The sequence below is a fragment of the Manis pentadactyla genome, chromosome 2 (assembly GCF_030020395.1).
Source record: "Manis pentadactyla isolate mManPen7 chromosome 2, mManPen7.hap1, whole genome shotgun sequence".
NCBI classification, from domain to species: domain Eukaryota; kingdom Metazoa; phylum Chordata; class Mammalia; order Pholidota; family Manidae; genus Manis; species Manis pentadactyla.
Window position 1 is genome coordinate 171,941,963 of NC_080020.1, and position 72,089 is coordinate 172,014,051.

At 37.4% G+C, this 72,089-nt stretch overlaps 1 protein-coding gene across 12 annotated transcripts; it reads left to right on the forward strand.

Annotated features, from left to right (window-relative positions):
• Positions 1–4,033: 4,033 nt before the first annotated feature.
• GCFC2 (GC-rich sequence DNA-binding factor 2) lies at positions 4,034–55,543 on the forward strand. Of its 12 annotated transcripts, none has more exons than XM_036906423.2 (17): positions 4,061–4,842; positions 7,948–8,073; positions 10,028–10,252; positions 11,108–11,205; positions 14,951–15,066; positions 25,134–25,320; positions 26,807–26,930; positions 27,879–27,960; positions 28,455–28,567; positions 37,845–38,044; positions 39,690–39,837; positions 44,702–44,820; positions 47,110–47,186; positions 48,519–48,585; positions 50,221–50,367; positions 53,083–53,207; positions 53,936–55,543. In XM_036906423.2, exons 1-17 carry the CDS (start codon positions 4,575–4,577, stop codon positions 54,051–54,053), a joined length of 2,340 nt encoding a protein of 779 aa, XP_036762318.2. In that variant the 5' UTR covers positions 4,061–4,574; the 3' UTR covers positions 54,054–55,543. The 12 variants fall into 12 exon arrangements, 8 of the variants coding, with proteins under 8 accessions (XP_036762371.2, XP_036762363.2, XP_057353039.1 ...); XM_036906430.2 differs by having other exon boundaries at positions 7,975–8,073; XM_036906439.2 differs by having other exon boundaries at positions 4,063–4,812.
• The last annotated feature ends 16,546 nt before the right edge of the window (positions 55,544–72,089 follow it).

The window sequence follows — 72,089 nt, forward strand, 5'->3', positions numbered from 1 at the left end:
CAGAATTTCCATGAAATATCCCTCCCTGTAACCAGGACCAAGGATGTGGTGCACAATGGGGAGGGTGAAGTATTGTGGCAGGATGAACATCTAGCTATACCCCCGGCACTTGAAGGAACTGGTCTGTCCACTGGAGGGTATGCATGCCACCCAGCTTTGCAACAGTTAGGAGAATGCATGGAGTGTGGGTCCCAGAATAGTAGCCTTAGAAAGTTACAGACATGGTGCCAAATGTGCCCCACTAGTGTGTACTGTACTGCACTGAATATATCTATTCAGAAATCCTCAGGGCCTCAGAAGCTCTGGCTAGCACCCCACCCAGTGAGCCTTGAAGCTGTCCCACAGACATTGCCGGCCTCTGCAGATAGCATTATTGAACCCCTATGTCAGGCCAGGCCAACAAACAGATTGCTTGGCTCAGTGTGTTTTCAAGCAACAGAAGGAGAGGAGGCACTACTCACGGCTCCATGCCTGGCTCCCATGTAATATGAGAACCCAACATCATTAGCTACAGAAGGGTTAAATGGATCTAGAAAGGATGCTACGACATTAATGGGCCAACAGGGAGTGTATCCTGACAGAACTGCCAAAGCCAAATTTGACAGCACCCTCATGTGGGAACAAATTTTTTAAAGATAACAAACTCCTATGGATGACCTGTTGCTGAAGAGCATTTGCCAGAAATATACAAGGCTGTTATACACGCCATCAACCAGACACAGCCCGCTGACATCCTCCACCTATCAAGGTGGCTACACTTCTGAAGCCAAGTACTATGTGACAAAGTATGATGTGCAAAGAACACATGATTAACTTTATCATATCAAATTTAAATCCAAGAAGTTTTCTGGGGTTCAACAAAACTAGATTCTTTTTAATATAAAGGAAGAAGTAAATATAACATCTTTTTAATAGAAAATCAATTTTTCCTGTCCCCACTAAATAAAAGAGACTTTTTTTAAAAAAAAGGAGCTTGAAAGGGTGTCCAATTCTGAATCTTTCCCTGGAGACCCACTTATTCCTGCTGGGCCCTATGCTGCAGCCACCTGCAAGGGAAGAGCCACCTGGTTTCACAAGCTCACTCGTGAATTTTTCTGGGAGTGGCAGGAGCAGTGGTGTTTTGGTGCACTGGGTCCTGTGCCAGATCTGTGCTACTAAAGTGTTACTTATGTGAAATATATATTAAGAGTGTAGGTGACTTCCCAAAATGTTGTCCTCTGAGAAGTTTGACATAGGTTGGCTTAAAAATGAAGATATAACCATTACTTAGAAGAAGAGAGAATGAAAAAATAACTCTATAATAAAAATGGAGGCAATTTCCAAAAGGTTGACACCATCCTGTAAGTTGCACATTTCTCACTAGAGGGAGCTGGGAACCCACTGATCATTGCCAAGAGAGGCTGACAAAAACGTCATTTCACTTCAGGGTAAAAGAGTCTGAGTAAATACTGCATCGATTTCCAGAAGTTGGGATTTTTCGATTTTCTTCAATTATTAACCTCTGACGTGTTAAATTACATAAAAAATGAACAATACAGTCTTCTAATAATCAGCTAATAAATTTAATAAGCTATTATTTTAAGTAGGGTCTGGGGCAAATAAAAGATATGGGTTATTATCTTTGCCCTTCTGGGAGAAGAAATCCCTAGCATTCATGAGAAAGAGCAAATACCATAGGGCAGTGATGGTTACGGGTACTGGACAGGCTGTTGGAAGAAATATAATTCTTGCTCTCTGGCTGCTCTTCCCCTGCCTCCATGTGTAACCTTGTGGGACATCTTCCCCCTTTAAAACTGTACTTTCTGGGGGTACTCTTGGAAAAGAGGGCTATCTCACATCCACTCCAAAGCCAGTGCACTCAGCAACCTGCTAGAACACTGCCATCCACTACATCTCCTCGGATGCTCTCAGCTCAGAGACTGAACAGCCACCAGCCCTTCCTCAGAGGTGCTGCCATCTCCCTGACCTCAGCTGCCCAGTCCTTCATTCCCAGCAGCAATATTAACTCAAGACTGCATGGAGCCAAGTTTTACCTAAGTTCTGGGGGAGATGACACTGTATCTTAAAAGTCCCTTGTCCCCCTACACCCTGCAGCTGAGAACTCCCTGGGCATCATTTCTCCTCATGTTCCAGAATCACTACCCCACCCCCCTCCCAGGTTGCAAAACCTGATTCTATCCTTTGAAATTTTTCACATCTCTCTTTATCCTACACTACGGTTCCAGTGTTCCAATATACCCTATGCACATATGTCCCAAATATTGTATGGAACATACTTACACTTAAAAAAAACAAAAAAAAACAGGAAAACTTTGTTTATCTGAAATTCAAATTTTATGAGGATCCTGTATTTTTTCTTAATCCAGTAACTGTACTCTAGAGTCAGTACTCTGTTTTCTCCAAGGAAACCCAGGATTTCTACCCCTTAATTAACCAAGTTTTATTTCATCTTATCCCAACCAGGCAATACACAGAAGAAAAAAAAATCACTTCTCTCCTTTGGAACAAATATTTGGTTTATGTTTTAAGTAACTGAGTTTTTCTTTCTGTCTGTCTCGTTACTATATCATCCATCTGTTAACATTTGCATTCAACAACTTAAACAGTGATTTGTTTTCAGGTTTCATTATCATGACTGCAGGTAAAATAAACTCCATTCAACTCCCTCTGACCAAGCACCATAGTTCCTTTGGTCTGTGTGCTTCTTTGCTAGAACAAGCTAAATAAAATTAACTTTGACTTAAGTGTGCTCCTTGTAGTCTTGACTAGTGGCATTGACACACTTGATTAACACAACATAAATACATCACAATCTATTTGGCAAAAGAGAACATTTTGTTAGAAATGCACCTCCAAATGACAAAGATAGTCTGCCCACACACACTAGTTCAAGCATCCATAGATAGCTATTACTTACTGCTAAAATGGAATAATGTTGTCAGCTGTATTTTTTACATAAATAAATGTTTTTTTATATGAGATAAGCAGTAAGAAAACTTTCACATATGAAGGAGTGTGTATTCTCAATGTCAATCTATTCTTGGAACTCTGAATTATGTACAAAAATCAGTGATCTATCATCAAATATTTTGAATGGTCAGCTGACTGCTAAGTTGTTTTTTCAATTTTGTTGAAAGCAACATACTGGAAACTGATTTACAAAAGGATTGTTATGAAGACTTTAGAGATACTCACTTTCTTATTTTGACAATAAAATGTTAGATACTGCAGGGGTTTTTACACATGGGGTATGCACTACGTATATTCAGATGGACAGCAAATTATGTCTTTTCTTTGTAAGAAGAGTGGGGGTGGGGAGACTATGCTGGTAGGAGCAGCACAAATATAGGGGTTCTCAGGGAGACTCTGTTGGAGCTGAGCATCTGGAAATGTATCTTTTAAAATAAATCTTATGAACTTCTTGGAAAGTCTTCTTCAACTTTGAAGCAGGGACTGAAACACTGCAGAGCACAGAAATTACCCCAGCAGAGTAATTAAATTAACTGAACGTTTATTTGCTCCAGATGAACATGGTCAGATGCACCCAAGTAAGAATGAGTTTTATAGTAAGGGGACCAACGATTCTATGATGAAGGCTTCCTCTCTTACAGCGTTTCATGGATGCCGTCCAAGTTTGCCTCAGCTGTCCTAATCTCATGTGTCTTTCTCAACACCCCCTTTTTTCAGATTCATTTTTTTCTTACAGGCTAAAGCATTTAACCAGTCTATTGAAGCCTTGCTTACTGGAAGCAATCATTTGATTTTTGCTTATGTATGCACACATTTTTCTGTTTGGTTTTCAGAGATAATTTATACACACCCTCCAGGTTTTCTGATTCTTCGTTGGAGAGGTGTCGAGGTCCTCGGTTGTCGTTGAAATCTTCGGGCAACGCAAAGTGCAAGAAAGGCAGCGGGAGTCATCATGAAGGGTGCTCAAAAGAAGCCACTTTATTTTGCATAAAGCCAAACTTTTTATAGTGCTATAGTGCTAATTCATGGTCACATAAGTATCCAAGATGCACATACATGTGGCCTTCATGGCCAGGTGTCCAGCCTTCAAGGCCCTTATTTGGTCCTTACTCATGGATACAACATGCTGTGTTTTCAAGGTTTCTTAAGGCCGGACATACTGCCTCCATACAAGGCCAGACATATCTGGGGTGAGAACAGCGACAGCTGTCCTCATAAAACAGAAGGCAAAGTGGGGGGAGGGGCCTTCCCTACAAGAGACAACTTTACTCTTTCCAAAAGAAGACAGGTTGCACACGGAAAGCCTGTTGCGCTGCTCTCCGCAGCTCAGGGAGTCTGTGGGAATCTCTCTGCGACTGTCTGCACAAGCTGGTCTCGCAAAAACGAACGCCGCGTATTCTCAACACTGAACAAGCACTAACGTAACCAGAGGGGCGGAGGCTAAGCACGCATGCGCAGGGAGAAGCTAGCAGCGGCGGCGGCGCGCGCAACGGGCGCGCGCACGCGGCGGCAAACGGGCGACGGGAGTGTGCGCTGGCGTGAAGGCCGTGGACCCGGGGTGGCGTGCGCAGGGCGGAAGCGCCCCTGGGTCTCCCGCCTCGACCATGGCGCACAGGCCTGAAAGGAGTTTCCGGCAGCGCCGAGCCGATTCCAGTGACAGCGACGGCGGGGAAGAGCAGGCGGCCCAGGGGCCCCAGCGCCCTGCGCAGGAAGGGCCGCTCTCTGGAGGGGGCCGCGCGGCGGTCGTGGAGCGGCCCCTTCGCGCCCGGGGCTCTCGGGGCCGGGGCCGGGCGTGGGCGTGTTCCCGGCGTCCCCGCGCGGACGGCGGCTCGGGCGTCCGAGGTGACGTGGGGCGGCGGGGAGGCGCCCCAGGTGCGGGAGGAAGGGAGGAGGGCCCCGCGATTCTCTAGACGTGTCTGGGACCGCGAGCGATGCTGAATCTGCGGGCGGGAAGCGGCACAACCCGCCTTGGGCCTCGCGCGCATCCCGGTGCTGGGCGTCTTGGAGGGAGTAGGAAGAGTCTTGTGTTTGTACCGTCAGATGAACTCTGACCAGTTACAGCTTGAGTGCAGTACCTGATGTTTATGAAGAACCTAAATCGTCACAGAGTTAAAAAATTCCTATTACTCTTAGGTTAGCTAAACGTGTAACTTTTGTAAACGACTCCCAATTATTTTTCTAGAAAACACTTCACGAGAAAAGTACATTAGAAGAAACTAAGTGACAGGCTTTGGGACACTTTGCTTTGCTTTTATTTTTCATAGATTATCAGCAAAAAGGGAGATGAAAAAATAACAAGGTACTAAACTAAATAACAATAGATTGATGACATTATAGACTGTTCCAGTAATGGCAGGAAATACAGTGTAGTATTTTTGAAGCTCCTTTGCGTTCATTATGGGACTACAGCAGCGTACGGTTGTTTACATAAGATGTGTTGTGGTTTGAATCGGAGTTTAATAAGAATAGTTTTTTATTAGTCTTGAGGTCAAAATTTTCTCCCACTACAAGTAATTTTGGTGATTTCTTCGTCATGTTACGACCTTCTGTTTAAAATTTTGAGGACTTTCGTATTTTTCTGTTCTACAGAAATTATATGATTAAACTTTAATAAGGAGAATTGAGGACAGGAGTTGCCTTTTTCTCTTAATACTAAAACAGTGGTTTTCAAACTCCTTGGTCTTAATATTCCCTTCATGCTCTTAAAAGTCAAGGATCCCAAAGAGTTTTTGTTTCTGTGAATTATATCCACTAATATTTACCACATTAGAAATTAAGATAAATTTTTATTCATTTTTTAAAAATAACCCATTACATTAAGGATAGGTAACATTTTATCATTTTCCAAAAAATAGTAATTGCCATCTTCAGTTTGAAAATCTCTAATGTCTGTCTTAATGGAAGACAGCTGAATTCTCAAAGCTGCTTCGGCATGCAGTCTGTTGTGATGTTTTGTGAAATATGTGAAGAAAACCACAGATAGTGGTTGAGAGGAGTACTTAGCCTTTTAAAATCGTTGAGGGTGTTCTGCTTCAGTATCATAACAAAGTTCAAGAAGTAGTATTTTCTTAAGTGCAGCATGGAAGCTGAAGCCACATCATTTTTTGGTACTCCATTGCATTAAAATCCATTGGTCTGTTTTACTCATTGAATAGATCTTTTTTTACCCATGCATGATTAGTAGTAGCATCGTGCATTAATTATTTGGAAAGTATTAACTTTTTTTAGCAGATTTTGCAACTGTTGGTACATTATATTATACAGTATCAAAAATCTGTTACTGTTTTACTACTGTTTTGAGGACTTTGTCTTTTAAGTGTTGGAAAGCTATCAAGTTCATGGTGGAGAATATAAATTTTCCAGAACTCCAGTTTTCACTTGAAATTTCTCATTCTATAAGTGATAAGCACAACTTTGCTCAATTTTGTGAAAAAAGTTGTTAGATATCTGTGTCTGAATAAACTAGTTTGTCAGTCATTCTTTAAGCAAACTGGAGTTTCTCCTTGAAGACAGTGGCTAGTTCAACTTGAAGCTCATCACACAAGAGCTTTTGAGTCAACTGCTGCATTTCAGTACACCCCAGAAGTGCTTTATGCATGCTTCCATTTTGTTCCCACAGAATTTTTTTTTAAATGTGTCCTCAAGGGTCAAGATTCAATAACATTAATATTTTTTTGTTGCTTCATTAATGTACCATAAGTAAAACTGTCCTCCCCGGCCCCCCATCCCCAACCTCCCACCCCAGTTCGTGGAGGTGAAGAATAATACAGTGGCTGCTTCTACAGATAGGTGTCACCATCTTGATTCTTACTAAGATTCTGGCAATTTTGCCCCCTCCTGCTTTTGCATCAGTATGTAATATCATCGGACTAGGAAGGGCAAAGAACATGTCCATACTGTGATGTTTTACAAGGTTTATATCCAGTATTCAAGCAGTTTTGACTTCACAGACCCTCTGGGAAGGTCCCAGGAACCTCCAAGAGTTGATGGACATTGGTCTGAGAACCACGGCTCGTGTTAATTCACTTTGGGAACAGGGAGTTGTCCTGAATAGCAGTAGCTAAGAAAGATGTAATCTGTAGCTATAGCCCTTTGTCCTTTAAGTTTTTATTTTACTCCAGACTTTTTTGAACTGTATGTAGATATTCTAATTAAGGGAAGTTTTTAAGGTAGAGTATTATTTATGTAATCTTAAGTTTCAAGGCTATTCATAAAAATTACAAAATAGTTGTGAACTAAGAAATCCTATCTTGTCAATAAGACCATAAATTCCTTTACATTTTGCTTACTCAATGCTCCAACACCCCTGTAGATGTTATCTCCTAATGTTGTATTTAGTTTAATAGATTAATTGACAGACTAAGTATCCTTTCCAAAATCACAGAATAGAAATTAAGAGATTAATGATTTTATTTGAGGCCATAGTGCCCTTACAGTATTTCTTGTCACTGGCCATTGAAATATGACATAACAGAGTCTAAATTCCAGAGTTGAATGACATTAGGTTGAAAGTCCTGCTTCACTACTTACTAACTTTTGTGACACTGGACATGTTATTTAGCTTTTCCAGTACTGAGTGTCCTCATTGATAATAGCATTTACTTTATAGAATTGTAAGTATTAAATGATATAAACCTTGTAAAACATTTCATTGTGCCTAGGACAATAAGTAAGTATTTTTTCTTTTTGTGCTACTACTATTTTTCTTTTTTCTCTGCTGTTCCCTTCCCTTTTCTCATTGCATCCTTTAAGGGAATATTTTACTAGATAAGTCGTACAAATTGGGTGAATTTGTACATCACACCATCCATTGGTATCAGGAGGAATAAAAGTTGGAGAAAAATATGTTTACCTACTGTAAATATGTGGAGGAAAATTAGACATCCTATTTATTAAACATATGCCTTAAATTGTTCAGAATTTCAATTGATTCTAGTATCTTGACTTTCTTGTTATATTCAAAAATTGTCCCGTTAGAATCCAGAACGATTGATCTTTCGACAGATGAAGAGGATGGAACACATCATTCCTCAGAAAGTAAGGATGATCAGAATTCATCTTCCGACAGCTCTAGCTCTCTGGAAGAAGAATTTTCATCAGTAGGTTCGTAAATTTTATAATTTTAGTTAAGAACTTTATTTCTAATATCAGTATTTTCTATACCAGTGTTTCTTATTGATAATACAACAAACTCTAGTGAAGTGTGGGGCATGTAAGACATTACTGATTTTTGTCAAAGTGCCAAAATTGACTGCTCATTTCCATTGCATACCATGCCCAAGACATGTAACAGGCAGAGGTAAGAGACACCTTGTAAGAGGCAAAGCTAGGATTCAAACCCAAGAAATCTGCTCCAGAGTCTCTCTTCATAACCACTGTGGTGTACTGGGTGATGCCAGCCAGTATCTAAAGAATAGTAAGAATTTGTCAGTGAGTATGTTTCAGTACAGGATGTAGCATATGTAAAACTCCAGGGAAGATTATGTAACAGAACTAAAAATGTTGGACAGAAATATTTGGAGTTTAAGGAGAAGGGACAGAAAGAAAGAAAGACAAGTTGGAGTCAGAAAATACAGAGCTTGGGGGTACTACTGAAACTTTAATGCAAGTAGCTGATGTGACCAATTTTGTGTTTTAGAAAGAACAGTTCATAGGTTGGCAAATTGCCACCGGTGAGCCAAATGTGGCCCACCACCTGATTTTGTAAATTACGTTTTAGGAAAACACAGCTACATTCATTAAGTTATGTATTGTCTGTTTTAAAGTTGAGAAGTTGGAACAAAGACTTTATGGCCCACAAATATGAAAATATTCATCAGGCCTGTAGCTCAAGGGTTCATAACTTGTTTTGTGGTGTGGAATCCTCAGTCTTGTGAAGCCTAAGACCTGTTCTGAGAAAATAAAATGCATAACTTTACAGAGGAAACAACTAATTTGAATATAATTGTTAAAATATATTTTAAAAGACTTCTTATATGGTAACAAGTACTTTACAAACTTATAAAATAGCAAGAACCAAAAGCTCTTGTATTTTTTTTCTTATATACCTTCCTAAGGTACAGAAGTACTTAGCAAAGCCAATATTAAGTATTAAAGCCAAGTAGACAAGTGAAGCCTTGTCCAGACTCTAGATACAGCCATGTCTGTGATGATGTGAAAGTTCTGTATCTTCACCATCCAGGACCATTAGTCACTAACCACATGCCGCTATAGAGCTCTCGAAATGTGGCTCATATAACTGAGGACCTAGATATTTTATTTGGTTACACTTAAACATATGACTGATGGTTAATATATTGAACAGAGCTGCTGTAGATTATCGTGGATGGAGCCCTATAAGGCAGTAGTTGTAAAGTTTCGGCCGCACTGCATATTTAGGAGAAAAGGCAGTGTTTGGAAATGTGTGAGATAGTTTTTAATTGTACTAGTTACTGAGGTGTTACTGACATGCAGTGCCTGGAGCAAGGAGCTGATTAAATGCCTCACAGAGTACAGGACAGTCCACACAGTGAAGAGTTGTCCCTCCTCAAATGTCCTCTTGAGAAACACTGAAGACTGAAAACTTGTCCTGTGTAAAATATACTTTTCTATTTTCTGAAGAGGAAAAGCTGATAGAGAAGGAATATGATAAGTTTGAGGAATGGCGTGTGGACAAAGAAGTGCTTTATTTTTTGTTCAGATGATAGAACTATTAGAATGATTCAGTAATGGAATATCTGCCTTGAGATAGTCACTGTTGCAGATACTGCTTGTTACCAGTGGGACATGATGTTTAACCTCCATTCCTTTAATAGGATGATGTATGTGAAAATTAATGAGTTATAAATCTTAAAAACAGTGATTTCAGTATACTTTCAGATACTTCTGGATTTGGTTCATTTCTCTAATTTACATTTAATCTCTATCAAAGTAATTTCCTTCTGTTATTGATGTAGATTTTGAGCCATTCATACAAAAATAGTGGAAAAATTGGAAAAACAGTGCCTTCTTTCTGCATTAAAAGTGAGGAATATTTCTTCCGTGCTTGGTTTTCAGTGCCTTCCTCTGTTTCTTTCAGTACATATCCCTGATGCAGCTTTTATTCAGGCAGCCCGCAGAAAACGTCAGCTGGCCAGGACCCAAGATGACTATATTCCTTTGAATGTAAAACATACCTCCACCATGACTGGTATGAAGGAAAACAGTGACGAAGATCCTGAGAGTGAGCCTGATGACCATGAAAAGAGAATACCATTTACCCCAAAGCCTCAAACACTTAGACAAAGAATGGCTGAAGAAACAAGTACATATTTAATTTATTTACAACATAGGGACATTAAGGCATTTTTCATTATAATATGATAAAGTCTCCATAAAAACGTAATGTCTCATAGTCTAATGGATATTGAGTTGGTTTTTATTTTAATGCCAATTTGGTCTCTAAAAGACATGTCTGTATCAAAATGGTGTTATCAAAGAGTATATTCAGTACTGTTACTATTATCTGACCTCCATTTGATCTTTTTTGGCAAGTTAAAAAAAAATTGTAGTGTCTTGTTTTTGATACTGAAAATTTTCATTGTCACCTTTATAAAGGTTTTTTTTTAACATGGAAGCACCTATAGGGATTTTAACTGTCAAAGTCATCTCTGCTCTGATAAAAAATGTCCTTTGCTAGTTATCCTTAGGTCTCAAAGGACTACTCACATTTCTCATTTATAGGCAATAATGTTTAACCAAAGGTTCAGGTAATGTTTTTCCAGAATGAGACTTTTGGTTCCTTATAACTCGTAAATTATTTTTTAAATATTCAGATTCTCAGGTAGAATTAAGAATATCTGTTAAGGAAAACAAAATGTTCATTTTTATCCAAGTTTTTTCCATATGTGAGACTATAGTATTTTGACTTGGACAGTTTGGTGATGAGTGTAGATCGGGGCCAGATTTTGCTACATTTAAGTCTCAGCTTCAACGCATCCCTCAGACAAGTTGTTTAACCTCCTGATATGAGTTTCCTCATTTATAAGATGAGCTTCCCAGAATATTGTAAAGGGCTGCTAAACCAGCACTTTATAAGCTCCCTGAAGTTGTTAGCTGCTGCTATTAAAATGGAAGAATATTGAGTATTTATTTATACATGAACTTTCTTTTTCCCTAGCAACCAGAAATGAAGAAACAAGTGAAGAAAGTCAGGAAGATGAAAATCCAGATATTTGGGAACAGCAGCAAATGAGGAAAGCAGTTAAAATCACCGAGGTAATAATTTTTTATACCATATATATAAATTTTCTGTGCCTGCTGTAACATTACACAAACTTGATAGCTTAAAACGAGACATTTATTCTCTCATAGCTGTGGAAGCAAGAAGTCTAAAGTGAAGGTGTTGGCAGGGCTGTGTGCCCTTTAAAGGCCCTAGGGGAGAATGCTTTTCCTTTTCCAAGTTCTGGTCACTCCAGATATTCCTTGTTTTGGATGGTATATAACTCCTATCTCTGCCTCCTTCACGTGACCTTCTTCTCTGTGCCTCTATCCTATATGTCTCTTATAAAGATTCCTGTCATTGGATTTAGGGCCCACACAAATAATCCAAGATGATGACATCTTGAGTGCTTCTTCACAATGACAGAGGCCATTTTCCAAATAAGGTTGTATTCATAGGTTCTGGGGGTTAAGACATAGGCATATCTACCATTCAACCCACTATACCATGTAATTATGTTCTTTTCCCACTAGATGATAAAAACCTTCCACATATTGTAAGCCACTTGACGAGACCTAATCTTTTTAACTTTAATTTTACACTAACTGACAGTATATATTATATGGTAGGTACTTAAATGTAAACTTTAAATAAATAAATAGATTTAAAACAAAACTAGCAAGAAAAGTACTTCTGGGGTCAGAAGTATTTTGGCTCTGCCAGTAAAATGCCCACTTCATGAGGTCAAGAATTATTAACTATTTTATTCCACAGTGCCTAATTTTGTGAGTACCCAATAGTTGTATGACTTTGAGCTTATCATTTAATTTTTCTAAATCTCAGTTTTCTCATCAATAAAATGAGAATATAATGTTGCAGACTGAGTAGGTGGCCATCAGGCCGAAAGTCATAATGATCTAAATCAAAGTACTTATAAATTGTACAGTAGTATGCAAATGTAAGGTTTCTTTTTAGTCTTTTTAGTAAGAATGCTTTGCAAGATTATTTGCTCTTTTTAAATAAGAAAATATTGTAAGATCACCATGTTGTTAAAACTAAAACACTAAAGGGAAGCCTTTGGTTGTAATTCAGATCTCTGACCAAAAAAATGATTTAGGTGACTATTTTTAGACTATAACAGGTGTAGATTTTTTTTCCCCTTTTTTAGTAAAATCAGTATAGCAATAGCATTAGAAAAAAATACTTTGAAAAAAATTATGCAACACTCCTTACTCTAACTCTCAAGTTTGTGTAATTCCTTTCTGCTTAATTGCAGTCATAATGTACATCCAAAGCTCCCAAACTTTCTAATTCACAGAGCCCTTAGTTTTTTGATAATTTTATTCTGGTGCCCCGAGGCCAAAGGAAGTACCAAACAATTCCACTTACTAAGTAGTTAGCACCAAAGAATTTAATAATATTTATGTCCTAATAAGTTAGTAGTCATTTGGACAAAATAATACAGTTGGAGGAAAAAACTTCATTTTTAAGTAACCACAGTTACTAATGGGATGCATTCACCTGTTGGACACTGTGTGACTGCTTAAACCTTAAGTGAGATTAGCCACTCTCTTCAGTTCCACTTTGATTTTCAGTCATTACTTGTTTTTTATTGTATCATTTGTCAAAAGCCCAGCATCACTTACAGCTTAATCAAAAGGAATCTTCACCAAAATAATAAGACTTCATCAAAAACAGAATATAATGTTGCAGCTGTGAACTAATTAGAACTTTTAGTTCAACAAATATTGAGCATTGCAGTTTCCTTCAAAAACTTGAAGTAACTACAGCACTCCTTTGAGTTCACTAGGATGCCTTGACACCGTTTGGGAGCCACAATGTACATGTAGTTTTGAATTCTGATTTTTTTGTATGACATGTTATAAATATTTTCTTCTGTTTCTTCATACCTATAATAGTAACTAATTTTAAAAGCTGCATAATATTTTTGTAGTCAATCATAATTAGCCATTCTTTTCAGTGACATGTTAGGTTATTTGCAATCTTAATTATTTTCTTGTTAAAAAGAATTGGTAAATGTTTGTTTGTCTTTTTTTACTTCCCTCCTTTTCTTTTGTGCAGATATGTGTTATCTTAAGATAATGGTCAAGAGTGGCATTACTGATAAAATAGATGTATATTTTGAGGGCACTTATTGCATGTTTCTCTGTTGCTTCTAAAGAAAATTTAGACCAATCTGTAATACCACTGATACTATGGGAATGTTTCACCACAATCTTGCCAGTTTTAGGTGCAAGCTTAGTTGGTGAAAATGGAATCTCAAGCTTATTTGATTTGCCTTTTTTATTGCCAGTGTGGGCACATTTATAGATTGCTTTATTGAAATCTACCTCATGCCACTGTTAGTTTCCTGTGACTGCTGTAACAAATTACACCAACTTGGTGGCTTAAAATGAGACATTAATTTTCTCACACTTCTGGGGTCCAGAAATGCAAAATCAAAAGTGTTGATAGGACTACACTCCTTATGAAAGCTCTAAAGGATAACCTGTTCTTGACTATTGTAACTTTTGGTGACTGTTGGCATTCCTTGGTTTGTAGCTGCATCTCACTTTGTTCCATCTTCACATGACCTTCCTTTTTGGCATCCTAAAACTCCCCCTCTCTCTCTCTTATGAGGATACATGTCATTGCATTTAGGACCCCTCTGGATAATCTAGGATAAGCTCCTCCTCCTCCAAATCCTTAACATAATCATTGTCTTTTGCCGTAAGGTAAAATCACATATTAGATAATACTAGGACATGGACGTATCTTTTTGGGGTCACCATTTAGCCACTACAGTCTCTTAACAGTGATAGTGCTAGAATATACAGTCTTTGCAGGGAAGAGACAGCTAAACAAAATAACTACACTGAAATCTTAGACGTTCTATGACAGAACTCAGTACAGGGTCCTGAGATGGCACAAAGGAGCAAGTGGGTGAAGGAAGGTTAATGAGATTTGGAAAAGCCTCTGTAGAAGTGGACATACTTGAATGAGTCAAAGATGTTTATGATGTAAGGGATTTGAGACAAGAGAAGGTCTCAGGAGTAAAGATAAGATTTGAAATAGTCTGATTACTTTTAGGGTTTTTTAGATATGATTAGAGCTGGTTGGGAGGCTTGGTAAGAATTGATGTGAGAAATGATGCCTCATGAAAAGTGTAAAAAAGATAAGCTAATGAATTGGCTAATTATCCGATTCACTTCTTCACATGTCCTTTTTTAAAACAAGTTCCTCAGAACCTTTCCAACATTCTAAGTTTGGTGGTGATAAGCTATGAGTAGCCAGAGGACAGTAATGTAAAATATACCATGTTACAAGATGTCTTAGTTAGGAATGCATTCCTCTGCAAATAGCAGAAACCCAAATAGCAGTAGCATAAACAAAGCTAAAAGCTTTACTTAGAAACCCTCTAGCAGACTTCCATTTACTTTTCTTTGACTGGACCTGATTGAGGTGGCTACTTCTATCATGGAAAATAGGTATTTAGATTTCTGAGAGTACATTAAATCACAAACAAAACTAGCTTTACAAACACTGAGAACCAAGCTTTTGTGAGAAATAAATTTTATAATTTACCTCATCCATATGAATATAAAGTTCTAAGTTTTAGAACTGTGTGAGAATTTTTTTAAATGTAAAAAATGTGAAAATGTAAAATGTGTAACTATAAAAGACATCAAAGGCATGAAATTTTGAGCTGATAAGACCTTGCAGTACCAAATTTACTTTCATGCTGTTAATATTTATAAGATTAATGAATGTTTAAAATAACACAAATATTGATATTTTTAGGGAGGGAACATAGATCTTGCCCACAGCAGTGAATTTCAAACAGTGAAGAAGTTTGATACCTCCATTTTATTTCCACCAGTAAATTTAGAAATTATAAAGAAGCAGTTAAATACCAGGTAAGTAATACTTACTTTAAAATACATGTGTCCTAGACATTTAATAATGAAGAGAACTAATACTACGTTCTTTTTAATTATTAAGTACAAATATTAATAGTAAACAGCTTTGTAGGAAAAACATACCATACTAACACAACTGATTTCCTTTTAGTCTTTACAATAGATAATATGGTTAAAATCAATAAATAACAGACTTTGCTTTTCTTAATATATTCATAAGCATTTATATGCTTTGTTAAAAAGCTTTTTGTATGTTCTTTTTCCATTGAAATTGATATTTAATATCTTAGTTTCAAGTTTTCAACATAAGAATTTTATACATTATGAAATGCTCACCATCATAAATACAGTTGCTGTCTGTTACCATAGGTATTTCAATATTGACTATTACCTATGCTGTACATCTCATTCCTGTGACTTACTTATTTTATAATTTGAAGTTTGTACCTCTTTATCCTCTTCATCTGTTTTACCCATCCCCCAACCCCCTCCCCTGTGGCAGCCACCGGTCTGTTCCCTGTATATATGAGTCTTTTGTGTTGTGTTTGTTTATTTATTTATTTTTAGATTCTGTGTGTAAGTGAAACATCATCTGGTATTTGTCTTTCTCTACCTGACTTAATTTCACTTTGCATGATACCCTCTAGGTCCATCCATTTTGTTGCAAATAGCAAAATTTTGTTCTTTTTTTATGGCTGAGTAATATCCCACCATATAAATGTACCACATCTTCATTCATCTATCAGTGGGCCCTCAAGATTGCTTCCTTATCTTGGCTATCGTATATAATGCTGCAATAATTATGTGAATGCATATCTTTTTAAATTAATGTTTTTGTTTTCTTTGGGTAAATACTTATAAGTGGAATTACTGGGTCATCTGGTTTTTCTGTGTTTAGTTTTTTTGAGGAACCTTCATACTGTTTTCCATTGTGGCTATACCAGTTTACATTTCCTTCAACAGTGTAAAAGGGTCTCCTTTTCTCCACATCCTCATCAGTACTTGTTATTTTTGATACTAGCAATTCTGACTGGTGTGAGCTGATACCTTGTGGATTTGATTTGCATTTCCCTGATGATTAGTGACATTGGGCATCTTTGCATGTGTCTGTTGGCCATCAGCATGTCATCTTTGGTAAAATGTTCATTCATGTCCTCCACCCATTTTCTAATGGATTATTTGGTTTGTTTGGGTTTTTTTTTGGTGTTGGGATGTATGAGCTGTTTATATATTTTGGATTTTAGCCCCTTATTGGATGATAAATCATTACAAATACATTGTCCTATTCAGTAGGTTGCCTTTTCGTTTTGTTGGTTACCTTTGCTGTGTAGAAGCTTTTTAGTTTGGTGTAGCTCCACTTGTTTATCTTTGCTTTTGTTTCCCTTGCCTGAGGAGATATATCCAGAAAAAATTTGCTAATGCGAATGTTCAAGAGTTTTCTGCCTGTCTTCTTGAGGAGTTTTCTGGGTTTAAGATTTACATTTAAGTCTTCAGTCCATTTTGAGTTTATTTTTGTATGTGGGGTAAAATAGTGGTCAGTTTCATTCTTTTGCATGTAGCTATCCAGTTTTCCCAAAACCATTTATTGAAGAAACTGTCTTTTTCCCATTGTATAGTCTTGGTTCCTTTGCCATATATTAATTGGCCATATAAGTATGGGTTTATTTCCAGGTTCTTGATTATGTTTCATTGATCTGCATGTGATTTTGTGCCAGCACCATATTATTCTGATTACTATAGCTTTGTGGTATAGTTTGAAATCAGGACTTGAGATACCTCCGACATTGTTCTTTCTCAAGATTGCTTTGGAAGTAGCCTTTAAAAATAGTATGTTGGGAGTTATGGCAGCAAGATGTCAGATGGGAATTCCCAGACCTCATTCCTCCAAAGAGATACCAGCTTAAGAATATACAGTCCTGAACACCTTTATAAGAACCCCAGAAATCAGTTAGGAAGTCACAGTACCCCAGGCAAGCTTAAAGCCAAGAATAGCCACAGTAACTGAGTAAGAAAAACCATTTCATTTCAACTACATCAGCCTCTCTTGCAAGCCAGCGCTTCTTGTGATAGAAGAAAAAAGCCCAACACAGCTTCTCTATCAGGAAGGAAAACGAAAAATGGAACATATATCCAGTGTTCCAGCTTTTTCAGAGACTGCCTGAGGAACCGTGTAGCCTCATCTGTCTAAGAGAACTGTTGAGAAGCTATCATACCTCAGATGCCATGGGGTGGCACAAAACCAGGAGCTCAGCCTGTTATTGCAGAGCCAGAAAGCCTGCAGTACTGTAGACAGGCACCAGAGGGAGCAAGAAACTACAAATTCTGAAAAAGAAACCCAAATCTAATGGGGAAATTTCATATAGAAACCCAGAGAAGATTTATTCCCCATAAAATGTTTGCAAAGACACCATGTCCCCTCAACTGCCCCACCTCCACCAAAATCCCTAGCCAGGCTGATGGGTGGAATTCCTCCCCTTTATGAAGCTATTTCCCTTAATGCATTTTCAAATGCATAAAACACAACAACAAAAAAGATACATGAATAAACAGAGAAATGTGGCCCAAAAGAACAAAAGAAAGCTCTGGAACCAACCCTAAGGAATAGCGATCTCTGAATTACCTGATGAAGAATTCAAGATAATTCTCTTAAAGAATTTTAATGTGTTGAAAGAGAGCACAGGCAACTAAACAAAATCAGAAAAATGATACATGAACAAAATGAGAATATCAACAAAGAAATAGGAACTATAAAAAAGAACCAGAGATCTTGGTACTGAGAAATACAATAACTGTACTGAAATACTCACTAAAAGGGATCGACAGCAGACTTGAACAAGCAGAAATGATGACCTCAGAGACTGGTAGTTTGAAATTATCAAGTCAGGGGAACAAAAATAAATAGAGAATAAAGAAAGTGAAAGAAGTCAAGGGACTTCAAGAACACCGTTAAGCAGAACATACACATTATAGGAGTCCAAGAAGAGAGAATGGGGCAGAGACCTTATCTGAAGATTTAATGACCAAAAATTTACTGATCTGAGGAAGGAAATGTATATCCAACTTCAAGAAGCTCAGGTGACTCCAATAAGGATGAACCCCAATAGGTTTACACTGAGATACGTTACAATCAAACCTTCAAAAGGCAAAGAGAGAATTTTGAAAGCAGCAAGACAAAACACCTTATCACATATAAGGAAGCCCCATAAGATTATCAGCTAATTTCTCAACCAAAACATTGCAGGCAAGAAGGGTGTGGGATGATATATTCAAAGTACTGTAAGGAAGAAACTGCCAACCAAGAATACTGTATCCAGCAAAACTGCCCTTCAAAAATGAAGGAGAAATAAAGACCTCCTCAGATAAACAAAAGCTGAGGGAGTTTATCACCGTTAGACTTGCCTTACAAAAATTGCTGTAAGAAGTCCTTTAAGTTGAAATAAAAGGATGCTAGACAGTACCACAAAGCATATGAAAATATAAAACTCTCTGGTAAAGGTAAATACATGGACAAATACAGAATCCTGTAGTACTGCAAAGGTGGTGTGAAAATCACTTTTAATTCAGGTATTGGATTTAAAAGATAAAAATATAAAAATAAACTAACACTATTAATGGATACAAAATTTAAAAATGTAATTTGGGACATCAGTAGCAAGAAGTGGAGGGGAAGATGCAGAGTAGTAGAGTTTTTGTATGTTATCAAAGTTGTTAGAAAATAGATTATTAGAGCTATAAGATGTAACCATAAAGAAAATACCTATGGGAGATGCACAAAGGAAAATGAGAAAAGACTCAGAGCATGTCACTACAAAAAACAAAGCACAAAGGTTGAAAGAGAGGACAAGAGGAACAAAAGAAGTACAAGACAGAAAACAGTTTGCAAATTGGCAATAGAAAGTCCTTTCATAATTCATAATTAAATATAAAAGGGTTAAACTCTATAATCAAAAGACAGGCTGAATGAATTTTTAAAAAGCAAGATCCTACTACATAATGGTCTTCAGGAGACTCACTTAGATTGAAGGACATAGGCTGAATGTGAAAGGATTGAAAAAGATACTCCGGGCAAATGGTAAAAAAAAAAGGCAAGACTGGCATTACTTAGAAAAGACTTTAAAAACTATTAGAAAAGACAAGACATTGTATGATATGGAAGATGAATTTGTCAGGATAGTGTAACAATTATATATGTGTCCAACATTAGAATACCTAACTACATAATAAATTTTGTCAGAGCTAAGGGAAGAAATAACAATACAATAATATGAGACTTCAGTATGCCACTTTCAATAATGGATAGAATGTCCAAATGGGAAATCAATAAGGAAACAGTTTTGAACAAAGTAGACTAAGTGGACCTAATGGGCACATAGAACATCCACCCAACAGCAGTAGAATAAACATTATTTCAATGTATACACAGAATACTCTCCAGGATGAATCACATGTGAGGTCACAAATAAGCCTTAAACAATTTGAGACTTAAACAAAATCATACCAAATATCTTTTCCAAACATAATGGAATGAAACTAGAAATCAGTAACAGGAGAAAAATCACAAATATGTGCAAATAACACACTCTTGAACAACCCATGGATCAAAGGAGAAATCAAAATGGAAATTATAAAATATCTTGAAGCAAATGATAACAAAAACATAATATGCCAAAAACTACAGCAAAAGCCATACTGAAAGGGAATTTTATAGCAGTAAACACATTAAGCAGGAAGAACGATCTCAAATCAGACACCTAACTTTACATCTCATTGAACTAGAAAAAGAACAACTAAACCCAAAGTTAGCAGAAGGAAATAATAAAGATTAGAGCAGAAATAAACATAAAACATAATAGAGAATAGAAAAACAGCAGGAAAAAAACAAATTTAAGGATTTTGTTACTTTAAAAAATCAATAAAATTGACAAACCTTAGCTAGACTAAGTAAAAAACAGAGTAGGCTCAAATAACAAAAGTAAGAAAGACAAGATACTGGAACTGATGCCACAGAAATAAAAAGGATCATGAGAGACTACTGTGAACAATTGTACACCAACAAACGATACCCAAGAAGAAATGGATAAATTTCTACAAACATACAATCTATCAAGACTGGTTCATAAAGAAAGAAAAAATCTGAACAAACATGTTACTAATAAGGAGATTGAATTATTAATCAAAAACCTACCAATAAAAAGCCCTGGACCAGAAGGCCTCAGTAGAGAATTCTACCAAACATGTAAAGATTAACACCATTCTTTGCCAAACCCTTCCAAAAAACCTGAAGAGAGAACACTTCCAGGCTCATTGTATGAGGTCAGCATTACCCTAATCCCCAAACCCCAAAGATAGCTACAAGAAAATTGTAAGCCAGTGTCTCCGATGAATATTGATGTAAAAATCCTCAACAAAATACTAGCAGATCTAATTCAGTAACACATTGAAAGGATTGTACACCATGGCCAAATAGGATTTATTCCTGAAACACAGAGATGGCTCATATGAAAACCTGTCAGTACAATATACTACATTTACAGAATGAAGGACAAAAACCACACAGTCATCTCAGTTGATGCAGAAAAGGCATTTGACAAAATTCAACACCCTTTCATGATAAAACACTAAACCACATAGGGATGAAGGAAATTACCTGAGCATAATAAAGGCCATATGTGTTTGTCACAAACCTACAGCTGTCATATTCAATGGTTAAAAAACTGAAAGCTTTCCCTGTAAGATCAGTAATAAGTTAAGGAGGTTTATCCTTGCCACTTCTATTCAACTATTTTAAGTCCTTGCCATAGTATTCAGTCAAGAAAAAAATAAAAGGCATCCAAATAGGAAGAAATGAAATTATCTCTGTTCACAAATGATATGATCTTGATTTGGTTAACCCTAAAGAGTACACACACACACAAACCCTGTTACCACTAATAAATTCAGCAACATTGCAGGATACAAAATCAATACACAAAAATCAGTTGTTTCTATGCATTAACAAATCCAAAAACTATAGTAAGAAAACTCTTGTTTACAACAGCATCAAAAGGAATAAAACCTAAGAATAAATTTAACCAAGGGGGTTAGAGATTTATATATAAAACATTGCTGAAAGAAATTGGAGAAGACATAAATAAAGGGAACAACATTCCATGTTCATGAATTAGAAGACTTAAGATTGTTAAAACATTCATATTACCCAAAGCAGTCTGCAAATGCAGTACATTCCTGATCTGCATTTTTTGCAGATATAGGGAGAAAAAATCCTAAAATTCATACAGAATCTCAAAGGACCCAAGCCTTTTGGTTTGGTTATTGAGAAAGAAAAGCACAGGCAAAGAAAACAAAAATAGACAAGTGGGACTACATCAAACTAAAAAGCTTCTGCTCAGCAAAGGAAACAATCAGCAGAACATAAAAGCAGCCTATGGAGTAGGAGAAAGTATTTGCAAACCATGTGTCTGATAAGTGATAAATATCCAAAGTATCTATATAAAGAACTCATACAACTCAAAAAAACGAAACAAAAAATGGGCAGAGGACTTGAATAGATACTTCTCAAATGAGATATATATACACAAAAAATTTGAAAACATTTGAAAAGATATTTGCACACTCTTGCTCATGACAGCATTATTTACAATAGTTTAAGGGTGGAAGCAGCCTAATTGTCCATCAACAGATGAATCAATAAAGAATATGTATTTACATACAGTGAATATTAGTAACCTTAAAAAAAAGGAAATCCCAACTTTACATTTCCCTGTATGGCCCCGGAAGACGACTGGTTAGCCAGAGACGGGTAAGATTCCTCAAGGGAGGAACAACCTAAGACAGGCACGGTCGCAGGGGGGCCATCAGGAGAGAAATTGGGGATCAACAGAGGGGAGGCTTAGAACCTCACTCCCGCTGTTTTGAGAGAAATCTGCATCCGTGGATGTTTTGTTGCCCTTGTCTAGCTTGGATTAATACTTAGTCTATAGGCACAGACCTGATCGTCTACATTTGCCCTCTTACAGCACTAAATTATGTTTTCTACCTTTATCTTGCATCTACCTACCACTTTAGCATTTTATTAAAATAATAATAATAATAATAAGGGAGAAATGTGGGATTCACATATAAATCAAGTATAAAAATCAAACGAATGAAAAAAAATCCTATGATGTGCTTCAATGAATGAATCTTGAGTACTAAGTGAAATAAGACACAAAAAGATAAATACTACGTGATTCTACTTACATGAGGTATCTAAAGTAGTTAAACTCTTAGAAACTGAAAGTTGCCAGATAGGGAGGAAAGGGGGAAAAGGAAAGTTGTTGATCAGTGAGTACAGAGTTTTAGTTTTGCAAGAAGAAAAAATTCTAGAGTTCTGTTGCACAACAATATGCATATGGTACTACTGTACACTTAAAAATGGTTGACTACAGTAAGCGTAATATTTTGTTCATTCATACAGCTGATATAAGTATTTCTCTGTTGAACATTTGATTTCTAAGTCTCCTCTATTATAAATAATGCCACACGTAAGGACAGTTTGTTACTGTAGGTTATTTACTATATTTCTTAAATTACCAGGGAAAGTTGACATTGGGCATAAGTTACCCATATTTTTACGGCTCTTGATACAGATCACCTTTCTGAAGCACAGATGACATTTAGTCTACTGCTATTGATACTTATCTCTTAAACAGATAGTATTATCTCTGTGTAAATAGTGGGGTTTTTGATAAAAATAAGGCAAACCCCATGATAGGTTGTTTTAAGTACTTATATCTTTTGTTTTACTCTTCAGGATCTAGTGAGCATCTTTAGATGTATGAAAAAATAAGTATGAGCGTAAAAATCTAGTAAGTCCATATAATATTTGACACAAGGAGAGAACTGGGTTTTTCTGCCAAAGCAAGGATTCTTAGAGAACATTTAAAGCACACTGATTTTTTTTTTATTCGGAAATTTTTTCTAATACCTGGAAATAGGTTCAAAATATCCTTCCCCTGTATCTTTTGTATAAATCTGCTTTAATGTAGCTTCATCCCTTAATTGTATTGCATCTAAAATATGTTGGTCATACTTGTTCATTTAAATGGTTTGAAGTAGAAGAGGACATTATGTAGCATTTTATAGTGAAGTAAATTAGGAAAATCTTTAGGTGAACCAGTTCTTAGATATTTGGTTATCTCTGTATTCCAGGGGAATGACAGACTACCAGCTCACTGCCTGTAAGTTTTGCTGGAACACAGACCGGCCTGTGCATTTATGTGTTATCATTGGCTGCTCTTGTGCTGCACCACAGAGTGGAGTAGTTGCAGCAATGACCATCTAGCCTCCAGAGTCTAAAACATCCACTATTTGAATCTTTATGGAAAAAGTTTGCCAACCCATTCTAGATCATTGATTTTCAGTAGTGATGTTAAATGATGAGATTGACTTGATTCAAGATTATTTTTTTAATAACATCACTGTCATTTACTGTCCTGAGATTCCTTCCTTGGTTGGCAGGAAAGGCCTAGAATAACAGTAATTGCCTCTAGAATTGAATATAACTGAGAATGTATGCATTTTGTTGTTTTTTTTGGTGGGAGGTGCTTTTTTGGGGGGGGCAGGGGGAGATTGTGTTTGGGAGAGCTGTCTTGCATGAATAATAAGTAATAAAATAGAAAACTGGTAGACCTTGGATATAGGTTAGCATTTTACATTATCTGGATAGATGTTATTTTAATTTTAGTGTATTTTCTTTCTTATTTATTAACTGGGTTCTTTATTTTAAAAAGAAAATATGTTCTTATGATGTAAAGACAAGAAGAGTTAAGCAGTATGAAAGGATATACAGAGAAAAGGAAATCACCTTCCCCAGAGGAAACCATTACTACCAGTTTTGTATGTTTCCTTCTGGAAGTAGGCTATATGTATGACTATCCAAGCACATGTATACTTATAATATTGCCCCATATTTTATATAAAAGTGAAGCGCACTAATACCCTGTTCTATACTTATCTTTTTACATAATACTTATATAGAAGATCACTGCTGTAACCATAATATTACTCTTAATTAAAGCATTTATTAATAATACTTGTTATATGATTTATGTCTAAACTGTCTCTACTCTTTATATAAAGCAAGGGAAGACTTTGAAAGACCAAATGCATTAGTCATCATTCCAGGGAAACCTAGAAAGAGGACATTTGGCTTAAACAAAAGTGCTTCCTAATGAGTTTCAATTATGGAGGTTAGCAGAGGTTGAATTTTAAAAATTAAGTTTAATTCAAGTACATATACTATGAGTTTGTTATTTCATTTGTACTTACTCTCTAATTCCAATGTGCCCACAGTGTCAAATATTAGTGGAAAACACATTCCAAATACTTTTAAAGGAACAGTGTCTCTTATTACTCCATTGGTATGTATATGGAGGGGTAACTGAATTTTAAAAGTTAGACTTTGAATTATGTTATTAACAAGAGCTGTGAAGAAGGTGGCTGTCTTAACATCAGTAAAGCAGTATATAAGGGGCTCTGGCAGCAACAGAAAATGAAGTGCACTTTGTCAAGGAACATGAAATTCTAATGACAAATAAAACAGAAACCAGGATGAGTCACAAAGCAGATAAATTACACCAAATTGTAACATGCTTTAAATGGTTTTACTACCAGCTCATTAACATACCCGTATCCCAAGACAAAACACACTGATTCAGCAGTAACTCCACATGGGCTCCTGTGATTCAAATGTAATACCACTGATTGTTCTAGCATCTCACCTAGTTCATAAATTGTGATCAGTCCACACCTATACTAACTTCCACTCTAAAACTACCCTGTGATTAGCTCAGGCACCTAAAAACCTACTTATGCCTTCCTACCTTTCTCTTTGAGACTTCTTTCATTGTGACACTCTCCTTTGCTTAGCAAGTCTTGTAAACCCAGGTTTATATGATTGTCAGTTTCCTTGGTGGTCTCTGTAAGGAAGCTTTGAAAAAAATTTCATTGGACTGCTGCTACTTATGATAATAGAAATAAAGTTTGAAAAATAAAGCAATCTTAATTTATTTTTATTTATTTAGATTAACATTACTACAGGATACTCACCGCTCACACCTGAGGGAATATGAAAAATATATACAAGATGTCAAGAGCTCAAAGAGTACCATTCAGAACTTAGAGAATTCAACAAGTCAAGCTCTAAATTTTAAATTCTATAAAAGCATGAAAATTTACGTGGAAAATTTAATTGACTGTCTTAATGAGAAGGTACATGGTTATAAATATTTGTATCATTTTCTTTTTATACAGTAATCCCTTGACATGTGATTTTTTTTAAATCTAAATCCCACAACTAAATCCTCTGCTCTGGTGGTGTTTTTCCTTCACATTTGTGACATACCATGATATTAAGCATTTCCTTAATGTTGGACAGTTAGGGGTTTTGCATATAAATTTTTGTGTTAAAATTGCATCTAAGAAAAATTCCTAGAGAGTAAATTGTTAAGTCAGTGGGTCCAAATGTTTTTTAGGCTTATGAAACATTGCTGAATTGTCCTCCAGAAAGATTGTATTGTTTTTGTTTTTAGTTTATTACATTGAAAATGGTTTTTGTTTTTATATATTTTGATCTCAAACAAACCCTTTATTAACTCATGTAGGTTTCTTCCTGTGAATTGTCTCCTGTGCCCTGTTACATTTTTGTTCTTAGTGGGGATTTTTTTCCTTATAGAATAACTTTTTTTCTTGTATGATAAATAGTTCTATATTGTTTGAATGTTATTACTGAAATTTTTTAATGCTTGATCCTACTTGATGTAGTTAAACTTCCCAGTTTTATCTTTTCATTTTGTTTGCAGTTTGTTTTTACATCCATTTATAATTTTTTGAGTTAATCAGATTTATGAATAATTCTTTCCCTTTGTAGTTGCTGCTTTTGTTTTCCATGTACCACGTCCTTTGGGGGTCTTGAGTTGTCCTTTATTCAAGTAGACTAACCATCTTAAAAATATACTCTACTTTGTTCATTGCTTTTTATTTGTATTTAAAATGTTACCAAATACTTGGATATTTTCTCCCCTATTGTTTTAAGTTGACTACCTTTTAATATCACTTGTAGTTGCTTTCTGATGTATTTATTACAGTGTAACTTTCTTTTTTCATTCATCTTTGAAGAATTACACTGTTAAAGTCTTGTCAGCCTACACATTGTATATCCATGGCTACAACTGTGGAACATCCTTGGAGTGGGGGCAATTGTTGCCCAAGAAATTAAGAATGCTAATTTCAACTAATCACTCATGACTGTTTTATAGCTTTTTTACCTGTCTGGTTAGTTCTCAAAATCCACTTTTCAGATTTTGCCAGTTTCCTCAAGTGTCCCCCACAGTGTGCCCCTTTAACTTGTGAAAATAATTGCACCCATCATTTCCTCATGCTCTTCTAGCTCAAACAAAGAAGAATCCTCCTCCTTGTGTATTTACTTATCTATCCATATTCCTGACTTCAGCCCTTTTGGTTTCTTTACTTACTATATTTATAGCTGTTCTAGTACACTAAGTTGATTTTCTGGTTTTATTAATATTAAAAGTATGGCAGCTAGGTCTGATCATCACAATTTTTTTTAAGTTAAAATGTGATAATATTGAAAATGTTTCTTTATATGAGAATTGAGCATACACATATGATTATATATATTATTTTTCATCATTCATTATTGTTGACCCACAAAATGTTACTTATATATGTATTTCAGATTATCAACATCCAAGAAATAGAGTCATCCATGCATGCACTCCTTTTAAAACAAGCCATGGCCTTTATGAAACGCAGGCAAGATGAATTAAAACATGAATCAACGTATTTACAACAGTTATCATGTTAGTGTTTTTGATGTTCAATATAATTTGTTATTCATAAGCTGAATTTATCAACTGGAGAATAAAAATATTTTTGTCCCTCTATAAAATATATTTCTATGTATTTTCCCATCTCCTTTCTTAAGCCCCAAACACTTAGAGCTAGGGCTTTAAAATATCTTAAGTCTAAAACTGAAAAGTAAAAATTATAACTTCTAATCATTTAGTAGTTGAGAAAATATTTATATGGCCATTTAATGGCCGTTTTGAGATAAGTAGACATACATCTATAAACTGTGTCAGAAATAGAACTTTATAAAGTTTCCTCAGCCCTTCCACAGATTGGTTATGTAAGTTAAAGAAATTCTGCGGGTTTCAGTGTAGACTCACTGTAAGATCTCACTGTGTAATATTTGGATGCTGTCTTTGAGGTCTCACGCTGGTTTTGTATTTTCAGAGATGTCCTCCTTTGATTAAGGTGCCATCAGGAGACAGTGAAAGAGAAGATACCCCAGTAGCAGATCAAAGCAAAAGCACAGTGACTTTCAAACGCATGACAGTTAGTTGGTCATAAATTATGGTACATACTATAATAGGAAATAATATGAAATAACATATTGGTAATGCAAATATTTATAGCATTTTGCCACAGGGACAGAAATAACTGGTGAAAACTGCTGAAAAAGAAAATGAGGGAAAGAAACTAAGTAGAATTTTGTTACTGTTCTCCAGTGTTAAACTGCATTCACCAGCCAAGGTACATATTCTTAGGCTAGAAAACTCAATGAGTGCCTGTCAATATCTGTGATCAGAAGTTAACATTGCAGTTTTATTGTGTGATAAAATATACAGCTTAAGTATATTATATGTGTGTTTATATATACCCAAGATACAACTTTTGTTTTCAAACTGTTTTGCTTTATTTCTTTTGACAATTTGCAGTATAAAATCAGTTTTACTCATTGACAGGCAAAGCTGAGACATCAACAAGTGGAAGCTTGACTACAGATGAAAAGACTCAGTGGATTTTACAAGAGATTGAATCTCGAAGGTAGCTATATAAAGTGAAGCCTTAAAGCATCGAGCGAGTATTTTTGACTACTTAGATATAATTAACAGTATGATATAATTAACAATAACCTAACATATTAACTTGTGAGAATGATGTGAAATCAGAATTTAGTTAAGAGTCCTCAACCTCAGGGTTGAGTTAAAGATACACTGGTTGTATTTGATCAGTCAGAAGGATTGGGTAAAATGTCATTTATCAGGCTGGGAAGTGCTCATACCTAGAAGCCAGTTCTAACTATATATATAGTTACCCTGTCCAAAATCTGGATGGCCAATGGAAATGTCTTATAAAAAAAAGGGAAGAACCACCAAATAAGGAAGCTACGGTGTCAAAATATTAACAAAAATGTGTACAAATATGGTGGTGTGTTTCTGGACATTTTAAATAAATATTTCTACTTTTTGCTTTAAAGCATTTATTTTCAACAGGAGCTATGTGTTTTTAATTTATTTTTGGTCTATTACAAAATATAGGGCCCAAAGAAGACAAGCAAGAGCTCTTTCTGGGAATTGTGATCATCAGGAAGGGATATCTAGTGATGATGAACTCTCGTCAGCAGACATGATTGACTTCCAAAAAAGCCACGGTCAGTTACCAAGTTTCTAATGTATCTTGATTTAAAGTATTGAAATGGTAGGAAATTTCTCACTGTGATTTCCCTTAAATATATAAGCTATATGAAATCATTGGGAAAATTCAGGGAAAAAAGGGAACACATTTTTTCCCTGTAAGATTTTTTCTTATCTCTGAAAAAATGGACTAAAATGGAGGCGCAAAACCCTTAAATAGAATTCGTGCCTCATATCGAATTTACCGAGTATCATAATTCTTCCAAGTGGTAAAGATACCTCAAGACAAATGCTGGGCATAAAAGCCACAGGGCATAAATCTGCAAAGAAGTAAAAAGCTAACCTTTTCAAACAATATTGCTTCTCTCTCACTTACCAACTTTACATTTCCCTGTATGGCCCCGGAAGATGACTGGTTAGCCAGAGACGGGTAAGATTCCTCAAGGGAGGAACAACCTAAGACAGGCACAGTCGCAGGAGGGCCATCAGGTGAGAAATTGGGGATCAACAGAGGTGAGGCTTAGAACTTCACCCCCCCTGTTTTGAGAGAAATCTTCTGCATCCGTGGATGTTTTTTTGCCCTTGTCTAGCTTGGATTAACACATAGTCTACACGCACATACCTGATCATCTACATTTCCCCTCTTACAACACTAAACTATGTTTTCTACCTTTATCTTGCATCTACCTACCACTTCAGCATTTTATTTAAAAAAATAATAATAATAATAAGGGAGAAATGTGGGATTCACATATAAATCAAGTATAAAAATCAAACAAATATTCTTTTTCTTTTTTTTTTGAGAGGGCATCTCTCATATTTATTGATCAAATGGTTGTTAACAACAATAAAATTCTGTATAGGGGAGTCAATGCTCAATGCACAATCATTAATCCACCACAAGCCTAATTTTCGTCAGTCTCCAATCTTCTGAAGCATAACGAACAAGTTCTTACATGGAGAACAAATTCTTACATAGTGCATAAGTTCTTACATGGTGAACAGTACAAGGGCAGTCATCACAGAAACTTTCAGTTTTGATCATGCATTATGAACTATAAACAATCAGGTCAAATATGAATATTCGTTTGATTTTTATACTTGATTTATATGTGGATGCCACATTTCTCCCTTTATTATTATTATCATTATTATTTTTAATAAAATGCTGAAGTGGTAGGTAGATGCAAGATAAAGGTAGAAAACATAGTTTAGTGTTGTAAGAGAGCAAATATAGATGATCAGGTATGTGCATGTAGACTATGTGTTAATCCAAGCTAGACAAGGGCAATAAAACATCCACGGATGCAGAAGATTTCTCTCAAAACAGGGGGGGTGAAGTTCTAAGCCTCACCTCTGTTGATCCCCAATTTCTCACCTGATGGCCCTCCTGCGACTGTGCCTGTCTTAGGTTGTTCCTCCCTTGAGGAATCTTACCCGTCTCTGGCTAACCAGTCATCTTCCGGGGCCATACAGGGAAATGTAAAGTTGGTAAGTGAGAGAGAAGCCATATTGTTTGAAAAGGTTAGCTTTTTACTTCTTTGCAGATTTATGCCCTGTGGCTTCTATGCCCAGCATTTGTCTTGAGGTATCTTTACCACTTGGAAGAATTATGATACTCGGTAAATTCGATATGAGGCACGAATTCTATTTAAGGGTTGTAATTAGGAAGGAAGAAGAAAAGCTATAGAGGTAGCAGACGGAAGAAAACATGGGAAGATTGATTATTTCTTTGACATATCTTCTTGTAGAGTAACTTAAGCATGTATAGGTTTTAAACTACTAATTAAATTGCACACACACATTAACATAATAGGAATACAGTTACATAACCAAAGCAGATCTATAATTACCAGCCATCTCCAGTGAAGCCAAGAAAACCAGTTAGGCACCCTAGGCATTCGTGAAAATTTGTGTATGATATGATGGATATTGTCCAACTGTACTTGAACAGTCTGAGAGAAATCAGACAAATTAAAACAACCCATTCCTGGGAACTGCTCACGTCCCATATGCCCTTTTAACAGTTGATAGTCTGTAGTTGTAAGATTTTGGAGCGCTACAACTTGCACTTCTCCTAATTCTTGGTTGAGCTCCAACAGTATACATCCAGTCAAATTTGTTGTTTTACTGTATGCACAGGCCAGCTTAGATATCTCCTTCTTCATTCCATTGGCAAGTCCAGGAACCGGTGGGATGAATGCAGCTACAACTGCAGCATCGCCTGGATCTTTGTTGAGGTTTTTTGATGATCATCTTCTGGTGTGACTCTTCCAGAGAGTGCTGATGTTGGAAGTTCTTCTTCATACTGTATCTTAGTTCATTTTCTGGGTAGCCAAATTAGGCTTTGATCCTCTGTATAAACACAAACAGACCCTTTGCCCACACTTTGATCTGCCCTTTATACCATTGTGTAGAACCCATTGGAGGTCACCACACAGGAACTGCTTTTTTTTAAGAGAAACGAATATTATCAGAAAAGTGTACCTCCATAGCCAATCATCTGACACCCTTTAAGTGATCTAAATTAAAGATATTTAAAGCATGCATTAATCGTTGATGTACAGTTAGTTTTATCCTATCAGGGAGTAATCCCCCTTATCTTTCTTACTTTTTTTTTTTTTTGTTATCTTTAATCTACACTTACCTGAAGATTATGATGTTTACTAGGCTCTCCCCTATACCAAGTCCCCCCTATAAACCCCATTTACAGTCACTGTCCATCAGCATAGCAAAATGTTGTAGAATCACTACTTGTCTTCTCTGTGTTGTACAGCCCTCCCCTTTCTCCAACCCCCGCCATGCATGCTAATCTTAACACATCCCTTCTTCTTCCCCCCCCTTATCCCTCATTACCCACTCATCCTCCCCAGTCCCTTTCCCTTTGGTACCTGTTAGTCCATTCTTGGGTTCTGTGATTCCACTGCTGTTTTGTTCCTTCAGTTTTTCCTTTGTTCTTATACTCCACAGATGAGTGAAATCATTTGGTATTTCTCTTTCTCCGCTTGGCTTATTTCACTGAGCATAATAACCTCCAGCTCCATCCATGTTGCTGCAAATGGTAGGATTTGCCCTCTTCTTATGGATGAGTAGTATTCCATTGTGTATATGTACCACATATTCTTTATTCATTCATCTACCGATGGACATTTAGGTTGATTCCAGTTCTTGGCTATTGTAAATAGTGCTGCGATAAACATAGGGGTGCATCTGTCTTTCTCAAACTTGATTGCTGCGTTCTTAGGGTAAATTCCTAGGAGTGCAATTCCTGGGTCAAATGGTAAGTCTGTTTTCAGCGTTTTGATGAACCTCCATACTGCTTTCCACAATGGTTGAACTAATTTACATTCCCACCAGCAGTGTAGGAGGGTTCCCCTTTCTCCACAGCCTCGCCAACATTTGTTGTTGTTTGTCTTTTGGATGGCAGCCATCCTTACTGGTGTGAGGTGATATGTCATTGTAGTTTCAATTTGCATTTCTCTGATAATTAGTGATGTGGAGCATCTTTTCATGTGTCTGTTGGCCATCTGTATTTCTTTTTTGGAGAACTGTCTGTTCAGTTCCTCTGCCCATTTTTTAATTGGATTATTTGCCTTTTGTTTGTTGAGGCATGTGAGCTCTTTATATATTTTGGACATCAAGCCTTTATCGGATCTGTCATTTACAAATATATTCTCCCATACTATAGGGTTCCTTTTGTTCTATTGATGGTGTCTTTTGCTGTATAGAAGCTTTTCAGCTTAATATAGTCCCACTTGTTCATTTTTGCTGTTGTTTTCCTTGCCCGGGGAGATATGTTCAAGAAGAGGTCACTCATGTTTATGTCTAAGAGGTTTTTGCCTATGTTTTTTTCCAAGAGTTTAATGGTTTCATGACTTACATTCAGGTCTTTGATCCATTTTGAATTTACTTTTGTATATGGGGTAAGACAATGGTCCAGTTTCATTCTCCTACATGTAGCTGTCCAGTTTTGCCAGCACCATCTGTTGAAGAGACTGTCATTTCACCATTGTATGTCCATGGCTCCTTTATCAAATATTAATTGACCATATATGTTTGGGTTAATGTCTGGAGTCTCTATTCTGTTCCACTGGTCTGTGGCTCTGTTCTTGTGCCAGTACCAAATTGTCTTGATTACTATGACTTTATAGTAGAGCTTGAAGTTGGGGAGTAAGATCCCCCCTACTTTATTCTTCTTTCTCAGGATTGCTTTGGCTATTCGGGGTCTTTGGTGTTTCCATATGAATTTTTGAAGTACTTGTTCCAGTTCATTGAAGAATATTGCTGGTAATTTGATAGGGATTGCATCAAATCTTTATATTGCTTTGGGCAGGATGGCCGTTTTGACTATATTAATTCTTCCTAGCCATGAGCATGGGATCAGTTTCCATCTGTTAGTGTCCCCTTTAATTTCTCTTAAGAGTGACTTGTAGTTTTCAGAGTATAGGTCTTTCACTTCCTTGGTTAGGTTTATTCCTAGGTATTTTATTCTTTTTGATGCAGTTGTTTTCCTGATTTCTCTTTCTCTTGGTTCATCGTTAGTGTATAGGAAAGCCACAGATTTCTTTGTGTTAATTTTGTATCCTGCAACTTTGCTGTATTCCGATATCAGTTCTAGTAGTTTTGGGGTGGAGTCTTTAGGGTTTTTTATGTACAATATCATGTCATCTGCAAATAGTGACAGTTTAACTTCTTCTTTACCAATCTGGATTCCTTGTATTTCTTTGTTTTGTCTGATTGCATGGCTAGGACCTCCAGTACTATGTTAAATAGCAGCGGGGAGAGTGGGCATCCCTGTCTAGTTCCCGATCTCAGAGGAAAAGCTTTCAGCTTCTCGCTGTTCAGTATAATGTTGGCTGTGGGTTTATGATATATGGCCTTTATTATGTTGAGGTACTTGCCTTCTATTCCCATTTTGCTGAGAGTTTTTGTCATGAATGGATGTTGAATTTTGTCAAATGCTTTTTCAGCATCTATGGAGATGATCATGTGGTTTTTGTCTTTCTTTTTGTTGATGTGGTGGATGATGTTGATGGATTTTCGAATGTTGTACCATCCTTGCATCCCTGGGATGAATCCCACTTGGTCATGGTGTATGATCCTTTTGATATACTTTTGAATTCGGTTTGCTAATATTTTATTAAGTATTTTTGCATCTACATTCATCAGGGATATTGTTCTGTAATTTTCTTTTTTGGCGGGGTCTTTGCCTGGTTTTGGTATTAGGGTGATGTTGGCTTCATAGAATGACTTTGGGAGTATTCCCTCCTCTTCTATTTTTTGGAAAACTTTAAGGAGAATGGGTATTATGGCTTCTCTGTGTGTCTGATAAAATTCCGAGGTAAATCCGTCCGGCCCAGGTGTTTTGTTCTTGGGTAGTTTTTTGATTACCGTTTCAATTTCTTTGCTCGTAATTGGTTTGTTTAACTTTTGTGTTTCTTCCTTGGTCAGTCTTGGAAGTTTGTCTTTTTCTAGGAAGTTGTCCATTTCTTCTAGGTTTTCCAGCTTGTTGGCATATAGGTTTTCATAGTAGTCTTTAATAATTCTTTGTATTTCTGTGGAGTCTGTCATGATTTGTACGTTCTCATTTCTGATACTGTTGATTTGTGTTGATTCTCTTTTTCTCTTAATAAGTTTGGCTAGAGGCTTATCTATTTTGTTTATTTTCTCAAAGAACCAGCTCTTGGTTTCATTGATTTTTACTATTGTTTTATTCTTCTCAATTATGTTTATTTCTTCTCTGATCTTTATTATGTCCATCCTTTTGCTGACTTTAGGCCTCATTTGTTCTTCTTTTTCCAATTTCGATAATTGTGATGTTAGACTATTCATTTGGGATTGTTCTTGCTTCTTCAAGTGTGCCTGGATTGCTATATACTTTCCTCTTAAGACTGCTTTCACCGCGTCCCACAGAAGTTGGGGTTTTGTGTTGTTGTCATTTGTTTCTATATATTCCTTGATCTCTATTTTAATTTGTTCATTGATCCATTGATTATTTAGGAGCATGTTGTTAAGCCTCCATGTCTTTGTGAGCCTTTTTGTTTTCTTTGTAGAATTTATTTCTAGTTTTATACCTTTGTGGTCTGAAAAATTGGTTGGTAGAATTTCAATATTTTGGATTTTGCTGAGGCTCTTTTTGTGAGCTAGTATGTGGTCTATTCTGGAGAATGTTCCATGTGCACTTGAGAAGAATGTATATCCTGTTGCTTTTGGATGTAGAGTTCTATAGATGTCTATTAGGTCCATCTGCTCTACTGTATTGTTCAGTGCTTCCGTGTCCTTACTTATTTTCTGCCCGGTGGATCTATCCTTTGGGGTGAGTGGTGTGTTGAAGTCTCCTAAAATGAATGCATTGCCGTCTATTTCCCCCTTTAGTTCTGTTAGTATTTGTTTCACATATGCTGGTGCTCCTGTGTTGGGTGCATATATATTTAGAATGGTTATATCTTCTTGTTGGACTGCGCCCTTTATCATTATGTAGTATCCTTCTGTATCTCTTGTTACTTTCTTTGTTTTGAAGTCTATTTTGTCTAATATTAGTACTGCAACCCCTGCTTTCTTCTCACTGTTGTTTGCCTGAAATATGTTTTTCCATCCCTTGACTTTTAGTCTGTACATGTCTTTGGGTTTGTGGTAAGTTTCTTGTAACCAGCATATAGATGGGTCTTGCTTTTTTGTCCATTCTATTACTCTGTGTCTTTTGATTGGTGCATTCAGTCCATTTACATTTAGAGTGACTATTGAAAGATATGTACTTTTGCCATTGCAGGCTTTAAATTCATGGTTACCAAAGGTTCAAGGTTAGCCTCTTTAGTATCTTACTGCCTACCTTAGCTCGCTTATTGAGCTGTTATATACACTTTCTGGAGATTCTTTTCATCTCTCCCTTCTTACTCCTCCTCCTCCATTCTTCATATGTTGGGCGTTTTGTTCTGTGCTCTTTCTAGGAGTGCTCCCTTGGTGTTGTCCTCCTTGGATCCTTTCTGTTGGGGGTTCTGTGTATTTCCGTGGTCTGTTCGATTATTACCTCCCCCAGTTTGAGGAAGTTTTCAGCAATTATTTCTTCCAAGATACTTTCCATCCCTTTTCCTCTCTCTTCTTCTCTTAATATTGTTTCATTCCTGGAGATCCTTTTATCTCTCTCTATGTCAGCTTCTATGCGTTCCTGTTCTCTGGTTTCAATTCCATAAATGGCCTCTTGCATCTTATCCATTCTGCTTATAAATCCTTTCAGAGTTTGTTTCATTTCTGTGATCTCCTTTCTGGCATCTGTGATCTCCCTCCGGATTTCATCCCATTTCTCTTGCTTATTTCTCTGCATCTCTGTCAGCATGTTTATGATTTTTATTTTGAATTCTTTGTCAGTAAGACTGGTTAGGTCTGTCTCCTTCTCTGGTGTCTCTGTGATCTTGGTTTGCCTGTAATTTTGTCTTTTCATGGTGATAGGAATAGTTTGCAGAGCTGGGATGAGTGACGGCTGGAAGAACTTCCCTTCTTGTTGGTTTGTGGCCTTCCTCTCCTGGGAGAATAGCGACATCTAGTGGCTTGTGCTGGGCAGCTGCGCGCAGACAGGGCTTCTGCTTCCTGCCCGGCTGCTATGGAGTTTATCTCTGCTGTTGCCGTGGGCGTGGCCTAGTTCGGGCCTCTGCTCCAAAGTGGTGGAGTCGGGTTGGAGGGGGAGCAGCCGGGAGGCTATTTATCTCGGTAAGGGGCCTCCGTGCTCCCTGCAGCCCAGGGGGTTAGAGTGCCCAGAGATCCCCGGATTCCCTGCTTCTGGACTAAGTGTCCCGCCCTGCCCCTTTAAGACTTCCAAAAAGCACCCAGCTAAACAAAACAATGACCACACACACAAAAAAAAATGACCACTCGTTTTTCTTTATTCTCCCGCGCCAGTCTCGGGCACCCGCTAACCGGTCTTGCTGCCCTGTTTCCCTAGTATTGGGGTCCCTGTCCCTTTAAGACTTCCAAAAAGCACTCACCACAACAAAACGACAACAACAACAAAAAAAAATGGCCGCTCACTTTTCTTTTGTCCTCTGGCGCCGGCCTCCGGTAACCGCTCACCGTTCTTGCTGCCCTATTTCCCTAGTATCCAGGGCCCCGCGCATGCACTGTGTCTGCGCTCTGGTCCGGATGGCTGGGGCTGGGTGTTCAACAGTCCTGGGCTCCGTCTCCCTCCAGCTCTGCCTACTCTTCTCCTGCAGGGAGCTGGGGGAAGGGGCTCTCGGGACCCGCCGGGCCGGGGCTTGTATCTTACCCCCTTTGCAAGGCGCTGGGTTCTCGCAGGTGTGGATGTGGTCTGGATGTTGTCCTGTGTACTCTGATCTTTATTCTAGGAAGAGTTGGCTTTGTTATATTTTCATAGATATATGTGGTTTTGGGAGGAGATTTCCACTGCTCTACTCACGCCGCCATCTTGGCTCCCTCCCTCCAAACGAATATTCTTAGTTGACCTGATTGTTAATAGTTCATAATGCATGATCAAAACCGAAAGTTTCTGTGATGACTGCCCTTGTACTGTTCACATGTAAGAACTTGTTCGTTATGCTTCAGAAGATCGGAGATGGATGAGAATTAGGCTTGGGGTGGATTAATGATTGTGCATTGAGTCCCCTATACAGAATTTTATTGTTGTTAGCAACCATTTGATTAATAAATAGGAGAGATACCCTCTCAAAAAAAAAAAAAATGGAGGCGCATTGTGAGTGTTCCTGCATCTTACAAGTTTTTTCCTTTAGCAATTCTCATCTTCTATTATAAAGGAATTGTGAACATTTTTTGTTTCATTTCTCTACTACGTACTTTGATATTACCATTGTTTTATTTAAAACAATTTAAACTGAGTTTTGTAAAGCTATTAGCGTTATGGGAAGGTAAAATTTGTACAGTTGAAAAAGTGTGGGCTTTACAGTCAGGTACATGGGTTCAAAGAATGGCTCTATCCTATGTGATCTTAGATTCTTTGATCTCTCTAGATTTGATGTTGCTTGTCTACTTGTTTTTTGTCTGTAAATAGGTAGGCTCATAACACCTGCATTGTGGGGAAGATAGTGATGATGAAATGAGATGATGTATTTGTAATGTTTGACAAATAGCAGTGGTGCAATAAATGGTAAATTTTATTAGAGTTGATATTACTCTGACTAAAGTGATTTTTAAATTTATATGTTACTATCAAAGGAAAGTTTCCAGCATAGTTGGTTACATAGTTAGACATGACTGTATTTATAGGAAGCAAAGTTAATGTTCACAAACTTAAAATGCATAATATACAGAGATTCATTTTATTCACAGGTGACATTTTACAGGATCTTAAGAAAATTTTTGAAGATGTGCAGGATGATTTTTGTAAAATCCAGAATATTTTGTTGAAATTTCAACAGTGGCGAGAAAAGTTTCCTGATTCTTATTATGAAGCTTTTATTAGTTTATGCATACCGAAGCTTCTAAATCCCCTAATAAGAGTTCAGCTGATTGATTGGAATCCTCTTAAGGTATTTAAGCTTAACCTATGAAAAAAAATAATCCTGATCACATTACTTACTTAAATTCCCTTGGTATCAGCTTAGCTATAAAATACCTGACCTTTAGAATTGCAGTTAATAATTAGTGCTTTGGGGCAATAGTCCACATTCATCTTTTCTTGGTTCTCACTTTATTATTTTCAAGGCTAAGTGGCACTAAACATCAATAAACACTTTTTTTTTTTTTAGTTTCTATGATAAGTTTAAGATCACTCAGAAAAGTAGAGGTAGTATTAGACTTTAAGAATTTTAGTCTGTTTGGGGAAATTTGACAGTACCAAGTGTTCTGAAGTTGGAGATGATGTACTGGGAATAGTTGGATAGGAAAGCTACATTGAGGAGGAAGAATTTAAATGAGGATTTGAAGGGTATACAGGATTTGATAGCAGGAAAGAGAAAGGAAAAGCTGATTTGTAAAGGTGCATGTGGAGAAATACTAGTTCAGGAGCTAGAGACTGCATAGATGTGCAGATCCTAAATTAAGAGATATAAACTTGTTTTGGTAAATAATAGGAGGAATGACATGATGACAGTGATGTTTCAGGAAGCCCTAACTTGGAGGGAAGGGAGATAAGATATGGGGATACATACAGGAAGGCAATTGCCGTAGCCCAAGTCTAAAGTGATGAATTCCTCCCATAGAGTAATGATGACAAAGGGAAGAGAAACAAAGGGCTGATTACTAAAGGTGTTATTAAATGAGAATCAGGAAAACTGAGAATAACCCCAACATGGCACATCCAGAGATGACTGTAAGGTTTGAATTCTGCGTTTCTAGAACAGTGGTAGTTCCAGTAATAGAAATAGGGACTTTTCAGAGAGAGAAAAGGTTCTAACAGAAGTTTTACTTTATAGATAATAAAATGAGAGTGGGACATCCCTGTGGATATGCCTGGTAAGCAAACAGAAATGAGAAAATGAAGTTCTAGGAAGAGATGAGCTCTGAATATCAAGATTTAACAAAGTGAAGGACAGAGCCACATCCTTTGATCTTCTCTGTCCTAGTCATATATGCCTGTAGGCTCTACATCAGGCTCAAAGTGTAGGAACCAAGCTTATCCCTAATAAAGTTGTAGGTAGTTGAACCACAGCCTGGTTGGAACCAGTCAAGCTGAATTAGTGCTCCGTTCTGCTCAGCAGAGATTTGTTCATTCATTTGTTCAACAATTAGCCATCTGCTATTTGCCTACAAAGCTAACCATGTGCAAAATAGACATTTGCACCAATGAGAATGTGGGAACCAGAAGGGAATTTCATGAGGTAAATGAATTTTTATGAAGAATTACATGGCTATTTTAAATGCTGTTTATAAAAATGTATAGTTTGCTTCTAGCAGTACTTGCCATGTGGTAGGCTCTGAACACACAATGGGCATTTTTGGAGTATTTGTCATACAAATTAATGCATAAAATGTAGTTTCTAGTCATATTGCTTAGATTTTATATCTTAGTCATGACACCTGCCTAACTTTAGTGATATAAGGGTGTATACAGGGGGTTGAAATATGAAATTATTCTCCTTTGGTTCTTAGACTGGTGATTACTGAAAAAGTTAACTATTTAAAGTAAACTAATGTTTAAGAGTTTATTTATAACTTGATAATTTTATTTGTAAGTTTGACTCTATAGGTTTAAAACAGATGCCATGGTTCATATCTGTAGAAGAATTTATGGACAGCAGTATGGAAGACTCAAACAGACATAGTTCTGATAAGAAAATCTTGTCTGCTATCATCAACAAAACAATTATTCCTCGACTTACAGGTACTGCTTTGTAATCTGGATAAAATTAAATTGTTCTTTGACAATGTGCAAGATCATTAATTTCCATTAAAGTCACACATTTTTCTTTCCAGAAATTTTTGAACACAAGGAAATGTAAAATGCAGTTAAAATCAATAGTTGTCATAGCACAGAGAAGACAAGTAGTGATTCTATAGCATCTTACTATGCTGATGGACAGTAACTGTAATGGGATATGTGGTGGGGACTTGATAATGGGGGAATCTAGTAACCACAATGTTGCTCATGTAATTGTATATTAATGATAGCAAAATAAAAATAATCAATAGTTGTCATAACTTAAGCTGGTTTACAAAGTACTTGTTTATTCCTATAGTTAGTCCCAAACTGCTATGATACTCTTTGGCCCTTGCTACATGTGACATTTGTGTTGCTTTGTTAACACCTAAGTCATTTCCTAGTGGCACACTTCCACCCCTGCTACATGTATTTATTTCCCTTAACTTCTCTCCTTACATTTCTTCTTTATTTATGTAAAAAACATTACTAATTTCCTTCATCTGCCACTGGCTGTCAGAAGCCCTTGAGCACTGATACTTGTGCTTCAGTCTGAAAACTCGCTCACCCAAAACAGTACTTGATAAGGATCTGTGTTACCATGTCACTGAGAGTGGATTCTTGCAGCAAAGTCTGCAGAAAAGATGAATCAACCAGCTTTTTATTGCTTCTCATCCAACTTGACTAAAGTAAAGATTTTTCTGAGTGTAGCTTACAGTGCAGTCATGGGGTATACTAGAAAGTTATTGTTACTACTTTCAACCAGCTCTGTTCCTGATGTCATAGACTGTGTGTGTCTCATTTAAGCACTCTTCTGAAAGATCCAAATACTTCACTCACAATAGAGTCCCTGAAAAAAGTAGCATTGTGAGAAGTTAATACTGTATACTTTCAGGTCCTGCTCCAGACCCTCTTCCCAATCTTCATAAGCTTCCTGGGTAATGTCACACTCTCGTTTGGTGCCATCTAGACTGTGGTTAGTATGGTAACCACTTACTACATGTAGCTATTAAAAGTACATTTCAATGAAGTAAAATGAAAATTCAGTTCCTCAGTCACGCTGGCCACATTTTAAAATGCTCAGTAGCCATGTGTAGCTTCTGGCTATTGTATTAGTGTAGATATGACTTTTCCATCATCACAGAAGGTTCTTTTGGTAGTGCTGCTCCACCTAACTTTAAGTCCAAAAGAACTAGAAAACAAGTCCAGATGTCTTCTTAGAGCATCACCTCAATCTTCTCAATAAAAGTACCTTCTGAATAAAAGATCCACTTGGATGTCCCACAGGCAAGTCCCAATCCATATGCACAATCCTGTCACCTTTGCTGCAGACCTGCTTCTCTTATCCCTTACCTAGAAAAGGGCACCTTCATCTACCCTCAAACCGGGACCTTCAAGTTAGCCACTCCCCCCCTCCCTTCCATAGCACCAATGGAACCTTACAGCCATTTGTAAGGACTTGATCATTTACTGGAAGTGAGAGAGAAAGAAGCATTGGAGAATTTTGAGCAGAGGAATGGCAGGTGCTGATATATAGCAAGTCCATATATAGCAAATGCCAAGTCTGATTTTTTTCCTTGTTCTAATCTGTTTTCTACACTATAACCAAAGTGATCTAAAATGTGAGCCTGATTCTGTCACTACTCACCTAAAACACTTTAATTCTTTAATTATTATTATTTAATTATCCAGAATGAAGTCTAAACTCTAGCATGACTTTCTAAGCTTTTCAGAATCACATCTCTGCTTAGTAATTCTCCAGCCCAGTCTCTTACCAAGCTCTACCCTCCCCTCTTCCCCACCTCTACACCACTTCAGCTCTGCTATCCTAGGCCTTTACATCTTCCATGCTTACCCATCTGCCAAAGCTCCCAGCCCTACTCTTCCATTCTGCTGGCTAACGTCTTCATTTGCAGGACCCAGTGTAGACATCACTTTCAGGAACTGGTTTAGGCATGCCTGTCTGGGTTCCTGTGGCACTCTGAACTCATACTTACAGTGGCATCTACACATTTAATTGTAATTGCTTATACAAGTGTTTCTATTTGCCATTAGAGTTGTTGTTCAAAGGCAGCTACCTAGTCTTATTTATTGCTATATGTCCAGTATTTAATGCTAGGCACTCAGTAGTAGGCTCTCAGTATTAATTAGCTGAGCATGTCTAAGGTTATTAGAAGCCTACCTAACCTTCTAGATGCTTGAGAAACTACTATTTGTTTGTGGCTTGTTTTTTTTGTAACCTATTTAGGTTTTCCTAATACTTAACTTATATTTACAAGAGTCTGTCCATGCCAGGCACTGTTGTGTCAGCATATAAAGCAGTGAACCAAATAATAATCCCTGCCCTCATGGAGCTTACATTCTATGAAGAAGACACATGGGAAGCAAGATAAATAAAATCTAGAGCATGTTAGTTAGAAGGGCTAAGGAGAAAACTTAAGGGAAAGGATACAAATTATCATAGAGGAATGCAGGTTAAAATAGGTTGTCCAGGGAAAACCTTCCTGAGAAAGTCATCGCTGAGCAGATGCTGAAAGGAAGTAAAGAAGGGGGCCATGTGACTCTGAGGGAACAGCATCCAGGGCAGCAGGAACAGCAAGTGCTGGTCGGCGGCAGCCTGATTTGCTTGACAAACAGCACATGGGCCAGTGTAGCTAGAGCGGAGTGAGCAAGGGAGTCAGAAGTTTGCAAGATGGGGGTGTTGCACCATACGGAACCTTACAGTCATTCGTAAGGACTTGATCATTTACTGGAAGCGAGAGAGTGAGAAGCAATTGGAGATTTTTGAGCAGAGAAATGGCATGATCTGCCTAATGTTTTAACAGAATCACTCTGGTTATTACTGTGTTGACAGTGAACTGTAGGAAGACCAGTTAGGAACCTTTTGCAGTAATTCAGGCAGCACATCAGGCTGGCTTGGGCTCAGGTATTAAAATTGCAGGTGCTGAAAAACTGAAGGAACAAAACAGCAGCAGATTCACAGACTCCAAGAAGGGTGGGGTGGGGTGGTGGGGGAGAAGGGGATTGAGGGGTATTATGATTGGCACACATGGTGTGTGAGGGGTCACAGGAAAGAGTGTAGCACAGAGAAGACAAGTAGTGACTCTGTGGCATCTTTCTACACTAATGGACAGTGACTGAAATAGGGTGTGTGGGGGGGACTTGATAATATTGGTGAATGTAGTAAACAGTGTTTTTCATGTAAAACCTTCCTAAGAGAGTATATCAATGATACCTTAATAAAAAAATAATTTAAAAAAGTCAAGTGCTAAAAAATGGTTGAATTCTGTATATATTTCAAAGGTAGCACTAACAGATACTGCAAATGGACTGGCTGTGTAGCAAGAAAGAGGAATCAAGAGTGACCCATGGTTTTTGGGGCTGACCAGCTGGAAGGACGGTTACCATTTCTGCAGTGGAGAGACTGAGAGGAGCAAGTCTAGGGAAGGGAGGTGTATGAGCTTGGTGTGACACATGTTGATTTTGAGATGCCTATCATCCAAGTGGAGATGTCAACTAGGTCATTGAGTATATGAGTCCAAAGGAGAGGTCCAGGCAGGAAATATAAATTCGAAATTCATCAGCACTTAGGTAGCATTTAAAGCCACAAAACTGACTTAAATACTAAGGGTGTAAATATAAGGAAAGAGAAGGTAAGTGACCTGAGTGCTGAGGTGCCCCTGATTTAGAAAGTCAGAGACAGAAGATGAGCCAGCAAAGGAGGCCAGAGGGGCAGGTGGGTATTCGGGAAGCAAGGTAAAGGAAAAGTATTTCTAGGGAGAGTCATCAGCTGTAGCCATTCCTGCTGATTAATTAGATCGGGACTAGAATCAAACATTAGATTTTGTAATGTGATCCTGTGTGACTTGTTAGAAGTAGTTGAGGTAGAATGGGTGGAGATAAGGCCTAATTGAAGTGAATTCAAGAGTTAACGGGAGGAGAAAAATTGGAGATAGGACTTTTAGATGGTATTTTGAAGAAAAATTCTGTTGTAAAATGAAGGAAAGAAATAGGGCGGTATTGGAGGGGAAAGTAGGATCAAAAACAGGATTATTTTTAAAACAAGAGAAATGAATATTTGTATACTGATGAGAAAGATCCAGTAGAAGTGGAAGTGATGATGATACCAAAGTAAAAGGGCAGAATTCTGGGAGGAGAATCTCTTGAGTAAGCCTGAGTGGTTGCAGTCTTTTGCACGAATAAAGGGTAGACCTTAGAGGGACTGGGGGTGCTTTATCCATAGGAATGGGAGGCAAGTTGGAGTGTATAGGCTCCGATGCAGGTAGGTGCATAGATGCTGTGGTAGTTGCTTATGGAACTTCTCTTCTGATTGGTTCTATTTTCTCATCAAATTAGGAAGTAATCAGCTCAGAGTGAGAGCAAGGGGGAGGAGAAAAGAAAAAGAAGCAGTCTCTAGAAAAGTCCATTAACTGAAAGGGCGAGGAGGAAAGGGAAGACAGGAAATAATCATCTAGGCAGGTGGGAAACAGAATATGATTGCTAGGCAGCATTAAGGGCCCACTGGAGTTTGATGGTGATGAATTTCAAGGGTGTTTTTTTTTCTAGCCATGTTTCAGCTGCATGGTTGCAGGCATAAACTTCAGTGATGAGGTGGATTTAACTAGGGTGTAGTTGAACCAGGCAAGTTCAACAAAGCCCAAAAAGAACAAGGAATTTGAGGATGTATACAAATACATAATGGTAATGATTGACATGGATTTAAAACCACATGAGGAGGGAAGTAGTCATTGCTGAACACCTCAGTTTATGCATGACAGGCAAAGCAATCTAATAAATAAATTGTGCGCCACTGAAATTTTTGTTTCAGACTTTGTAGAGTTCATTTGGGATCCCTTGTCAACCTCACAGACAAGAAGTTTAATAACACACTGCAGAATGATTCTTGAACATTCCACTTGTGAAAATGAAGTTAGTAAAGGCAAACAGGTAATAATAACTTTTTTAAAGTTACACATTTCTTGATTTATTTATAGATCAATGTGATTTTATTAGAAATCTTTGTTTACAGAAGAGATAATCAGAAAACTAGGTGGTGAAAAAATAGACTTAAGGATTTGTAGAAACTAGGGTTGACCATTTTCTCCTGTCTATACTAAGGTGAAAGAATACATCTTGATGTTTCTGGACACTTGAACAGGAATGTTAATCATTATTAATTACAGGCTACACATACATGTAATAAGATCCAAATTATTTCTTTAATTCTTATTTCTCTGTTCAGTGATCTGATTTGTGCTCTTATGACCCAGCCAGCTATCTTTCAGGTTTGTGAATATACATTGGGCCTGCAGAGATGAACAGGCATAATTGCATTTGTGCAAATTCCTTCTAAAAAACAAACCTCTTTACCTTTGTCCATTTGGCAAAAATCCAGTGGTATTTTAGCCTTTTCTTAACAATGTTTTTTTAAATTAGGTTAACTGATTTTATTGGGTAGTTATTTGTAATCTGCCAAAGTTAAGAACAGTAATCTCTTTAAAGATTCAAAGTTCAGTAGAATGGATTCTCATTTTACTGTAATTTAGAATGAGTTTTACTGAACATAGGACATGAGGAACTTTTTAGAGGCTTTGGTGAGTCTGTTGAATCTTATTTATTATAGTACTCTGTTTTTTATCATTCTGTTAATGAGAATACTGTATACTCAGATGGTTAAGTAAATAAAGTAATTTTATGTTGAGCTTTAAGGAAATTAAAGAGAGATTGGTAGACTGGAGAGCACCCAGAACAGGGTAACCAATGTGGCTGAAAAGCAAGGAGGCATGTCATGTTCAGCCTCTGCACACCATGAACATTTAGCACTTGCAAACACTCTCATGAAGGAGGAAGGCTGTAAGAAGTAAGAGGGAGAAGACGGGTCCGGGCATGATTCTGCCTTCAGAAAGCATATACTCTTAGAGGAAATAGTATATACATAAACTATTATTTTTTAAATAGGAAGTGAGAGGTGGGGAAGACAGCACTTAGTTTAATTCCTGCTATGTAGTAGACACTCTTGGGTCTCCCCTCAAAGATTTCTTATATCACTTAGTCCCAGCAGCCCTATTTTTAAAAATACAGATGAAAGCTTCATTTCACAGATGAAGAACCTGAATCTCTTTCTTCATAGTAATCCCTTGAGTTAGAATCCAGATTTGAACCTTGAATAGCCCTAGTTTATATAGCCCAAACTCATGTCACTGGCCCCACTGCTTCTCCATGAGCAGTTCAGATAAAGTGCTGTGAAATATTAGAAGAGAGACAGGAGAGAGAAGTCACTCTCTGCAGTGGAAGAACTTTTGTTAGAAGTGGCATTTGAGCCTGAATCTAAAAGGAAAGTATAGGATTTGAAATGTAGCAACCATTTGGGAAAGGGCATTCTTCATCTCCCTTCAGCAGGATAAAGACACAGATATGAAAAATAGGAAAACCATTGCAGAAATTAGAGATAGAAATTTTAAAAAGATGTGCATGGAGATAGTGTTAATATTTGAAGAAGGAATAGATTTATTCTATGTTACAGAGCATAGAATCAGTATTAGCAGGTAAGAGCTACAGGGAAAGAGGTATGCAATCCTGTATTTGCTGTCTGTATAGAATTATGTAATTATAACCTAAATGTAAATAAGGCTTCCACTTACTAAACACTTTCACATTATCTCATTTGATCCTCACAACCTCATAAAATATGTTGACTTAAACTACATTTTACAGATGAAGCAGCTGGGGCCCAGAGGGCCAAATCACTTGTGAAAGATCACTTAGGTACTAATTAGCAGGCCCGGCACTTTGTAATCTGTAATCACTTAAGTCTTTCAGTAGTGTTATGGAATGACAGTTTTTATACTGGTTATTTTTATTCTGGAACCGCTCCCACTATGAATGTTGAAAATAGGTTATTTATATTATTAATAGGAGACTGGACTACATCAGGATTTTTCAACTTCGGCACTCCTGGCATTTGGAACAGACAATTCTTTGTTGCAGGATGCTGTCCTGTGCATTAAATATGCTTAGCGATTTCCCTGGCCTCTGCACACTAGATGTCAGCAGCATTACCCAGGCTTGACAACCACAAATATCTCCAGACATTGTAAAATATTCCCTGGGCGTGGCAAAATTAGTCCTACTTGAGATCACTAAACTACAGAATGCACTGTACTGCTAAAATGACTTCTTTTGGTAAATAGATTTCTACTTACAACGATCTGATGCTTGTAAATTTTTAAATAATAGGATTTACTTTCATCCATTGTTTTAAGAATGAAGAAGGCAATAGAAGATGATATTTTTATTCCTCTATATCCAAAGAGGTAAGAGGTTTTAATTTCTAGACTGTATGAAATAGCTAATCATGTAATACACATTTGCTTAGGAACATATTGCACAGGAAACTACTACCAAGTTTCAAAATATACACCTATTAAGATGCAAATTAAGACTTCCACAAATATTTCTCAATTTTTTTTTTCATGCCATGTGTGAAGCCTGTCACTTTAACACAGATATTTTTTAATGTTATTCCTAAGAACATGACAGGTGGCATACAAGAGTGGTTAATAGCATGGGTTCTGGAGCCCAGATTCACCATTACTAGATATTTGGCCTTAGGCCTTTCTGTACATCAGTGTCCTTCCTTGTATGTAAAATGAGGCATTAAATAAATGCCTGCTTCACAGGACATGGTGAAGAGGGGGTGCAGAACAATGCCCGAACAGGAAAAGCATAGAATAAGCTGGAACACCACTTAGGGGCCAGAAACTGCATCTGTGAATCATGTATCTTAAATTATGAAACCAGCATACTTGGTGCATGTTCATACATCGTCTAAGAAGGCATCAGTTGTAATAACAGATCATGAACTGAAGCTTGTCCATTGCATACACAGAGGATAGAGGAGCTTTATGGAGAGAAAAGAAACAAACTTCTAAGCTCTGGTTAATTTGAATCATGAAGAGATGTCTGCATATAAAAATTCTTCCCTGTTAAGGTTTGTTCTGTAATGTTTTAGAAAAGTAATATATTCACATGGTTCAAAAGTATGAGTGTGTATTTTGAGAAATTTATATTTAAAATGAAAAGTCTTACTCCCTCCCCATCCTGACCTGCATCTGGTTCTTCCCTTTCCTCTACACACATACATGCATGCTATAATAAACAGTAATTTTTTTACCTTTCTGGAATTTCTTAATGCAGTTAGAATACTTATATATGCTGTAGTCTTATTTTCCCCTCCTTTCTATGGCAGAGAAAGAATATTGTAAACCATTGTTTGGTACCTCACTGTAACTTAGTCCATCTTTGAGATCTTTTCATGTCAGCACATAGGTAGTTTCCTCATTCCTTTTTAAGCTGTATAATATGCCATGATATAATGTACTGTAACTGATGGGCAGGTAAGTCATAAACCATTATCAACAATGTTGTGAATAACTGTATAGGCAGATTCTGTACATGTACAAATATATCTACAGAAGACATTCTCAGAAATGGGCTGAAGTCAAAGTGTGCATTCATTTATAATTTTGATATCAGAGCATCTCCATTTACATTGTCAAGGCTTAGTTTGATTAAAAAAACACTTTAAAACTCTGGTTCTGAAAAATTAACAGTGGGCATTTTCTTTCTCTTTCATTTCAAATTAGTGCTGTGGAAAACAAAACATCACCACATTCAAAATTCCAAGAAAGACAGTTCTGGTCAGGTCTAAAGGTAAGTGGAAAACTGCAAAAATAAGATATTTTTTCTTTTAAATACAGTTTAGAGTGGAGATCAGTAAGATTCTTTGATAAAAAAAATAGTAAATATTTTGTAGGCCAGATAAAATATTATAGGCCATTACAGACAATACATAAACAAGGAGCACAGTTGCATTTCAGTAAAACATTACTTGTGGGCACTGAAGTTTGTCACATAATTTTCACCTATCATGTTTTGTCAATTACTTAAAAATATAAAAACCATTCTTAGTTCACCAGCTCTCAAAAACAGGCAGCAAGCTAGATATAACCCCCAAGTATAGCTGACTAACCCCTGGTCAAAAGGTAAAGGATGAAGTCATTGCTGAGTCGGTGGCACTAGGGATGATACAGAGAAGGTGACTTCAAAAGATACTTAGGATGAAGCATGGAAAGGACTTGATGACTGACCACATGTGAAGAATGTAGGGTGCTGGCCGACTTTGAGTTTGGCAACCTGGCACTTTATCATCCCATTCCTCGAGGGCTTTGAAGGGGATTCAGGAAGAAGACTAGGTATAGGAGGGAAGATCTGTTTTGGACCTAGTGAAGTGAAGGTTTCTATGAAACAGACAATGATAGAGGTCTAAGAAGCAATTAGACACATGCTTCCAAATTGCAGATCTGAGTTGGAGATGTGGGAGTCAGCCTTATGTAGGCAGAACTTTGCTCCATAGTGATTAATGGCAATTTCCGAGGAGACTGGGTGAAGCATGAGAAGGCTAAGGACAGAACCTCGGGAAGCACTGAAAAGAGGTGGGCAAAGTAGACTTCAAAGAAGTTGTGAAACTTGGAATGGTCAACCTAAAGTGGCATCAGGGAAACAAAGTGTTAATTATGCCACTGAAGAGAATTAGGAGACTAAAAATGTTTACTGGATTTAACAATTAGGAGGTCATAGGTGACCTAGCAAGAAATAGTTTCAATAGGGTGAATCAATACTTGTCATGTGGCTGAATCAGGGAAAAGGTTTTCCAGGAAGAGGGAGCAACATCAGTAATGACACAAAGTGAGAAAAAGCATTGCCTGTTAGTATAATTGCATGTAGTTTAGCACTTAAAGCATGTGATACTGGAAAGAAAGTGGAAAACACCATAAATTTCACAGAAAGATCTGAATTTAGTGTGGGAAAAGGCAATCAATACTAATTTTATTAGAGTTTCTTAAGATAATTTTACCCAAGTTATCTCCAAACTCAGAGGGTTAATTTTATTTTATATGTCAGAGCAGTGAGGCTCTCAGGTTTGGTTTCTCAGGGTCATACATTGGTGACAGTGGCACTTTTTAACAGCAGTCCTCTGTGAATCCTGGGGTTTTATACCCAGTGGCCCCAGGCTCTGAGAGACTGTGGACTGAGGAAATTATTGATGGGGGGTGGTTCCAGCAAAGTTTTATGACATGGATTTAGTGTGGTTGTCCAAAAAATAGGATGAACAACTATGCAGAGGTTGGAAAGAATCAGGTTTTACTCATTTTAGAATCAATAAATGCCTGACAATCTGGATAGTTTCAGCAGTGTTAATAGTGTTTAAAAGAGTTTGATCAACTTTTTATGTTTGTTGGAGACTGTATACCCTTGATAATAACTTGATATTTTATTTCACTTTAGCTCTTTGGCAACATTCTTCTTTGGAATGAACTCCTCCCAGATGACACCTTGCAAGAGCTAGGACTAGTGAAGCTGCTAAATCGTTACCTTATTATAGTTCTTCTTAATGCCACACCTGGGCCAGATGTTGTCAAAAAGTGCAGCCAGGTAAGTATGAAAGAGCTGATTCTAATTTTATTATTTTTTAAAATTCAGTCATTAAAATCTATTTTGTAGTAAAATAATTTAAATTGTACTCACACTGTAACAAAGCAGTTAACAGACTAGAAATCCAGAAGCTGCCCCTCAGTATTTAAGAATTAGTATACTGGTTTGAAATATCAGCAGTAGGGAAAGCAAAAATTACTTAATAAATGGTGCTGGGCCAACTGATTATTTTTAAAAGGATGTTAGATCTTCACTTCTCACTAAATACCAATATAAATTCAGGTGAAGTAAAGAATTAAGTGTGAAAAATGAAACTGAAATACTATACTGAGAAGATAAATGACAATCTGATGAGGAGGGAGTCCTTTCTGAACTTAAAAGCAAAAGAAGAAATGATGAGAAAAGGTATAGATTTAACAAAAATATAAAACTTCAATGGATCAAAAAACATTACTAACCAGAAAGATATCAAGTTATTTGATCATTGTTAAAACTGGAGGATGGGTTCATTGGGCTCATTATTCTTTCACCTGTTTGAAATTTTCTGTAATAAGTTAAAAAGGAGTTGAAAAACTGAGAAATAGAAGGTTCTAACATATAATGAAGATTAATATCTACATTTTTTTAGAAGCTCTTTAAAAGTCATTAACAGTTTAAATATTCTGATTAAAAATGTCTAAAAGACATGCAACAGGCAATTCACCAAAATGGAATATGCCAACATAACCTCTAAAGATGTGGAAAAGATTAACAGTAGTGTTCTTAAATAGAATGAGACTCAGGCTTTACTTTCTGAACTTTCACCACCCTCAATTTGTTTCACGTTTAGCAAACATTATTACCAGCTGTGTGTCAAGTAGTGAACTAAATATTGGGGGTACAAGTTGAGTAAGGATACTCTTTCCCCTTAAAGAATCACAATTTAAAAATAAACATACATAATTTCTAGTGAAAGAAAAATATTAACAGTCCTAATTACCACAGAAATGTAAACAATACAGTAAGGATATGATTTTACCTGTTTGTGTTAGCAAATTATTTTACTATTATTTTCATTGTAATTCCTAGTTTCATCATAAGTGCAGGGAATCAGCCCCACATCATTCCAGGGGTCACCATTTATATAGAATGTGTTGTGCACTAGTTGTGTGGGGCACAGGTGGAAGGAGGGATACAATTATGGGGACTCTTTTGGCAAGATGTGTACAAAACTTCTATAGTTCATACCTTTGACCAAGGATAAATTCTTAGAAGTATAATTACTAAGTTAAAAATCAGAGATGCACATATATATTTTTTACAAAGAATACTGTAGCATTATGTATAATAGAAGATAGTTGGAAATGACCTAAATGTTTAAAAATATTGTCTATCCATAAGATGTCCTGTTGTATATACATTTTCTCATTCTTAAGAATTCATTTTTTAAAAAAATAAAACAACATGTAGAATATTAGATAGCAGTTGCCAACCATGATTTCCTGGCTGTGGTTTTTGTACCATGTAGTTTTAAGCTACAGTACTATCAAAAATTTAAATCATCGTCCATGCTCTGTGTTTCAGGGTCAGGTTAGTCCCTTTTGACCATAAGGGTGTTACTGCACAAGTAGAGAGATTCTTTTCATTGCTTGCTTCTGGAAAACCAAGCCAAGACAACATGGCTTTAACTCTGGGATCAAAAAAGCTGGGTCTCTGAGAATTTTATTGAGACCTGTGACAAGGGGAAAACAAGTGCAGATGACATACAGTTTGCATAACAAAATGGATAGGACTTTCTGCCTTAGGCAACCAGTGTGTCTGTGTCTTTTCTGGATAATTGAAAAAAGGTGATTAAGGAATAGAATAAATCTTTTTCTTCTAATGTGTTTTCATTGCACTCAGATTTTAGTAAGATTGCATTCCAGAACTTGAACACATTTTACGATACATATAGTGCATTTTCTCCCAACTGTCTACTTTCTGTAAGTAGTGATCTTAGAACTGTAGCATAACCTATTTGTCCAAGAATTTCTTTGAATGGTATGATTTCAAATTTTTCCTTCCTCCCATTCTAGCTGCTTTTTATTCTTCCTTCTGCTATGAAAATGTTATCTTCGGTTAACTTTTTTTTTGCCAAAACTTCCCCTAAATCATGTATTACCTTTAGCATGATAAGTGATTCCCAGTACCCCCCAAAAGAAAAATTGAATACACGTACATTGACCCTTTATGCTATAGATTTTTAAAACAATGTATTAAATTAGAAGATTAAAACAATAGTTAATTTTTTTCATGCTGTGGATCTTAGAATCACCTGATTCCTTAACTCTAATTTATGTAGGTGGTACACTAGGTCACCAGTTTCTTACTGTGAAGTACTACTAAATATATGTATTTTATAATTGTGTTGACTAAAGTGTTTTGTGTCTATGCATTTGTGCTGTTTAGTTATAAATGATGTTCTGCACAGATAAAATGACTCAGGAATAGAGAATACAGGCAGTATTATAAGCACCACTAGAGAGTATGCATAAAAGTCTAACTTAAGCTCTTGGCATTAAAATAGACTTTTAAAAATGTATATAACCCTTGACAAAGAAAAATTCTCTATTTAACCATGAACTATAAAAGTAGCAAATATTCAACCCACATGATCACTGATAATTAAATGAGATTATGTTTGCAAAAGTCCTTAGATGACTGTCATTATTAAAAACCATGTGTTTTGATTAACAGATAACAGCCTATTTACCAGAAAAATGGTTCAAAAATTCTGCCATAAGAACACCTATTCCCCAGCTAGAAAACTTCATCCAGTTTTTATTGCAATCTGCACACAAGTTATCTAGAAGTGAATTCAGGTAATTTTTGCATATTTTATTTGTACATCTATATGCATAGTTGAAAGATTCTGTTACATCTTAGCAGTTTTTAGAAAGATTTATACTTTCACTCTAACTTTCAAAAGTCTGTTGAGACTAGTATAGTTAGTAGATATTTTCATGTGCAACCTTAGAATCACTATTTTATACTCACATGTGTAATAGTTAATATTTTTAAGTGTAATCTCTTCTAAAATAAGCACTTCCAGAAAACGGGAATTTAGAGTTAAAACTGTAAATCAAAAGCTTCTCATTAAGCATGTTTTGAATGTGTTTTTCACTTTCCTGGCCATTTTAATGTCTCATTCGCAGATGTTTGAGGCTAAAAGTATAGTAGTGTTCTGGTAAAACACTTCTCAAAAAAATAAGTAAATAGCCCATATTTGTAGCATTTGATATCTGTGAGCTAAATACTCCCACCAAGACTCACATCAGAATAACTCAGATGAGCCAGTAGCAGCATACAACTCAGATTTCCGATGGTAGATTTGCTCTGTGCTTTTTACTTTTTACAGTCTTTCACATTAAAATTTGCCAGAATATAGTCTGTATTTGGACTTCATAATTATGTGGAAAAGGTAGCATCTGAATGATTTATGCTATTTTAGATACTGGCTTAAGGTAAAGTTTTTCAAATCAACTTGATGATTCACTGTGCTCTTATACATTTTTTAGGGCAAAAACGCTTGTTTTGTTTTGATTTTTAGGGATGAAGTCAAAGAAATTATTATTATTATGGTGAAAATAAAAGCTTTGAAACAAGCAGAATCCTTCATTGAAGAACACCACCTAGACCATCTTAAATCAGTAATTAAAGAAGTTTGAATAAACTTTATAGGAAAATACTAAAATGAGACTTTAATACAGTCACACTCAGCTCCTTCACTTGGGGGTGGGGAGGAGAAGTGGGTACCTCTCCTTTATTCCCAGTAATGGAGAGGAGGATTTGCAGAAAAATAAACTGTGTCCTTCCATTCCCTCTGTGAGCTTTTACCATCTCATATCATGAGAGGGCTGCCCCTCCTGATTCTGTCATGGTTATAGGAATTAAGCACATGGGCAGTAAGAGTTTAACATATTTCCCTTTGATTCTTTTGACCTTTTCCATTTCTGTGAACTTGAAGAAACTGTGCTTATAGCCATTTTGACTTTGGTGAGTCTTCTCTCCGGAACCATAAAGACATCTTTTAGTTCTCGTCATTGTAACTGTCTTGTCATTGTAACTGTCTCTGTTTACAAAGAAGTTAAAATGGAAATCGTAATTGAAATGAATTATTTGTTAAGTATTAACTGAGTAGTTACCAAAACCTTAAAATGTCCTAATGTCAAATTGTCCTCCAGAAACCTGTACTCAATGCACCTAACCTTGTACCATCACTAGTGTAAGATGCCAACATATCCCCACCAGCAATAAATATTTTTTTGTTCTCATTATAAATTTAAAAATGGAAAGAATCTTATTTTAATTGTTTTAGCTATTAGAGAATGAATACTTGCTTTTTTTGGCCATTTATAATTATTTTTTAAATATCCATTCCTCTATTATGGATTTTTAAGAGCTTTATAAAGATATTGATGTTTCTCCTGTCCTGTGTTAGTTTCCCTCATTGCCATTTCTCTTAATTCTGTGTATGACATTTTTGGTGTACTAAGTCAGTACTTGCAGGTACTTACTATTTTATTAGGGTTTTTGTTGTCAGTAGTAGGCTTAGACAGGAAACAGATTTTTTAAATATTCAGAACATGTGATTCACCTTCTGATAAGATATTTGGGTAATTAAGAAAGCCTGAGACAAGGTAACTGAATCAAAAAGAAATTGGGAACATTTTTCAGAGGGAGAGTTTAGTAATAATTTTTCTTAAATCTGTATGTTAAATAACTCAAGGGCAGCCCTAATTATGTACTCTGCAAATTGCTGCCCACAAGATAAACAGGAAAAAATATTGTAGGATATGAACAGTGGCTGGCCTCTGACATTATCCCTCCTAGTTTTGAAGGGATGTATGTTTTAACACATTGGTGTGTGATTTCCACTGCAGTGAAGACCTATGATTCACTAAATAGTTTTTAAAAGTTTATGTAGGAATAGAATCTCATCTAGAAGTCAAGCCATTGCTGAAAAGTATTTAGCATTCTTAAAATTGTTCTCAGAGGTAATTGCTGTTTTGTTTTAATGTTATTTTTGTAAATAAAAGATCTGAAAGGATAGGTGTGTGTACATACACACACATCTGTTTTTACATAAATGGCTGATACTTTATTATATATGAAGCTTGTAAATTTTTTTACTATTAAAGTATGCATTTGGAAATTTTCTCTGACTTTTGCATATTTAAAGATGTATTGAATGTGTTCTTTTATATTTTTAACTTGGGGAGAGAAATTTCTCCTGCTTTTCATAAAATAGATAATACTAGACTGCAAAACTACAAATTGATTTAAATACTAACAGTTTAAACTTCATTATGCTTAGAGTTTGAAACTCAAGAATTTTATCCATATACTATAATTGAATATATTCCAAAAATATCTGTGAAGCTGCCTAATCCTCAGTACAAATTTTTTCTTTTTCCCCTTTTTGTCCTGTTACTGTGAAATGGGTAGATTGAAGGGGAGGAACACAACAAGCACAAAACTTCTGAGTTAGCAACTCACCTCACAACTCCATTCTTCTCCTGGATTTTTTCAGCTTTTTGTTCACATAAAGAATTAAGTTTTTACAGAATCAGAGAGGACTTTTTTTAAAACACTTTCACTGAAGCTGTTAGGAACCCAAAAATGGCTATGAAAACCACCTAAAAACAATTGATGTTTAACATTTCTTAGGCCTGTGACAAAATGACATTTATGTAGATGACTCCTGAAAAATGCCATATAATATAAAACCTGAAAAAGATATTACAAGGAAATAACAGACCAATGTCCCTCAGGAACACAGAAATAAAGTCCTTAAAATGTTAGCAAACTGAACCCAGCAGTGTATAAAAAGAATAGTACATTATGACCAAATAGGGTTTATTCCAGGAAGACAAGTTTGGTTTAACATTACAAAAGTCAATCAGTGTAATTCACCTACTAACAGAATAAAAGAGGAAAAGCATATAATCATCTCAGTGATTATAGAAAAGGCATTGGACTAAATTCAATACCCTCTTTCAATACAAAACCTAGGATATAAATTCCTCAGTCTGATAATCTGTAAAGCATCTTCACTTAAATTTAATGGTGAAATACTAAAAAAAGTATGGAAGTCTGCTCTATTTCTGTTCAACATTATTCTGTACATCCTAGCCAAACAGCCAGTCAAGTAAAAGGCATAAAGATGGAATGAAACACAAGAGTTAAGACAGTCATTATTCACAAATGACATTGTTTACAAAGAAAACATTATATACTGCAAAAAAAGAAAAAGATAAAATCAACCAGAACTAGTAAGTGAATTTAATTAAGCAAGATCTTAGGAAAAAGCAAAGCCCATGGACATGCTAGTGATCTGATCAGAAACTTAAATTTTAAAAATTTAAATATTCCATTAGCAGCAAAACACATCAAATAGCTAGCAGCAAATATGTGTAACACCTCTGCACTGGAGTGCAAAACTGCTGAGAAAACTTTTTCAAAGCTCAAACAGAAGGGGAGAGAGCATGTTCATGAATTGGAAAACTTTTGGGTTAAAGCATCTATTCTTCCTAAATTGAATTATAGTTACACAATCCCTATCAAAATTACATCAAGCTTAAAAAGAAAAAACACAATCTATTAAAATTAAATTTTATGTGGAAGTACAAAGACCCTAAGATAACCAAACCAACCTTAAACAAATAAGGTGGAAGTCCTGCTCTGATGCCAAGATTTACTCTAAAGCTTAAGTAATCAAGACTGGTATTACAATAATAGATTAATACATCAATGAAACAGAATCAACCTAGAAATAGACCTACAACATACATAATTTTTTGACAAAGTGCCAAGTTAATTCAGTGGGAAAAGGAAAATGTATAACATTGGTGGAACTGAATATCTGTATGAAATAAAATGAGCCCCCCAAAGATGGTGGCATGAGAGGAGAGACAGAGGCTTCCTCCTAAAACTGGATACAATTAGAAAATTTAATTGGCACAACTAATCCTGAGAGAGCAACAGGAAAGGGGACAGCTTCAGACTGCACGCACCTAGAGAAAAGAGCAGACCTCAGCGAACGGGGTAACGTACCAGAGCTGTGGCTCTGCGGGACCAGAGCCCCTCCCCCACCCCAGCTCACTGGCGGGAGGAAGAGAAACGGAGCAGGGAGGGAGTGGAAGGCTTGGGGCTGCTGAATACCTGGCTCCGGAAATCTGCGCTGGGAGCACAAACCTACATTTCATGGTGCTTTCATGAGACTCACATGACTACCAGGTTGGAGAGTTAATACAGGCAGAGTTCCTGGGGAGTCTGGGATTCCGGCTGCTTGTGGAAAGCAGGGATCCATATCTGGCTGCTCTGGGACAAAAACATACCTGTGTGACCGGCCCACTGGCTCAGGCAGTGGAGACAGGCACAGGAGGCAGGGAACAGCTCTTTCCTCCCCCCAGGCACCAGTACTGCTCCCCTGCGACTGTGACATTGCTTCAGGGGCTGAGCAGCTCCAGAGACTACAGCTTCTGGACACTAGAGGGCGCCATATACAAACATGAAACACCAAAGGAACCTTGTACAGAGTCAAATTGTTAATACAACTCCTGAGAAAGACTTAAATGATATGGACCTTGTGACTCTTCCTGAAAGGGAGTTCAAAATAAAAATAACATTCTTTTGGAATGGAATGGAGGTACGGAAAGACATCCAAGAACTCAAGAATGAATTCAGGTCAGAGATCCAATCATTGAAGAACACAATGGAGGGTATTAAAAGCTGGTTGGATACAGTGAAGGACACAATAAATGAAATAGAAACTAGAGAAGAGGAATACAAAGAAGCTAAGGCAGAGAGAGAAAAAAAGATCTCTAAAAATGAAAGAATATTGAGACAACTGTGTGACCAATCCAAGCGGAACAATATTCACATTATAGGGATACCAGAAGAAGAGAGAGAGAAAGGGATAGAAAGTGTCTTCGAGGAGGTAGTTGCTGAAAACTTCCCCAGTTTGGTGAAGGAGATAGTCTCTCAGGCCATGGAGATCCACAGATCCCCCTACACAAGGGACCCAAGGAAGACAACACCAAGACACATAGTAATTAAAATGGGAAAGATCAAGGATAAGGACAGACTGTTAAAAGCAGCCAGAGGCAGAAATAAGATCACATACAAAGGAAAGCCCATCAGGCTAACATCAGACTTCTCAGCAGAAACCTTACAGGCCAGAAGGGAGTGGCATGATGTATTTAATGCCATGAAGCAGAAGGGCCTGGAACCAAGAGTACTTTATCCGGCAAGATTATCATTTAAATTTGAAGGAAGGATTAAACAATTTCCAGATAAGCAAAAGCTGAGAGAGTTTACCTCCCACAAACCATCTCTGCAGTCTATTTTGGAGGGACTGATATAGATGGAAGTGTTCCTAGGGTTGGACAGCTGTCACCAGAGGTAGGAAAACCATGGTAGGGAGGGTGGAGCAGCTGATTGCGAGACAAATGCAAAATTAAACTGACTATCCCCAAAGCCAATCAAGGGATAGACAAAAAGTACAAAATTTGATACCTAATATGTAAAGAATGAAGGAGGAAGAAGGAGCAAAAATAGAAAAGAACCTTTAGATTGTGTTTGTAACAGCATACTAAGTGAGTTAAGTTAGACTCTTAGTAAGGAAAGTAACCTGGAACCTTTGGTAACCACGAATCTACAGCCTGAAATGGCAATAAGTACATACCTATCGATAATCACCCTAAATGTCAATGGACTGAATGCACTGATCAAAAGACATAGAGTCATTGAATGGATAAAAAAACAAGACCCATCTATATGCTTCTTACAAGAGACTCACCTCAAACCCAAAGACATGCACAGACTAAAAGTCAAGGGATGGAAAAAGATATTTCATGCAACTAACAGAGAAAAAAGCAGGTGTTACAGTACTTGTATCAGACAAAATAGACTTCAAAACAAAGAAAGTAACAAGATAAAGAAGGACATTACATAATGATAAAGGGGTCAGTCCAACAAGAGGACATAACCATTATAAATATATATGCACACAACACAGGAGCACCAGCATATGTGAAACAAATACTAAAAGAACTAAAGGAAGAAACAATGCAATGCACTCATTTTAGGAGACTTCAACACACCATTCACTCTGAAGGACAGATCAACCAGACAGAAAATAAGTAAGGACACACAGTCACTGAACAACACACTAGAACAGATGGACCTAATAGACATCTAAAGAACTCTACACCCAAAAGCAACAGGATACACATTCTTCTCAAGTGCACATGGAACATTCTAAAGAATAGACCACATACTAGGCCACAAAAAGAGCCTCAGTAAATTCAAAAAGATTGAAATTCTACCAACCAACTTTTCGGACAATTTCCAACAAATAGAAGAGGAGGGAATACTCCCAAACTCATTCTGTGAAGCCAACATCACCCTAATACCAAAGCCAGGCAAACACCCCACCAAAAAGAAAATTACAGACCAATATCCCTGATGAACGTAGATGCAAAAATACTCAATAAAATATTAGCAAACCAAATTCAAAAATATATCAAAAGGATCATACACCACAACCAAGTGGGATTCATCCCAGGGATGCAAGGATGGTACAACATTCGAAAATCCATCAACATCATCCACCACATCAACAAAAAGAAAGACAAAAACCACATGATCTTCATAGATGCTGAAAAAGCTTTTGACAAAATTCAACATCCATTCATGATAAAAACTCTCAGCAAAATGGGTATAGAGGGCAAGTACCTCAATATAATAAAGGCCATATATGATAAACCCACAGCCAACATCATACTGAACAGCAAGAAGCTGAAAGCTTTTCCTCTGAGATCGGGAACTAGACAGGGATGCCCACATTGTCCACTGTTATTTAACAGTATGGGAGGTCCTAGCCACAGCAATCAGACAAAACAAAGAAATACAAGGAATCCAGATTGGTAAAGAAGTTAAACTGTCACTGTTTGCAGATGACATGATACTGTACATAAAAAACCCTAAAGACTCCACTCCAAAACGACTAGAACTGATATCAGAATACAGCAAAGTTGCAGGATACAAAATTAACACACACAAATCTGTGGCTTTCCTATACACTAACAATGAACCAATAGAAAGAGAAATCAGGAAAATAATTCCACTCACAATTGCATCAAAAAGAATAAAATAGAGGGTGGGGCGGAAGATGGCGGCGTGAGTAGAGCAGCGGAAATCTCCTCCCAAAACAGCATATATCTATGAAAATATAACAAAGACAACCCTTCCTAGAATAAAGACCAGAGGACACAGGACAATATCCAGACCACATCCACACCTGAGAGAACCCAGCGCCTCGCGAAGGGGGTAAGATACAAGCCCCGGCCCCGCGGGAGCCGAGCGCCCCTCCCCCCAGCTCCCGGCGGGAGAAGAGCAGGCAGAGCGGGAGGGAGACGGAGCCCAGGGCTGCCGAACACCCAGCCCCAGCCATCCGGGCCAGAGTGCAGGGCCCTCGATACTGGGAAAACAGGGCAGCAAGAACAGTGAGCGGGCACTGGAGGCTGGGCCACAGAGGACATAAGAAAAGCGCGCGACCATTTTTTTTTTTTTTGCTTTTTTGCTGCTTTGTTTTGGCGAGCGCATTTTGGAAGTCTTAAAGGGACAGGGACCCCAATATTAGGGAAACAGGGCAGAAAGACCGGTGAGCAGAGGCCTGAGGCTAGCACTGGAGAATAAAGAAAAACGAACGACCACCTTTTTAAAAATTTTTTTTTTTTTAATTAAAAAAATTTTTTTTCTTGTTTTTTTTGTGGTCGTTGTTTTGTTTTGGCGGGTGCTTTTTGGAAGTCTTAAAGGGGCAGGGCGGGCCACTTAGTCCAGAGGTAGGGAATCCGGGATCTCTGGGCACCCTAACCCCTGGGCTGCAGGGACCAGGGAGGCCCCTTACAGAGATAAATAGCCTCCCAGCAGCTCCTGCTCCAACGCGACTCCACCATTTTGGAGTAGCTGCCCGAGCCAGGCCACGCCCACAGCAACAGCGGAGATTAACTCCATAGCAGCCGGGCAGGAAGCAGAAACCCTGTCTGCGCGCAGCTGCGCAGCACAAGCCACTAGAGGCCGCTGTTCTCCCAGGAGAGGAGGGCCACAAACCAACAAGAAAGGAAGTCCTTCCAGCCGTCACTCGTCCCAGTTCTGCAGACTATTCCTATCACCATGAAAAGGCAAAGCTACAGGCAGACAAAGATCACAGAGACAACACCAGAGAAGGAGACAGACCTAACCAGTCTTCCTGACAAAGAATTCAAAATAAGAATCATAAACATGCTGACAGAGATGCAGAGAAATACGCAAGAAAAATGGGATGAAGTCCGGAAAGAGATCACAGATGCCAGGAAGGAGATCGCAGAAATGAAACAAACTCTGGAAGGGTTTATAAGCAGAATGGATAGAATGCAAGAGGCCATTGATGAAATTGAAATCAGAGAACAGGAACGCATAGAAGCTGACATAGAGAGAGACAAAAGGATCTCCAGGAATGAAACAATATTAAGAGAACTGTGTGACCAATCTAAAAGCAATATCCGTATTATAGGGGTCCCAGAAGAAGAAGAGAGAGGCAAAGAGATGGAAAGTATCTTAGAAGAAATAATTGCTGAAAACTTCCCCACACTGGGGGAGGAAGTAATCGAACAGACCACGGAAATACACAGAACCCCCAACAGAAAGGATCCAAGAAGGGCAACACCAAGACACATAATAATTAAAATGGCAAAGATCAAGGACAAGGAAAGAGTGTTAAAGGCAGCTAGAGAGAAAAAGGTCACCTATAAAGGGAAACCCATCAGGCTAACGTCAGATTTCTCAACAGAAACCCTACAGGCCAGAAGAGAATGGCATGATATATTTAATACAATGAAACAGAAGGGCCTTGAACCAAGGATACTGTATCCAGCACGACTATCATTCAAATATGACGGTGGGATTAAACAATTCCCAGACAAACAAAAGCTGAGGGAATTTGCTTTCCACAAACCACCTCTACAGAACATCTTACAGGGACTGCTCTAGATGGGAGCATTCCTAGAAAGAGCACAGCACAAAACACCCAACATATGAAGAATCGAGGAGGAGGAACAAGAAGGGAGAGAAGAAAAGAATCTCCAGACAGTGTATATAACAGCTCAATAAGCGAGCTAAGTTAGGCAGTAAGATACTAAAGAGGCTAACCTTGAACCTTTGGTAACCACGAATTTAAAGCCTGCAATGGCAATAAGTACATATCTTTCAATAGTCACCCTAAATGTTAATGGGTTGAATGCACCAATCAAAAGACACAGAGTAACAGAATGGATAAAAAAGCAAGACCCATCTATATGCTGCTTACAAGAAACTCACCTCAAACCCAAAGACATGTACAGACTAAAAGTCAAGGGATGGAAAAACATATTTCAAGCAAACAACAGTGAGAAGAAAGCAGGGGTTGCAGTACTAATATCAGACAAAATAGACTTCAAAACAAAGAAAGTAACAAGAGATAAAGAAGGACACTACATAATGATAAAGGGCTCAGTCAAACAAGAGGATATAACCATTCTAAATATATATGCACCCAACACAGGAGCACCAGCATATGTGAAACAAATACTAACAGAACTAAAGGGGGATATAGACTGCAATGCATTCATTCTAGGAGACTTCAACACACCACTCACCCCAAAGGATAGATCCACTGGGCAGAAAATAAGTAAGGACACGGAAGCACTGAACAACACAGTAGAGCAGATGGACCTAATAGACATCTATAGAACTCTACATCCAAAAGCAGCGGGATATACATTCTTCTCAAGTGCACATGGAACATTCTCCAGAATAGACCACATACTAGGCCACAAAAAGAGCCTCAGAAAATTCCAAAAGATTGAAATCCTACCAACCAACTTTTCAGACCACAAAGGCATAAAACTAGAAATAAACTGTACAAAGAAAGCAAAGAGGCTCACAAACACATGGAGGCTTAACAACACGCTCCTAAATAATCAATGGATCAATGACCAAATCAAAATGGAGATCCAGCAATATATGGAAACAAATGACAACAACAACACTAAGCCCCAACTTCTGTGGGACACAGCAAAAGCAGTCTTAAGAGGAAAGTATATAGCAATCCAAGCATATTTAAAAAAGGAAGAGCAAACCCAAATGAATGGTCTAATGTCACAATTATCGAAATTGGAAAAAGAAGAACAGATGAGGCCTAAGGTCAGCAGAAGGAGGGACATAATAAAGATCAGAGAATAAATAAATAAAATTGAGAAGAATAAAACAATAGCAAAAATCAATGAAACCAAGAGCTGGTTCTTCGAGAAAATAAACAAAATAGATAAGCCTCTAGCCAGACTTATTAAGAAGAAAAGAGAGTCAACACAAATCAACAGTATCAGAAACGAGAAAGGAAAAATCACGACGGACCCCACGGAAATGCAAAGAATTATTGGAGAATACTATGAAAACCTATATGCTAACAAGCTGGGAAACCTAGGAGAAATGGACAACTTCCTAGAAAAATATAACCTTCCAAGATTGACCCAGGAAGAAACAGAAAATCTAAACAGACCAATTACCAGCAACGAAATTGAAGAGGTAATCAAAAAACTACCAAAGAACAAAACCCCCGGGCCAGATGGATTTACCTCGGAATTTTATCAGACATACAGGGAAGACATAATACCCATTCTCCTTAAATTTTTCCAAAAAATAGAGGAGGAGGGGATACTCCCAAACTCATTCTATGAAGCTAACATCACCCTAATACCAAAACCAGGCAAAGACCCCACCAAAAAAGAAAACTACAGACCAATATCCCTGATGAACGTAGATGCAAAAATACTCAACAAAATATTAGCAAACCGAATTCAAAAATACATCAAAAGGATCATACACCATGACCAAGTGGGATTCATTCCAGGGATGCAAGGATGGTACAACATTCGAAAGTCCATCAACATCATCCACCACATCAACAAAAAGAAAGACAAAAACCACATGATCATCTCCATAGATGCTGAAAAAGCATTTGACAAAGTTCAACATCCATTCATGTTAAAAACTCTCAGCAAAATGGGAATAGAGGGCAAATACCTCAACATAATAAAGGCCATCTATGATAAACCCACAGCCAACATTATATTGAACAGCGAGAAGCTGAAAGCATTTCCTCTGAGATCGGGAACTAGACAGGGATGCCCACTCTCTCAACTGTTATTTAACATAGTACTGGAGGTCCTAGCCACGGCAATCAGACAAAATAAAGAAATACAAGGAATCCAGATTGGTAAAGAAGAAGTTAAACTGTCACTATTTGCAGATGACATGATACTGTACATAAAAAACCCTAAAGACTCCACCCCAAAACTACTAGAACTGATATCGGAATACAGCAAAGTTGCAGGATACAAAATCAACACACAGAAATCTGTGGCTTTCCTATATACTAACAATGAACCAACAGAGAGAGAAATCAGGAAAACAACTCCATTCACAATTGCATCAAAAAAATAAAATACCTAGGAATAAACCTAACCAAAGAAGTGAAAGACTTATACTCTGAAAACTACAAGTCACTCTTAAGAGAAATTAAAGGGGACACTAACAGATGGAAACTCATCCCATGCTCGTGGCTAGGAAGAATTAATATCGTCAAAATGGCCATCCTGCCCAAAGCAATATACAGATTTGATGCAATCCCTATGAAACTACCAGCAACATTCTTCAATGAACTGGAACAAATAATTCAAAAATTCATATGGAAACACCAAAGACCCCGAATAGCCAAAGCAATCCTGAGAAAGAAGAATAAAGTAGGGGGGATCTCACTCCCCAACTTCAAGCTCTACTATAAAGCCATAGTAATCAAGACAATTTGGTACTGGCACAAGAGCAGAGCCACAGACCAATGGAACAGACTAGAGAATCCAGACATTAACCCAGACATATATGGTCAATTAATATTTGATAAAGGAGCCATGGACATACAATGGCGAAATGACAGTCTCTTCAACAGGTGGTGCTGGCAAAACTGGACAGCTACATGTAGGAGAATGAAACTGGACCATTGTCTAACCCCATATACAAAAGTAAACTCAAAATGGATCAAAGACCTGAATGTAAGCCATGAAACCATTAAACTCTTGGAAGAAAACATAGGCGAAAACCTCTTAGACATAAACATGAGTGACCTCTTCTTGAACATATCTCCCCGGGCAAGGAAAACAACAGCAAAAATGAATAAGTGGGACTATATTAAGCTGAAAAGCTTCTGTACAGCAAAAGACACCATCAATAGAACAAGAAGGATCCCTACAGTATGGGAGAATATATTTGAAAATGACACATCCGATAAAGGCTTGACGTCCAGAATATATAAGGAGCTCTCACGCCTCAACAAACAAAAAACAAATAACCCAATTAAAAAATGGGCAGAGGAACTGAACAGACAGTTCTCCAAAAAAGAAATACAGATGGCCAACAGACACATGAAAAGATGCTCCACATCGCTAATTATCAGAGAAATGCAAATTAAAACTACAATGAGGTATCACCTCACACCAGTAAGGATGGCTGCCATCCAAAAGACAAACAACAACAAATGTTGGCGAGGCTGTGGAGAAAGGGGAACCCTCCTACACTGCTGGTGGGAATGTAAGTTAGTTCAACCATTGTGGAAAGCAGTATGGAGGTACATCAAAATGCTCAAAACAGACTTACCATTTGACCCAGGAATTGCACTCCTAGGAATTTACCCTAAGAATGCAGCAATCAAGTTTGAGAAAGACAGATGCACCCCTATGTTTATTGCAGCACTATTTACAATAGCCAAGAATTGGAAGCAACCTAAATGTCCATCAATAGATGAATGGATAAAGAAGATGTGGTACATATACACAATGGAATACTACTCAGCTATAAGAAAAGGGCAAATCCAATCATTTGCAGCAACATGGATGGAGCTGGAGGGTATTATGCTCAGTGAAACAAGCCAAGCGGAGAAAGAGAAATACCAAATGATTTCACTTATCTGTGGAATATAAGAACAAAGGAAAAACTGAAGGAACAAAACAGCAGCAGAATCACAGAACTCAAGAATGGACTAACAGGTACCAAAGGGAAAGGGACTGGGGAGGATGGGTGGGTAGGGAGGGATAAGGGGGGGAGAAGTAGGGGGGTATTAAGATTAACATGCATGGGGGGGTAGGAGAAAAGGGAGGGCTGTACAACACAGAGAAGGAAAGTAGTGATTCTACAACATTTTGCTATGCTGATGGACAGTGACTGTAAAGGGGTTTATAGGGGAGACCTGGTATAGGGGAGAGCCTAGTAAACATAATATTCGTCATGTAAGTGTAGATTAGTGATAGCAAAAAAAAAAAAAGGGCAGTTCCTGTGCAGTAACCTCCAACGAGTTCTACACAAGGGTATAAAGGGCATATAAAAGTGTAGGCAAAGGGTCTGTTTGTGGTTATACAGAGGATCAAAGCCTAATTGGGCTACCCCGAAAATGAACTAAGATACGATATGAAAAAGAACTTCCAACATCTGCACCCTCTGGAAGACTCATGCCAGAAGATGATCATCAAAAAACCCCAACAAAGATCCACGCACTGCTACAGGTGTAGATGCACTCATCCCACCAGTTCCTGGACCTGCCATGGGAATGAGGAAGGAGATATCTAAGCTGGCCTGTGCATACAGTAAAACAACAAAATTGGACTGGATCTATACTGTTGGAACTCAACCAAGAATTTGGAGAAGTGCAAATTGTAGCGCTCCAAAGTCTTACAACTACAAACTATTTATTGTTAAAAGAACATATGGCATGTGAACAGTCCCCAGGAATGGGTTGTTTTAATTTGTCTGATTTCTCTCAGACTGTTCAAGTTCATTTGGACAATATCCACCATATCATAGATAACTTTTCACAAATGCCTAAGGTGCCTAACTGGTTTTCTTGGTTTCACTGTAGATGGCTGGTAATTACAGATATGCTTTGGTTATGTAACTATACTCCTATTATGTTAATGTGTGTGTGCAATTTAAGTAGTAGCTTAAAACCTATACATGCTGAAGTTACTCTACAAGAAGATATATCAAAGAAATAATCAATCTTCCCATGTTTTCTTCCGCCTGCTACTTCTATAGCTTTTCTTCTTCCTTCCTAATTACAACCCTTAAATAGAATTCATGCCTCATATCAAATTTACCGAGTATCATAATGCTTCCAAGTGGTAAAGATACCTCAAGACAAATGCTGGGCATAGAAGCCACAGGGCATAAATATGCAAAGAAGTAAAAAGCTAACTTTTTCAAACAATAAGGCTTCTCTCTCACTTACCAACTTCACATTTCCCTGTATGGCCCCGGAAGATGACTGGTTAGCCAGAGACGGGTAAGATTCCTCAAGGGAGGAACAACCTAAGACAGGCACAGTCGCAGGGGGGCTATCAGGTGAGAAATTGGGGATCAACAGAGGTGAGGCTTAGAATGTCACCCCCCCGTTCTGAGAGAAATCTTCTGCATACGTGGATGTTTTATTGCCCTTGTCTAGCTTGGATTAACACATAGTCTACAGGCACACACCTGATCATCTACATGTGCTCTCTTACAACACTAAACTATGTTTTCTACCTTTATCTTGTATCTACCTACCACTTCAGCATTTTATTAAAAATAATAATAATAAAGAGAGAAATGTGGTATCCACATATAAATCAAGTATAAAAACCAAATGAGTATTCATATTTGAACTGACTGTTTATAGTTCATAATGCATGAGCAAAACCGAAAGTTTCTGTGATGACTGCCCTTGTACTGTTCACTATGTAACTTATTCATTATGTAAGAATTTGTTCTACATGTAAAAACTTGTTTGTTATGCCTCAGAAGATTGGAGACTGACAAAAATTAGGCTTGGGGTGGAATAATGATTGTGCATTGAGCATTGACTCCCCTATACAGAATTTTATTGTCGTTAACAACCATTTGATCAATAAATATGAGAGATGCCCTCACAAAAAAAAAAAAAAAAAAAAAAAGGACAGACTTCCAATGGTAAAATAAATTAGTAACCGGGATGTAAGGTATAGCATAAGGAATATAGTCAAGATATTGTAACAGCCTGGTAGGGTGAAAGCTGGAACCTAGAATTATGTATATAAATGTTCTACCACTGTGTTGTACACTTGAAACTCATGTAATGTAATACTGTGTGTCCACTACCCTTCAATAAAAAATAATTATTAAAAAAAAAAAAAAAAGAATAAAATACCTAGGAATAAACCTAACCAAAGAAGTGAAAGACCTATACCCTGAAAACAAAAGACACTCTTAAGAGAAATTAAAGAGGACACTAACAAATGGAAACATCCCATGCTCGTGGCTAGGAAGAATTAATATCGTCAAAATGGCCATCCTGCCCAAAGCAATATACAGATTTGATGCAATCCCTATCAAATTACCAGCAACATTCTTCAATGAACTGGAACAAATAGTTCAAAAATTCATATGGAAACACCAAAGATCCCAAATAGCCAAAGCAATCCTGAGAAAGAAGAATAAAGTGGGGGGGATCTCACTCCCCAACTTCAAGCTCTACTACAAAGCCACAGTAATCAAGACAATTTGGTACTGGCACAAGAACAGAGCCACAGACCAGTGGAACAGATTAGAGACTCCAGACATTAACCCAAACATGTATGGTCAATTCATATATGATAAAGGAGCCATGGACATGCAATGGGGAAATGACAATCTCTTCAACAGATGGTGCTGGCAAAACTGGACAGCTACATGTAAGAGAATGAAACTGGATCACTGTCTAACCCCATACACAAAAGTAAATTCGAAATGGATCAAAGACTTGAATGTAAGTCATGAAACCATAAAACTCTTAGGAAAAAACATAGGCAAAAATCTCTTAGATGTAAACATGAGTGACGTCTTCTTGAACATATCTCCCCAGGCAAGGGAAACAACAGCAAAAATGAACAAATGAGACTATATCAAGCTGAAAAGCTTCTGTACAGCAAAGGACACCATCAATAGAACAAAAAGGTACCCTACAGTATGGGAGAATATATTCGTAAATGACAGATCCGATAAAGGGTTGACATCCAAAATATATAAAGAGCTCATGCACCTCAACAAACAAAAAGCAAATAATCCAATTAAAAAATGGGCAGAGGAGCTGAACAGTTCTCCAAAGAAGAAATTCAGATGGCCAACAGACACATGAAAAGATGCTCCACATCGCTAGTTATCAGAGAAATGCAAATTAAAACCACAATGAGATATCACCTCACACCAGTAAGGATGGCTACCATCCAAAAGACAAACAACAACCAATGTTGGTGAGGTTGTGGAGAAAGGGGAACCCTCCTACACTGCTGGTGGGAATGTAAATTAGTTCAACCATTGTGGAAAGCAGTATGGAGATTCCTCAAAATGCTCAAAATAGACTTACCATTTGACCCAGGAATTCCACTTCTAGGAATTTACCCTAAGGATGCAGCACTCCAGTTTGAAAAAGACATATGCACCCCTATGTTTATCGCAGCACTATTTACAATAGCCAAGAAATGGAAGCAACCTAAGCGTCCATCAGTAGATGAATGGATAAAGAAGATGTGGTACATATACACAATGAAATATTATTCAGCCATAAGAAGAAAACAAATCCTACAATTTGCAACAACATGGATGGAGTTAGAGGGTATTATGCTCAGTGAAATAAGCCAAGCAGAGAAAGACAAATACCAAATGATTTCACTCATCTGTGGAGTATAAGAAAAAAAGAAAAACTGAAGGAACAAAACAGCAGCAGAATCACAGAACCCAAGAATGGACTAACAGTTACCAAAGGGAAAGAGACTGGGGAGAATGGGAGGGTAAGGAGGAATAAGGGCAGGGAAGAAGAAAGGGGGTATAATGATTAGCATGTATAATGTGGGTGAGGGAAAGGGGAGGGCTGTGCAACACAGAGAAGACAAGTAGTGATTCTGCAACATCTTACTATGCTGATGGACAGTGACTGTAATGGGGTTTGTTGGGGGAACTTGGGGTAGGGGAGAGCCTAGTAAACAATGTTCTTCATGTAATTGTAAATTAATGGTAACAAAATAAATTAATTAAATAAATTTTAAAAAGTAATAAAATGAGCCTTGACCCTATTTTCTATATAAACACACCAAGAAAAAAAAAAAGATGATGGACCAGAAACAAAAAGACACAATACCTTTGACCTTGAAGCAGGTAAAGATCTCTTGGGTAGGACACAGAAAACACTAGCGAAGAATGAAGAAGAAAAAAAATGACCACTTAGACTTTATAAAAATTTAAAATTCATGCAGAAATATTCAACATCTTAAGTCCTCTGGGACATATGAGTTAAAATCACAGTGATACACCATTTCACACTAGAATGAGTGAGAAAGATGAACGTCAGTGAATGCTGCAGGAAGCTGTTGGCATGCTCCAAATGCATTGTAATGCAAGTCTAAAATGCAACCACCACTTTGGAGAACTGTTCCTCAGATCTGTTAGTAAAATCAGACACTCACTTACCATACAACTCAGCAATTCCACTCATAGGTATTTACCCAAGAAAAATAAATGTTTGCACACACACAAAAAAATGCTTGTACAAGAGTTTTGATAGAAGCCTTATTAGTAATAGCCCAAAACTAAATAGAATGGCTAACAGATATATTCAAACAAAAGAAAATTACTCAGCATTAGAAATGAAATAATGCATGCAATAAAATAAGCAAATCTCAAAAGCATTAAATGAAAAGTTAGGAAATATATTATGATTCAATGGGTACTAAATATAAGCACAGACAATGAAATGATGGAGGATGGAAAAGAGACAAGGAGACTGAGTAGTGATGGGAATGCTCTGTGTCTTGATTTGCATAGTGGGTATATGGGTGTATTCAGTTAAAAACCCATTGACAGAAAAACCTAAGATCTGTGTATTTTATTGTATATTAGGTTTTCTTTTTTAAGTATAGGTCTGTCTTGCCAATGGGTTTCAGCCCCTGGCAAGTTCGCTATGGATTTAATGTGACCAAAGAAATTGACAGCAAAACATTCTTGGGGTGAAAGGGTTATACCCAACTTTATTTCCAGGTGGCAGGTCAGTCACTAGAATCCCATTCACTCAGAGCAAGTCTGCATGCAGCAAGGCAGTCTCTACCTCTGGGACCCTCTGTCTGCACAGCCGTCCTCTGGGCCTCTCTGCCTGCACAGCCGTCCCTCACAGCTGTCCTCTGGGCCTCTGCATAGTCATCCCACACAGCCATCCTCTGAGCCTCTCTGCCTGCACAGTCATCCCGCAGAGCCATCCCACACAGCTATCCTCTCGGTCTCTGCACAGCCATCCTCTGGGCCTCTGTCCTCAGTGCTACCACCACTCCAGCCTCTGCTCTACTCTCCTGCAGCCTTGCAGCCCTGCCACCATGTCATGCCCAGAACACTGGGTGGAGCTCTTTATATAGAGTCAACAGCCATGTATTGCCCACAGGTGTGCAGTGAACTACTCAACCAGGGCCAGGTGAGAATCCTGGCCACAGGAACTCTCCTTTTATCCACAAGGTCCCACAAGTGTCTGGAACAATGAACTCTAACTGTTAGCCAGTGAGCTAAGTGAGCACCCTTGAAGGCAATACTCAAAGCCCTTCATT

Excerpts from the sequence above, each read along its gene's own strand:
- GCFC2 (XM_036906423.2), top strand. The coding sequence starts at position 4,575 with ATGGCGCACAGGCCTGAAAGGAGTTTCCGGCAGCGCCGAGCCGATTCC. Across the intron at positions 25,321-26,806 it reads TTGACTGTCTTAATGAGAAG|ATTATCAACATCCAAGAAAT; the intron begins GTACATGGTTAT and ends TATGTATTTCAG. Across the intron at positions 50,368-53,082 it reads TTGTCAAAAAGTGCAGCCAG|ATAACAGCCTATTTACCAGA; the intron begins GTAAGTATGAAA and ends TTTGATTAACAG.